General features: G+C 39.9%; 3 protein-coding genes across 3 annotated transcripts; all 3 read left to right on the top strand.

Moving 5' to 3' along the window:
* Positions 1-24,855: 24,855 nt before the first annotated feature.
* Positions 24,856-27,916, top strand: LOC117534614. The gene is made up of 5 exons (XM_034198864.1): positions 24,856-24,888; positions 25,522-25,587; positions 26,146-26,301; positions 26,935-27,030; positions 27,525-27,916. The coding sequence occupies exons 2-5, from the start codon at positions 25,546-25,548 to the stop codon at positions 27,843-27,845; spliced, it is 615 nt and encodes a 204-aa protein (XP_034054755.1). The 5' UTR covers positions 24,856-24,888; positions 25,522-25,545; the 3' UTR covers positions 27,846-27,916.
* Positions 27,917-35,977: 8,061 nt separating this feature from the next.
* Positions 35,978-62,952, top strand: LOC117534626. The gene is made up of 9 exons (XM_034198870.1): positions 35,978-36,075; positions 36,292-36,414; positions 36,506-36,571; positions 36,777-36,865; positions 36,951-37,056; positions 37,290-37,395; positions 56,621-56,679; positions 57,007-57,073; positions 62,873-62,952. Exons 2-9 carry the CDS (start codon positions 36,376-36,378, stop codon positions 62,950-62,952), a joined length of 612 nt encoding a protein of 203 aa, XP_034054761.1. The 5' UTR covers positions 35,978-36,075; positions 36,292-36,375.
* LOC117534609 lies at positions 43,839-48,988 on the top strand. The gene is made up of 6 exons (XM_034198848.1): positions 43,839-44,670; positions 46,312-46,440; positions 46,533-46,729; positions 47,064-47,211; positions 47,660-47,864; positions 48,285-48,988. Exons 2-6 carry the CDS (start codon positions 46,336-46,338, stop codon positions 48,587-48,589), a joined length of 960 nt encoding a protein of 319 aa, XP_034054739.1. The 5' UTR covers positions 43,839-44,670; positions 46,312-46,335; the 3' UTR covers positions 48,590-48,988.
* Positions 62,953-72,089: the final 9,137 nt, after the last annotated feature.

Genomic DNA, 72,089 nt, shown 5'->3' with positions numbered 1-72,089 from the left:
GAGGAGGCGGAGTAACTAAAAAAGTAACTAAATCCGCCAGAAACCCGAAAATCTTTGCGCGCGCGGGGGACACATGGATGTGTCCCGTTTCTCCATTTCTGGAAGTTGGCAACCCTACCGCGCACACACTGGAGAACTGCGCAAAATCAGCTGATCACAACGTTCACGCTCTGTGGTCAAGCTGCTGCAGTTTTATTTACAACACACAGTTGCAAACTTCATCAGGGTGTTAATGGAAGAGTTTGAAATCAGACAGAGGTGGAAGAAGTACTCAGATCTTGTGCAGGAATACTCTGTTACAGTAAAAGTAAGGTATTAAATACATGTAGTGGAGTACAAGTACACCATTTACCTCTGAACTGTAGTGGAGTAGAAGTAGAAAGTAGCAACAAAGTCAAGTAAAGTACAAATATCTCAAAATTGTACTTAAGTACAGTAAGTGTACTTAGTAACTTCCCACATCTGAAATCAGATATGACTTCAAGTCATGTGATCATTTCTTAGTATTTGATCCTTCAACTTGGCCTCAGGAAATGCAAGGACTTCACAGTTTTGGCAACAAGTTTTGGAGAAAGCAAATTGGAGGCTTAAAAAGAGACAGGGAGGTGCATCTTCATCATCTAGCATGCAAAAAGTGTAAATAGAGGACACTGAGGAGGACCACGCTTCGTATGGGGTGAGTACCAAATGCTGTCTCTTGGTACTCATCTGAGTAACTCAGGGCCGGCCCTGACCAATTTGCTGCACTAGGCAAGATTTTAACTGGCGCCCCCCTCCCCAAAATGCAGACACTCACTATAGAGCAGGGGTCGGCAACAGGCGGACCGCGGTCCGGATCCGGACGCCGACCTATAATTAATCAATGCATTAATAGGGGATTTCAATGTTGACGGGGTGATTCTATTTTAAACGCCGCCGACAGGGGGCAAAAGAGACGAGTGAGCGATACACAGAAGAAGAGACGAGTGAGCGATACAGGGAGAGAAACACAGAAGAAAGTGAGTAAAGAGAATAATTAGCGATACAGGGAGAAAAGCGGAGAGGAGTGTGAACAGGCGTGTTAGCGGCTGTGATGCCCCTGTGGGTTCATCAGTAGAGAGGAGGTGGCTGTCCTGTCTGTGCTGTGGTGATTGGTGTTTGCATTGATTGCAGTAACTCAGGTCACCTGGGTCTGGTGTCCTGCAGCTATTTAGAGCCTCTCTGCTCCTCTCTCTGCTTTTCCCTACAGGCCCCCGGTTTTGTTGAGTATATGTTGTTGTTACTTTAGTTGCTTTACTTTGTGCACCTCAACACTCTCACACATACACATTCATGCAACCCTCACCCTGCATTTACACTACTGATACCACTGACGTCCACACCTCATGCCTTACTTATTGTTGCACTTCATTTGGCTAATTTGGATTGTTTCCTTTAAATAAACATATTTTGATAACCGTTGACATGGTGTGTCTCCTTTTTGTTGTGGCCTTTTGAGCCAGGTCATAACAGCGGCAGACAGGAAGAGACACATAATTACACATGGCGCTCTCCAAGAAGAGGAAAGTGGACAGTGAGAACAGAGCTTTTAACCCTGAGTGGACGGACTCATTCATGTTCATTCTGCCACTGGGAGCACAGAACCAGTGTGTCTCATTTATTCAGAGACCGTGGCGCTCATTAAAAGTGCCAAAGCGCCACTATGAGACAAAACACTAAGTGTTTGACCAAACATTCCCTCTCAAGTCAGAACTGAGGTCACAAAAAATAAGCAGTCTCAGAGCCCAATATGATCAGTGTTGTAGCAGACGTTATTCTTTGGCGGGGGCTCTAAGGCCCCCCTCTGCCTCCGCACGTCCTTTTGTGAATGGGTCAGATTAACAGAGGAAGAATTCACAGCAACCATTGGTAAGGTTATAACAAATATGCTGATTTAATGGCAAAAGACATAATAACACAACATCACGAAGTAATCCGGATTACCCCGGCCCTGGTTCCTCCCGCTGGGAAATCTTACTTACTTCGTCTTGGCAGCAGGAGGAAAGAGGCCGGACACCAGGACTCAACAGGAGATATTGTAAAAACAAGGGAGGAGCTGTGTGGATGCTACCCCCATACAGGTAATCTATTGGCCCATATATAAACGATGGGCTTTCGTAGCGTATTAGCGCGCGCCAGCCGAGATGATCCGGAAACAGTATAGTTTGAAGCAAAACAAACACATCTGGCTCGTATTCCTGCAGCTTCCACACACACACATTCTTCAGACTTCCCTCTCTGCTCCCCTCCCCCATCTAGTCTCCTGTCCTGCACAACTGCACCCCACAATGCTTGGAGCAATTTTAGTCCTCACATTTATGAAAGAATAAAACAGAGAAATCAATATAAAACACAAACACCAGTATAATTGAGCAGTTATTATACAGCCTTATGGCTCGTGCAATGCATACACACATGAATATATAAAAACACACTTCTTATATATCAGGGGACATTAAGATGAATATACCAAAAATACGCTGTATCAAACTTTCACTTCAAACTTTCAAGTTACTTCAATTTTCCCTCATCAGTCCACCAGGATCAACATTTAAACTAAATATCGTTCCAGGGAAGGCTAACCGAGGCTAACCAATGAGCACATGCATGTGTGAGAATGGCCCTGACACCATTTCAGCCCAGATTTACAAACTCCTGGCAGGACAAGCTCGAGCTCAATTCTCGCACTGAATTTATAAAAAAAAAAAGCGAGTGATGGACTGCAATATAAGAGGGAAAGAAAGATACAATTTAAAACTGTTCAATTGTTATGATGTATAAAGACTGATATTGTTCTATAATCGTCTGTTAAGTCATGATGTGAAACGGTTAACAAAGAAAAAGGGAAACTCAAGCTGCTGCTACACTTTATTTATCTAAAATTAAGCACTTTTAAGATGCACACATTTTCAAAAGCTATTTTATTTATTTTCTCTATTTTATTTTGAAATGCAGCCCGAGAGGAACATTACCCATATCCACAGTATTTACTGTATATCTGTAGAGTTCAATGTTAATTGACAATAAATAGTTGTTTCTGAATTGTACTTTCTTTATTTGATTGGCAGTCAGTTGTTGATTACATGCAGACATTGATAAAGCTACAGGCTACTTCAATATATATCACACTAATTCATAAAGCAACTTAGACATTTTGAAGTTCCGGACCTTTGCATGGGGACATTTTCTTTAACTGGACCTCGTTGAATTTTAGTTGAATACCCCTGCTATAGCAACCCAGTCTCACGGCATTTCGTGTTCACCAACACGATTTTTAATCTATTGATTCGTGTTCACCAACGCGATTTGCCCCTTTTTTTCGTGTTGCACAGCACGATTTTAAAAGCAATGTATTTCTACTGCCTGCAGCACGTCTTTTTCTCCGGTCGGGTCGTGGGAGACCGGAAGCTGTGTGGTTCATAAAAACATGTTCTTACTCAATATCAAGCCACAGTTATTGCTTTTATTTGAAATCGTATAATTTCGGACTTTTGTTGCCGTCTGTGAGGAAAATAAATGGGTTTCCGGTTATTTTTATTTTGAAATTCAGTTCCTGACGGACGCCAAAAAAGCCAGAGATTATGGAATTAAACCAATAAATAAAAGCAAGGATAATTGTGTGTTATTAATTATAATGAATAAGTTCAAACAAACTAAAACTTACAGCTGATTAATAACGGTATCTAACTTGAGTTTTTATTATATCAAAAACCTGTTGAAATGCTACTGTTATTTTTACTGTCCCCCAAAAGCGCGTCGGCAGCCTCCAGGAAAGCTTCTTACACAACTTCGCCGTCTTTGAAAGACTTCATGTGTTTCGCAAGAACGTGACTGACACGATAAGATGCTATGGTAGCAGCCTTGCTCTTGTTGTTGGGCCTGGTGAAAATGGACTGCTGTGCATTTAGCTGTCCTTTCAGGCCCCTCCCCTTTTGGAGCGTAGGGCAGAATTAGGAGGGAATTCCGTCTCGCAGCGTTTGTGCACTGTTTTGAAATGCCGCTCCTAAATGACCCTTCTTCGATAAAGCAACGCTCGCATTGCAGATGAGACAGATGGACTTTGAATTGGAATAGATACAAAAATAATCATCCTCCCACTCGGAGTGAAAATTATATATTCTGGGCTTTTTTGCTTCTGCCATAATTGTGTGTGTGCGACTGTCACTCCTGTTGACATGGACAACGTCAGCGAAATAGTGCCCACTGCCCACCAGCCACGCCCCCACACATGGGGTCACGCCGGCCAATCACAAAGCTTTGGTGCGTTCAAGTGCATTATTCTGGCACGGGAAGATTATGTTATAGGACATTAACGATAAAACAGAATATTGTTGTTCTATTTTTAGACACATCTCGCGATCGACTGGGAATCTCCCCGCGATCGACCGGTCGATCGCGATCGACTGGTTGGGCACCCCTGCTATAGAGGCTTCTCAATTCTTACATTTCCCCTCCTCGACTCCCCTACTCGACTCCCCTCCTCGACTCCTATCCTCGAGACTTAGTCCCGCCCACAGGAGATGCGAGCGGAGGACTGAGGAGGGGAACCGAGGAGAGAGGAGAGGAAGCAGCAGGCAGTTAGAGAAATGAGAACTCCTCTCCTCTGAGCGGTCATTTTAAAGAGACGTCCATTAATGATGACAGGAGGCACAGCAGCCCTCTGTCTGATGGACAGTCGTCATGTGTTCATGACGACTTATATATTTACTTTGATTCATTCACAATGCGGTATAATGAGACAATAACAGGATACAGATGCGGACATATACACACACATATTTATATAAATATATACAATTTAAAGTATGAGAGCACTCTCATAATAACGTAACGCAATCAGAGACTGGATATATCCCCCCCCCTTTCTCTGGTCGCTGAAATGGGTAATTGAAATTACGGGCCAAAAGTTGTATTTACAAGTATTAAAAGTAAGCAGAGGACACCAAACCAACTGAGACCCGTCTGTCCGCCGCATCTACGCACTGTACAACACACACACACCTACACACTGTACCACGCACACACATACACAGTACCACACACACACCTACACACTGTACCACATACACCTACAGCTCCTAAAGCATAATCAGGATACAGCCGTGTATTTTATTATGTGAAGCACTAAATGGTCTTAGCAAAATATCGACTTTGTTTCTTTGTTTGTAGTTAGCCTATCTACTAAACTAAAGCAAATAAAGAGAGTAGGTCTGTTATACTGATTGATATATATATTATACACACTGCTCTGCTTTCTGCCCGGACCTCACAGCTGTTCTCACTGTAAACATGGCGTTGCGATGAGAGCAGTTTCTAAAATAATATCCAGGGGATGCATGCAGAGCTGTCATTGGCTGAGATAAGTCCGGCCGTGCGTCACGCCTCCACCGTTCCTGGAAATGCATCCGCGGAGGAGCCGTGGAGGAACCATCAGTGTATCCTCGGTTATAGCTCCTCCAGAGAGCCTCCTCGACGCTCGATCCTCGGTGTGCATTTAGAGAAATAAGATGTCCTTCAAAATGGCGCGCTGAAATTCATTTCCGGGTCACTACCGGAGGACCGAGGAGTCGAGGAGGGGAAATTTGAGTATTGAGAAGCCTCTTATGACTCGTGCATGCATGCACGGTTGTGGCATGACCACCAAAACAGAAAGATATGGACACAAGATAGGTGCAAATGTATTTAGTATCCTATCCATGTGAACATGATTTAAGTGGGGGACCATGGATGTATAATAAGAACTGGATACAGCGTGGGAGGCGGGGCCTCATTCATTCCTGAGAGTTGCTCATTGATGCATGATGATAAAATGGGCCAACTTTTGAGAGAGCGAAACGTCACAGATTACCCGTCATGCCTGAGAAGTACCCGTATGTGCGCTCATAGAGTATGCGCAACTTTAACCACGCCCCCCAAAAGGCTCGTTCACATTAAGCACGTCAATTTGCGTACACGTAACAGCACCTGCACGTTCATGACAGCATGGTATTGGATTTGTTATGATGGATTTGATATTAACGAGGCGGCCCGGCAGTTAGCAGCTAACGGCTAGCTAGTAATTATGCTACAGATGTAGCGCTTCATTTCAGACGCCTACCCGTGCAGGTCCGTGATCGGAACGGGGTGGGCCCCTGCTGAAAAGGAAAACCCCCCGCAGGACTTGAAACGCCCCCTTGATAAATACATTTAATTATAATGAAACCAGCTGCAATGGATCATGGATCCACCAGGGGGAGCCGTGATTAAAACGCTGCCACACTGGAACTCATGTGAAATAAACAGCTGATCTACAGGTATCTGATATAGCGGATATTTGTTAAGATCCATATGTCACGGATAGGATCATATTCTGTGCTAAATACAGATGTAGCGCTTCATTTCAGACGCCTACCCGTGCAGGTCCGTGATCGGAACGGGGTGGGCCCCTGCTGAAAAGGAAAACCCCCCGGAGGACTTGAAACGCCCCCTTGATAAATACATGTAAAGGGATAGTGGAAATCCGCGAATTTTGGGTTTAACTTATGTATTTTTATTAAAAATAAGCATAATAAACCATTTTTTTTTATTTCATGCGCCTATTTTCAATTTTACTGCGCCCACTCAATGAAACGAAATACTTCGGGAATCGTCGGGAATCTTCGGGTGATGACAAGAGCATAGGAAGACGGGCACAAACAATGGCGGACATTCAATAGCATTTGCATGTGAATAGCCGACCTTTATTATGGTACCGAGTATATTGCCATAAATATGATGATTGATTATCAGTAAAAAATTCTACGTGACACAACGACATTGGATTAACCTTGAGATGCGTTTTTATTCCGTTGAACACAACTTTTGATCACAAATCAAAAAAGGTAAGACGTAATTATTGTAATATTTTTGGAACCGGATGTTCTTTACTTTCTCTTTTCTGGCTGATAGCTCCAGGAATTCGCGGTCTTACAGTGATGACATTACATGTGTGGAATCTGTGGAGTCTCAGCTTTAAATCGTATATCTTGTTTGTGCAGTTAAGATAGTAATAAGGGCATTTCTACCGTGTGTTGTGTGTAAAAAAGCGTTAGCATTGTTTCGCTCAATGCTAATTCAAAGGCTTGGTATTACTCTTGTGTTTTTTGTAGCTAACAATTGTTCTTATTGTCAGTTAGCGGAGTTTCTTACCTTTAAAAGGGTATGAAACATTAATAGTTTCATAAATGTTAAGAAGCCCTGAGACATGTGAGAGAAAAAAAACTGTGGGAGGGGTCCACTGGGGGGACCTTCGGGCTTAACTGGTTAACAATGATTAATATTTGTAAAGGCTACAGGTGATCTTAAGATGCGTGAGCTATGCTTAGGGACCTACCAGTCAAGATTATTTGTGCGTAGGGGTGCAACATCTGGCGCCTGGTCCTGGTCATCCTCGCCATTGCCCATGCCGTGAACCATCACCTCGGGCTCGGGCTCGAACAAATAAGGACGTAATGGTCCATCGTCTGGCTCAATATTGTCACCATCGTCGCTTACTGAACCGGATTCAGATTCAGTTCCTAAAACGACATTTTCGTAGGAAAGCCGAGAGGATGTTTCTGACTCGCTATCATCACTGGATACCTCCTACAATCCTTCTTCTTTGTCTGGTATATTTGCCCTTCCACGTTCATTCTGCATAGACGCCATGGTTTGTTATCGTATCGTCTTCCTAAGTTTTCGTCACTTCCGGTTTGGCTGAGTCGAACATTTCGTTTCTAAAAAACTTCGGGGAAGCTGCAATAAAGTGCTTCTAACATGCGTAAGGCAATTATTATATTTTTTTAATCAGGTGTGATTGTTTTGGTACGTAATTATGCTTGTATATAAGTTAAAACGAAACTATTTGAGGTTCCATTTCCACTATCCCTTTAATTATAATGAAACCAGCTGCAATGGATCATGGATCCACCAGGGGGAGCCGTGATTAAAAAGCTGCCACACTGGAACTCATGTGAAATAAACAGCTGATCTACAGGTATCTGATATAGCGGATATTTGTTAAGATCCATATGTCACGGATAGGATCATATTCTGTGCTATTTAAGAGACATGTAATCATTTACTAAACATCCCCATGTTTTTATTTAACAAAATAATGTTTAATTCACGTTGGCGTAAGTACAAAACCATCGCTATGTTTTTAGATCAGGAAATGCATGAAGGCTCAAACAAACGATTTTCAATCATCATCCTCACGATCATTTAATGTATCATATGTTCGCGAGTTGAAATGAATGCACTAAATTTAATCCACGTGAGTTTACAACAACAAAAATAATTGCTTTGTTTTTATATCACATCCGACCGGAGGAAAATGCAGCACGGGTCTCACTACCGATCATCCTAATCCCACGGGCAAACAATAATATGTACAGTGTTAATAGTTTACTGTATTATTAGTGTCTAATATTACTGGGGATTTCGGAATGGTACTGGATTTTGATTTATTGTATCGGCTTCATATCGCAATATATTCCCGAAGTCTGAAATGCAAACATTTCCCACATTAGGGCAATTCACTCTACATTTAATCATTCAAACAAAATCATATTTAGTTTCTTTTTAACGAAATAAATGTGGTTTAATCCACATAATTTACTGTGTTAATTGTTTACTGTAGTATTGTGCACATTACTTTTCGCTGCTTGTTACACTCCTGGTTAGAAGCTAAACTGCATTTCGTTGTCTCAGTACCTGCAATATGTGCAATAACAATAAAGTTGAATCTAATCTTGAGCAGGAACAAATGTATTTAGGCTACTTAGTACATATCTGACATAAACGATTAAACACATTTGTGCATTCTTTAAACCGAGTCAAGCCGAGTCCGGAGGTGGCGGCACATTAAAGTGTGCACCTGATTGTTTAACTTGAAGGTGCCTGATGACATTTAATCATTCAAACAAAATCATATTTCGTTTATTTTTAACGAAATAAATGTGGTTTAATCCACATAATTTAGGCCTACTGTGTTAATTGTTTAACTTGAAGGTGCCTGATGTGAACATTTCCAGAAGAACTCTAGCTTGAATGGCCTTTGTATGTATACAGTAAGCCTAGTATAGCCCAACCATGTACACCTTCCTTTTTTCCCGTCCAAAGTTTGAATTGGATAAAGGTAATGGTTATCGATGGTGCTTTTATAGCCTATTGTTTAATGACTGATTTATATTGCTTTTCAAATCCATATGGCCACCCATTTACACTGCTCTTCCCGTCAAGAATATGAATAGAACTTAGTTAGATCACTATACATTTTTAATCACACACGTCTCCCCGTCCCGAAAATGATAAATAAAATAAAAAGAGGAAACAATTTTCAAGTTCAGTTTTCACCGTTTTATTTAAAATAACTGACAACAGACACCATACTGTAGGCCTATCTGCTGCGGAAACCAGGACGAGCTATTTCGGGATCTGTTTTTCGGGGGCTCCTCAGTCTCTCATTTACCCGGCTCCTGATCTTATGCCACTGGTCAATGTTCAGATTTGGGAACCAATTGGAAACATAGGACTCAATCTTTTTCAACCTCTTGACGGGAAAAAAGGAAGGTATACAGATGGAGCGCTCCATTTCAGACGCCTACCCGTGCGGGTCCGTGATCAGCACCGGGTGGGCCCCTGCTGAAAAGGAAAACCCCCCGCAGGACTTGAAACGCCCCCTTGATAAATACATTTAATTATAATGAAACCAGCTGCAATGGATCATGGGGGAGCCGTGATTAAAAAGCTGCCACACTGGAACTCATGTGAAATAAACAGCTGATCTACAGGTATCTGATATAGCGGATATTTGTTAAGATCCATATGTCACGGATAGGATCATATGCTGTGCTAAATAAGAGACATGTAATCATTTACTAAACAAAATAATGTTTAATTCACGTTGGCGTAAGTACAAAACCATCGCTATTTTTTAGATCAGGAAATGCATCCAGGCTCAAACAAACGATTTTCAATCATCATCCTCACGATCATTTAATGTATCATATGTTCGCGAGTTGAAATGAATGCACTAAATTTAATCCACGTGAGTTTACAACAACAAAAATAATCGCTTTGTTTTTATATCACATCCGACCGGAGGAAAATGCAGCCCGGGTCTCACTACCGATCATCCTAATCCCACGGGCAAACAATAATATGTACAGTGTTAATAGTTTACTGTATTATTAGTGTCTAATATTACTGGGGATTTCGGAATGGTACTGGATTTTGATTTATTGTATCGGCTTCATATCGCAATATATTCCCGAAGTCTGAAATGCAAAAATGTCCCACATTAGGGCAATTCACCCTACATTTAATCATTCATACAAAATAAACGATTAAACACATTTGTGCATTCTTTAAACCGAGTCAAGCCGAGTCCGGAGGTGGGCACATTAAAGTGTGCACCTGATTGTTTAACTTGAAGGTGCCTGATGACATTTCATCTTTCAAACAAAATCATATTTTGTTTATTTTTAACGAAATAAATGTGGTTTAATCCACATAATTTAGGCCTACTGTGTTAATTGTTTAGTATTGTTTAACTTGAAGGTGCCTGATGTGAACATTTCCAGAAGAACTCTAGCTTGAATGGCCATTGTATGTATACAGTATAGGCGGCACGTGAGGCTCAGGTTTGGGAAGGCTAAATAACTTTTTTTTTCATCTTACGCTGCCCGCCTCCGGCGTCTATAGAAAAGAGATCAACTCAGTGAAAGCACCGCCTGCTGACCGATCAGAGCTCAGTGTGCGGAGTTTAAATCTATCAAGTCATATTACAGGAAAAAGGAAATGCAGTTTAAACTGCCGTATGCAGAGAAGACGCCGACGTGTCGCACTTATCATTCATATCACACTGACATCACCAATCAGATCATCGATCTCACATCAATATCACAATATTTCCTTATCTGAGTCAGCTTCTCGAGCCGTATCTGGCCGTGCAACACTACGGCCCGTCTACACTACAGGCGTCGAAAAAGCTTGAAGCTGGGCGTGTCTGAGGCTTGGCGATTTTTTGCGAGCAACGCGACCAACAACCAATCACATGAATCTCCCGCCCCCGACATACAAAGCAATAGCAATGTTAAAACGAAGTAAACTGGATATAAAATCCCCAAACAGGCGAAAACCTACCAGTTTCACCCACTGTCTCTGCCTCCTCCCTCCATGCCTCGCTCCTCCGGTTTGTATCCCGGTAGATGAACAGAGACTGATCATACAGCACTGGGTGATTCACTACCGCTATAATGAATTTTCCCTCCATTTTTTTGAATATGAGGAAATGACCTGCGTAGTCTCTCCCAGCATACACGCGGTTTGATTGGCTAGCGCTGGCAGATTTGCATAAACGGGATTTCATTGGCTGACGCCAGCTTCGAGCAAGCATCGAGCCTCAAAAGTTGAACAATGTTCAACTTTTGACGCCGATAGACGCTCGCGATGCTTGCAACGCCTTGCCATGCTACCCACAATGCAGTTCGGTGAAGTTTGAAAATATCCTACGTCACCCCATTCAAATGAATGGGCGAAGCGTTGAAAGCATTTTTTTACGCCTGTAGTGTAGATGGGCCGTTACAGTCTTCCCTAGCCTCCAGCACCCGCTGCCCCTGAGCCTACAGTATAGCAGCCCAACCATGTACACCTTCCTTTTTTCCCGTCCAAAGTTTGAATTGGATAAAGGCCTATTGTATAATAACTGTGTGATTTATATTGCTTTTCAAATGCATATGGTCACCCATTTACACTGCTCTTCCCGTCAAGAATATGAATAGAACTTAGTTAGATCACTTTACATTTCTGCAAATTAATTTGTAATCACACACGTCTTCCCGTCCCGAAAATGATACATAAAATAAAAAGAGGAAACCATTTTCAACGTTTTATTTAAAATAACTGACATAACAGACACCATACTGTAGGCCTATCTGCTGCGGAAACCAGGACGAGCTATTTCGGGATCTGTTTTTCGGCGGCTCCTCAGTCTCTCATTTACCCGGCTCCTGATTAGGACACATCCTGGGGATTGTGTTTACAAACATCGACCAGACCGTTCACCAGCCCCCACCCCCCATGTTGCCTATGCTGTCTTGTGTTGCGAACTCTTTGTGTAAAACGAATTGGCCATCGGAATGTGTGGAGGAATTCTCCCAAGGGTCACATTCCACAGCTCTCCCATCCCCCAGTCTGTAGGTTTGTGTTTGCATATTTCTATCCCGTAATTCATACTGGTCCTCACGCACATACATTCTCCTTACAGTATACATACATAGGCTATATGAGTCCATGGACCATTTGTTTTTCTTTATTAAAAAAGTAAACGGAAGAGCGTCTGAGAGGCGTTTTTGCCCTTTTGCTTGTGACCTTACTAAATGGTCTAATGGTCAGTGGAGCGAGGGGGGAGGCCCGTGAAACTCGCGGAAGTGATTTCAAAACAAAAAGCACTCGTTTGCTTGGAACAAAGAAAACGGCCAAGACACACATTGAGTCCAGAAAATGAATGTTATTAAGGGCTGTAAATATAATAAGCCTGTGTCTAAAATTGACAACAGGCTTATTATATTTACAGCCCTTAAGATACACTTTTGTGTTTAACAGCTGACCACTACCATGACGTACTTTGTTTTAGTAGATTTCGCATGAGAGCAAAATGTATAAATATGAGCATTACATTATATGAATATGAGAACAAAATGCATGAATGTAAATATATACGTGTGTGAGAGTGAAAATGTATGTATGTAAAAGGAGAATATATATGTGTAAGAGTGAAAATGTATGTATGTAAAAGGAGAATATATGTGTGTGAGAGTGAAAATGTATGTATGTAAAAGGAGAATATATGTGTAAGAGTGAAAATATGCTGCATTTTGAATGTCCGATAGTCCACCATTTCCACCGGAAATATCAAACATTTAATAAAAGTGAAAAACAATGAACAAGACTTAACGTATTCATCATCATTAATTATATTTATTTCGTTTGGATGTAGGATTTTTGACTTTGTTTAGAGCAGTGATCTTCTACTATATGAACATTTTGGACCCAAAATCACAAAAAAAAAACGTAAAAACAGATTTGGAAAATGATATTATTTTTCATATGTAACACAAACATACACAACGAAACCATTTAAAAGCTGGAAATATATACATGGGATGTCACTATGATAATGTGAAAGTTTGATTGAGGTAGCATGGGATTTCATTCTGGTAAGGCAAAAGTGTTATTATAAATATAATACAAATATATATATACACATTATGTACAAAAATCATTTTTTTCTGTCTTTATCTGTGCCACGCTTCAAAGCGGTTTCTGTCAACTACTACACAGAGGGCAACATCACAGGTTCCTCCTCCTCCTCCATGTCAAATAACAAGCTTAAAGCTTGACTCACGTTCAGAGTTCTCTTCATCATAGTTGAATCTTCAAAACTCTAAATCTATCTAACTATATCTAAATTCTCAATGTTTGTCTGTCACTTTACTTCAATCGCAGTCTCCCGCCGTCTCCCGCCGCCTTTCTTCGTAAATCTTCGTCTCTCTCCATTTCCCGCCGTCTCTCTTCGGTTCCCGCCGTCCCTCTTCGTCTCGTTTCGTATCACTCCGTTTACCTGATTACCTCACCCCCTCCCAGGTAAATACATCCTGTTGAGCAGATTCTACAGTTTCCAGTATTTTCCGTTTCGTAAAATTATCAAATACGGCGAAGATATTAAAATATGTGCTTCCATTATTCATACTTCTGAAATATATCTGTATTAACATTATATCATCGTATGTCCGTGTTTATTTTTGTCTGTTTATTGGGTCTTTTTGCATGAAACAAAGACTGGCATATAGTTTCAAGCCAGTACTTTCGACAGAAATACACATATACATCCTGTTGAGCAGGATCTACAGTTTCCAGTATTTTCCGTTTCGTAAAATGATCAAATACGGCGAAGATATTCAAATATGTGCTTCCATTTTTCATACTTTTGAAATGTATTAACTTTATATCATCGTATCTCCGTGTTTACTGGGTCTTTTTGCATGAAACAAAGACTGGGATATAGTTTCAAGCCAGTACTTTCGACAGAAACACACAGCAATGTTGTCAGGACTGTTGTTTTTATGCGGCACCGTTTTGAACAGGTCATGTGATCTGATCACGCCGGCGTGACGGTCGACTCCAAAGGGTTAATATTAAATACATAAGTATTTTTACAACTTGTATTTAGAAATACTCTGTTGAAATTATTGATGCATAAATGTGTTCATCCATTCAATGTGGCATCTGCTATAATGGGGTTAATGTATGATATTACTTAATAATACAATACATTATAATATATGATAATTACATTTTAGTTTTATTCATTTCTTATTTCATAGTTTCTCATTATTATTATTTATATCGCTCATCTTATTTTTGATTTTATTAAGATGCGCGTTCATAATGCCGAGGAAAATAACTCTCAGAATAACGTTATTAGCACATTTTACAACTTGAGGACCGAATGTTTTTAATAAGGGCTATACAAACGTTCATACTGGGTAGTTTATTTAGTTTAAAAAAAATTATCCAATGATTTACAGACCACTCTTTCCCAATGTTAGTCAATGGGAAAAAGTGTTTCCGGGCCCAGCAACCTAACGGACATGTAGTACCGCCGTTTGGCCACAACGAATATTCTCATCAGAGTCCGGTGCACTTCCTGGGGGCTTGGGGTGGACCTAACCTCCTCTTGGGGGGTCCGGGGGCATGCTCCCCCGGGAAGATTTTTTTTTTTAATATTGAAGTTAAAAGCATCAATCTGGTGCACTTTGAGAGCAACATTAAGAGATATATGGATACATCTCTCAATACCCATATGAAACAGAACTGGAAGCAGATTTTCTTTTTATTTATGGATATTTTACAAATCACTCCCCTTTTAAACTGTATTATTGTGTATTATTAACAACTTTTTTTACTGTCATAGTATTTTATACTATAAGAGAATAGATGAAGATCTACTACACAGTAAATTCCAATGTTAATAAAAGCTGTATACGTTTTTTGGAAGTTTGATTTATTTTAAATTAACACAAATACAAAATTAAAACCTATAATTGCACACTAAAACCATTTAAAAAAAAAACTATTTCACATAAACCTCTGGTTTTTACTGGGGCTGGGGCGGTTCAACTTGATTTTGGGGGGGCGGGTGCGCCATAGTTTTTCTTTTTTTTCTTTTCGGCACCCCTCATTGATTGATGCGCCCTTAGCATTCGCCTATACTGCCTATGCCCTATGCCATTTACCTGCAGTAACTCACTAAAAAAGTTCTGTGCACCCCTGATTATTGCGTCATTGCGTCATCGTTTGCGGCATGACGTAACCGTTTACGTGCCTTCTTATGACCCACACAGCGTTTTACGTCGCTGATTTTCTCCACAACATCGCTCACAACAACATCAATAGAGGACTATGTCTGGTAGTTTTTAATTATACGAAGCCAGATTAAATTAAAGTACTACTACTTCTCCAACCTTATACCTTTCTCCAGAGTGCCGTGGTGCATTGTTTATTAATGTGGTTCAGCTGTAGTGCTGCTCGTCTACCGGAGTTTATTCTCCCGTTAACTCGCGGCAGCGGCCGCTGTAAAGTTTTCATGTCTGACTGTCACACAAGCAGCTGATAAATATCCCCCATCCCCATAAGTGAATGTATTTTAGTCTGAAAGCTGTTTGGCATCACAACGCTGTTATGAACGTTTCTCTGGCATTCTACAGGTGATGTTAGTTAATCAGACTATCTTGACTACTTGTTGCTATCATATTATGGCATAAGCCATTTTCTACACGCATATTTTACCGGCGTAGTTTTCGTTATGATTTCACTTGTGATGGCCACATGTAGCCGATGTATTGATTCCATCCGATAGCTGCAATAATACAAAACAAAAGGAAAATGTCTGCATCTTCACAATGGTCAATAACAGTGAACGGATGGTTATTAAAGTAAGGTAAAATTAACAGAATCACACTAAGCCTGGTTAGTGTTGCCTGACTTTATATAAGTGTTTTTTAAGAGTGTGGTCGCGTTCTAGTCACTTTGCTCAGCGCTACTGCTTGTTACAACTTGTATTCGCCATGAACTGTTATTGCTCAGGTTAATCTCGACCCCTCCAATGTAAGCGTGACGTATTTGGTTCTTGGATCTTGCCGGTGTTGTGTCACATTATGCCCCCCCGTCATGAAATACCTCCCTTGTCACGGGAACGCGCATTTCTAAATGACACGTTTACACCTTAAAACGATGTTTAAAACGAAAAGTAAACGTTCAGGGTTTTTATTAATGGTAATTTTCAGACTGTGAGTTGTTTAGTGGTAGCTCATAATCTCGATTCTTCTGGTTTAACTTTTTGCTCCGTATTTGAGGTGTCAAAATTCATTCGTCACTTCCTTTTCAGTTTTTCTTTTTTTTATCATTATTGTTACGTCCTGTCTGTATAAACGTACTTTAAAATGTATTGTTTAATTTTACATAGTTGTCATCTAATAATCTAAATATATGTTTACAAATGTTACATAGTCTTTGTCAGCATATTATTATATATACACTATGCGTACAAAATAAAAGTGTCACATTCATGAAACTTGCTCCATTTATTGGTACCAGTCCTAGAACCATACCCTGAAAAATGCTTGAGGGTGGGATTAATAGAAACCTCTTTTTTTGGGGGGGGGGGCATTCCATGACAGGCCTGGCCATCACAATATGCCCCCCCTTGCTATCTTACAAAATAAAAGTGTCACATTCATGAAACTTGCTCCATTTATTGGTACCAGTCCTTGAACCATTCCCTGCAAAATGCTTGAGGGTGGGATTCATAGAAACATCTTTTTTTGGGGGGGGTGCATTTTATGACAGGCCTGGTTTATCATCCGAGTCAGAAATAAAACCAATATGGAGTGAGTGCTAGTCCTGCAATTGTCCAACACATTTACATACACACAGTAATTAATAATACATGTTGAATGAAATAAAGAAATAAAGTGACATATTATCCATACTAAAATTGTGTACATTATCCAATTGGGGTTGTTTGCGTGGTGCAGACACGTGAATGTAACAAAGTTAGTGACCGCAATGCGGTGTTAAGGAGTCGTGGTGGAGTCACGCATTCTGGTGAGATCAGGTTGACATTATCACACATAAAATAAACATTTATTTATTTTTTATATTTATTAGATTTTTATAGGCAAAGTTTAATATAAGAAACCTTGCAGTCTCCCTGTAGCGGCCAAAATCCTATCGAAATAAAACAGATAATTAACTTAAAATAATACAGCCGCTGAGGCACTAGTTAGCGGATCTTACGCAGGGCAATGATCATCCAAATCCCGACAAGAACCTCCATTTGTGCATTTTATTCCATTAACAAAGTACACTGAACAGGTTTCCTATATATCTCTTCCTTAAGCCTTTCCTATGGCTTTCCTTCGTGTGGCTAAAAAAAACGTTTGCCTACTGGTGCTCTGGCTCCCACCACCCACCTGTCTCCAATATATACAATTACACCAGGTGCTCTAATCACCCAGTGCCCAAAAACATGCCTTCAAAATAAAAGCATAGAAACTACGTTAACTTATGAGACTAACTAAGAATACATTTACAATAAACACTATAAACAGGAAGAAAATAAATGTTAAACTATTACATAATATTAAGAGATATATAGCTCCAACACTCCCTTATTATAGCCCAGATCAAGAAAGAATGTAATGCAGGTAATTGCTCCTGTGGGGATTGTCCTGAATGTACAACCCAGTCTCACGGCATTTCGTGTTCACCAACACGATTTTTTATCTATTGATTCGTGTTCACCAACACGATTTGCCCCTTTTTTTCGTGTTGCACAGCACGATTTTAAAAGCAATGTATTTCTACTGCCTGCAGCACGTCTTTTTCTCCAGTCGGGTCGAGGAAGACCGGAAGCTGTGTGGTTCATAAAAACATGTTCTTACTCAATATCAAGCCACAGTTATTGCTTTTATTTGAAATCGTATAATTTCGGACTTTTGTTGCCGTCTGTGAGGAAAATAAATGGGGCTCAGAGCCTCAGGATACTGAAATCTGTATTTTTTTAAATCTTTTTTTCCTTCTAATTTGTTATTCTTTTCAAAATAACACACTGTTATTTACTCACCAATAACACACAATTATCCTTGCTTTTATTTATTGGTTTAATTCCATAATCTCTGGCTTTTTTGGCGTCCGTCAGGAACTGAATTTTAAAATAAAAATAACCGGAAACAGACATAGGCATTTCGAGCGATTACCCAAGATCCTCAGCTATGGTTTTAAGCTCGCTTATTGGATGTTTTAGCCGCAATGCATGCTGGGATTTGGTGTTTATATGATATGAAATCCGGAAAACATTTTAAAAGAATACAAATAATACTTAATTCCGAGCGCTCTTGCTTTTCTCTTTGAAAGTCATCACATAACGACATTGTAATACACGGTTCGGCTGCATTACATATTACAGATCTGCCGTAGTTCTTTATTTATAGAGCCCTGATGAGAAGACCTTTGGAAAAACTGAGAAAATGCCGCCGAAACTGAATACTTGACGTGGATCATAAATATATTCAACAATTAAACAACATCTTCAATTTCTCTTCACACAATACGTCTCCTTGCAGTATCAACACTAATTCGGCTGACTTTTACATTTGATCTAATTCACAGAGGTTATATTTACACCATAACGGTGCACAACTGATATAAAAGGACTGTAGTTTTTAAAGATATTACTGATTTTCTTTGAATGTAAGAATGTAAATACTGAGACTGAAATAGTATAGCAATATGCTGTAAAATTATATGAAAGCATGCATACAACTACACATTTTCAGATGTTGTACGAAAACAAAAGTGTCCTACACTAATAATACAAAGTTATTATGGCTGTGTGTACCTTGTGTGCACCGCCTAGTGGTTAAAGCACGTTATTGAATTATTGTGTTTTATTTGTTTAAAAAAATATTAAAAGTACATACTTTCATAGGGGGAAAGTATAAATATAGAATATAAAAAATCAAGAAGATACTATAAGTGATCTCTACAATAAAACAGTTTAGTGCAGAATGTACAAAGATATTAATAGGAGGAGGTGCAAAACAGAAAAACGAATTAACCTTTATTTAAACATTAAATAACAGATTAAGGTCTTCTTTTAAATAAGAAAAAAACGTTGGGGGTATCTATCTACAGATAAATATTAAGCCTGACAAAGTACTTAACGTCTAATATATTGCTTTCCTGCAATGTTAACTATGTTGAAGCACTTATTTTAACTGATATTATACATATTAATTATACTCTTATGTATGTAGATAGAATAAGAAATGTGCAGAATATGACAGTTTAATGGTGGAGGTACACACATATTGATAGATGTCTTGTAATGCACTGTTGAGGAACCTGTGACCCAAGTGTTTCATTCATTGCATAACTACACTGTAGTTGTGTATATGATATGTCAATACACCTTTGAAAATCTTGAAAGGGATGTGCAAAATAGCCATAATATACAGTCTTTAATGAACTATTAGAGAATAACGAGTAATGAATATACTTTATTACTCGTTTCCATTCATGTCAATTGCAGATACATGTTTAGTCTTCTCAAGCACCAACTATCAAATATCTCTCCTGATTGTTGGCACTTGACAATCACCTTACCTGAATTTTACTCAGGTGTAACTAAAGTCTGATTTAAGGGTTGTTTATATTTCACATAATTAATCAGAATCTGCAAAGTAACTCAAATAAATGCAGTGGAATAAAAATACCAGGTTAACCTCTGAATTGTAGTGGAGTAGAATTACAAAGTAACAATGAGCTGTCATGTGGGTATTAATGCTGCGCATTATGGACACAAGCGATTTTCACCCATTTATTAATTATATGTTTTACATTTGATAACACCAATGTGTTTAATACTGGCAACTTCTAATTGTGGGAAAAACGAAAACGTTCAGTAGAGACGTCCCATAGAACATTTTGTGAAACACAATAGCCAGCATGTGTAGTTCTGGGGGGGCGTTCGATTCCAGTTTTGGATAGTCTGGCGTGGTTTCGTTCCATTTCACACAGCTGTTTGACGCTCTGCGTAACCTTACGGGGACTGTAGTCCTAAACGATAGCTGGGGATTATGGGTAGTGTAGTGTCTTCGGCCATCCTAAACTCAGAAATGTTGACAATCGCAATGATGCTCGAAATGTCCCTTATAGGCCTACGTCTGTTTCCGGTTATTTTTATTTTGAAATTCAGTTCCTGACGGACGCCAAAAAAGCCCGAGATTATGGAATTAAACCAATAAATAAAAGCAAGGATAATTGTGTGTTATTGGTGAGTAAATAACAGTGTGTTATTTTGAAAAGAATATCGAATTAGAAGGAAACAAATATTTAAAAATACAGATTTCCGTATTCTGAGGCTCTGAGCCCCATTTATTTTCCTCACAGACGGCAACAAAAGTCCGAAATTATACGATTTCAAATAAAAGCAATAACTGTGGCTTGATATTGAGTAAGAAAATGTTTTTATGAACCACACAGCTTCCGGTCTTCCTCGACCCGACCGGAGAAAAAGACGTGCTGCAGGCAGTAGAAATACATTGCTTTTAAAATCGTGCTGTGCAACACGAAAAAAAAGGGCAAATCGTGTTGGTGAACACGAATCAATAGATTAAAAATCGTGTTGGTGAACACGAAATACCGTGAGACTGGGTTGGAATGTATGTAAGTCGCTTTGGATAAAAGCGTCTAACAAATGACATGTAATGTAATAATTATCTTATATATGCGCACATGTCTGTCTACTGGATTAATTTTGCGCATTACCAACACAAGCAACTTGCACACGCGCACCCCACTCGTTCCCGCGTCCCACAGTCATTAGTGACGGCGCGAAAACCAATTTGCGGTACAGCCGACAGTTACACCGTGAAGCTTGCTCTGGTAAAATGGATAACAATGTGTACCAAACCATTGTCGATTACAAGCGCGTAAAGGCCAGTATCCGCTAGACAGCACAAAGACATGTAAAAAGGAAATAAGAAGAAAGGCTTCTACTTATGTCCTGGATGGTGAGTTTTTGATTGATTGTTTAAGTAGCCTATTCATAGACACCCCACAAACTTTTGTAAGTCAATATGCGGATTGTATAACTGTCATTTATTTGATGTCAACGAATATTACAATTTATGTTAAAGATGGAGCCCTGTATTACATGAAGGGTCCTGGTAAGGCCACCAAGACCAAAGTGGTCAGAGGCGCGGAGGAGACAAACGCGATCTTTCTAGATTTCCACGATAGCGCCACAGGTGCTCATACAGGCCAACACAGGACCAGAGACGCCACCTCGAAAAGATTATTTTGGCCTGGGATGTCTTCGGACATACATAAATGGGTAAGCACTGCAACTGCTGATAAGCAAGCTGTTCACTTTTTATAGCTTCAGCTTATCGCAGATAAAGTTAAATACCCTGCCTACTTGCATTTAAGTTTATGTATTATTTCCTTAAATTACAGAAATGTAAGAACCTGTTTTATTTGGTCTGGTCCTGTGTGAACTGACAGAAAAAGTTATTCAGATAGTTAACCTGTGTATGTGTTTTGAACAGGTGTCATAATGTGCAGTGTGCCAGGCAGCTGCTCATCCTATAAAACAGGAGGTGGAATATACCCCAATAAAGGCAATAGTTTTTACCACATTCTCAAAATCAATGTCTGTTGTTGTATCACAAAACATATTTACCTCACATATATCACATCCATCTCAGCAGATAATGTAAAAAGGAAGAAAGCTCTGATTGATTTAAGCATACTTATTTTCCCTACACAACATGCTCACAAACATTATATCCAGAATAAAATGTATAATTATTATTTGTCCTTTTTTTCAAGGTTGAACATCCATTTGAGCTCATTGGCATGGACTTAATTGGCAGGTTAAAAACTACCAATAGTGGGAATGTATACATTTGCGTTATGGTAGACTACCTCACCAAATGGCCGCAAGCATATCCTCTGAAAACCAAAACAGCAACTGAGGTGACAGAATGCATTGTGAAGTTTTTCCATCAGTTTGAGGTGCCAAAAAGAATCCTGACTGACCAAGGAAGAGAGTTTGTCAATGCGGTAATTTTGAAAATGGTTTAAACATTTTTTGCAAAAATATTGTAGTTGTGTTTTCATCTATATAAAACGTTATACAATGTTCTTTATATTTACAGATCAACAAGAATGTATGTGCCAATATGGGGATTCAGAGAAGTCTCTGTTCACCCTATCACCCTCAAACCAATGGGCTGGTAGAGAGGATGAACGGCACCATACAAAGGTAAGGCAAATGCCAGTCGGACCATATATATATATATATATATATATATATACACAGTATATATAATGCCTATTATCAGTACTATTATCAGTACAAATTCTGTTTGTTTTTTTGAGCTCTCAGGAAGCTGGTGGCAGACAAACCAGAAGACTGGGATGAGTACCTATATGCAGTCATGTTTGGCTTGAGAACAAAAAAGAAGATGACAACTAAGTTCTCACCATACTTTTTGATGTTTGGCCGAGAGGCTCGGTATCCAACCGAGGTGCCAGAACACTTCATGGTTGGTAAACACGTCTCAATATAACTTAAGGTATATCAAGTTAATGTTGAAAACATTTACTGAAGGAATATCAAAACATGTTGAGGATTATGTGGCTGAGGAAAAGGTTTCCCAGGGCGTTAAAAACCTTGAGGAAATCAAGGACATTCTCCATGGCAGGGTTTCCCAACCTTTTTTCCCAAGAGCCCCCCCAAATGATTCCTGTTGGAATTTGCGCCACACACACACACACACACACACACACACACACACACACACACACACACACACACACACACACACACACACACACACACACACACACACACACACACACACACACACACACACACACACACACACACAAAAAAAAACTGATATTGACCCCTTTTAGATGTTACATGTTTTAATCTAGCCTTTTTTAATAGATTTGAATGTGTTATTGCATCCTTCTTATCTTTTTTAATTAATCTTAACATATATTGTCACTGTTTAAAACAAGCTCATTTCATTTATTTAAAAGTAATTAGAAAAAAATATGTACAATTTAATTACCACATATACTGTCCTGTCTGCGCATGTACATACACAAGCAGCCCGCCACTTTTCCCTCCATTTTCCATTCGGAAGGACCATCACCTGACTGCCTGCATACCTCTGTCGTGAGGTGAACGTTCTCCACGGCTCTCCGTTTTAAGTAAGTAGCTCTTTCATAGCCTTGGGTGTATTATATTATACTTAAACAGGTAGATTAATAGCTAACATTAACGCTATTGACTGTGTGTTTTGATAGATTAACATTAGCAAACGTAGGCCTACAGCAGCTAGCTAACTGTTAGCCTACTGTTAACCTAGCTTAGTTGTGAAGTAATGTTTAAGTAACCTAATTGAAGTGTAACATGTATCATTAACATTATAAGATAACTTGATACTGCTCTCAAATTAAATACGTGATAAATTCAATCTTTGTCTTGTTAGACTTTATTATTAGTTTGTGGCTAATACAAGTTGAATACTGCCTGTTACTATGCTTTTTTTTTTGTAGCTTCACCTGGCTTGTATACTGGCCAATCCTAGCCTACTGTGTTCCTGACCGGCTGTAAGTATGTTTTTTTGTTTAACTTGTTCTTATCACTGTGGTAATATTAGGACACAACTAAGCATGTGAAATCACATTGGTTTTGGTAACGTTACTCTCTGGCGGCAAGGGGTTAATGTTACCGCGGCTAACGTTCATATAACGTTTCACACGAGTACTTTTCCCCCCGAACTTTATTTTCACCCCCAGATAGTCCCTGCTAGCGAGTTATTACTTTCCTGAGGAGGAAATGGTTTGTGGTTGTGTCGGCCCCACTACACCGCAAACAACTTCACGGCGTATACTGCCACCGGAAGTCCCCGGAGTTGGGGACTGGCTTCTACTGAAGCCTTCCGAGTAAATCGCCAGAAGCGCCGACACCTCCTCATCACTCCACCACTCCCATGTATTATTTTGTGTTGCCATAAGTTAGTCAAAAATAGTTAGTGTTGCCGACACACCCACTAACCTTTTCTCCCCAGGAAAGTACCACCTCTCTAGCAGGACGGTCTGTTTATCGGTACTTGAGACATTTAACATTATATTGCAGTCTTAGTTTCGCCAACACCGTTTATAATATGCAATAAGACAAAATGCGTAGATGTATTTTCAATCTTTCCAATCCAGAGGAGAGATCTCTCTCTCCCCGTCTGTGTGCGAGGGGGCGGGGCAGTTTATACACACGCGGCTGCTACATGCATGCAACACACACACATGGTGGAGAGAGAACTAAGCGCTCCTAGGTGTGGTTAAACGTCACGGTTCGGCACACACAGTCACACGACGAATACGCCTTTTTTTTACGAGTGGGAAAAAAGTCTGTCATTCAGGGCTGTATCCACTACACTATATATAATCCAGGGGGCGGTATTGCACCTAAAAGCTGTTTGCCAGCCGCCCTTAAACAACAAATGAAGAACAAGAAGAAACACAACAACAAAACGAACAAAATACAAGAAGAAGAAAAGTTAGTATGGCGATTTCAGATAACACACAGGAGCTAGAACCCACCTGTTTTTTTTAAATCAGCTGTGTGGGAACATTTCGGGTTCCCTGTGGACTACAATAACGATTAAGTGTGCGAGTGGTGGATCGGACGAGGACGGTGTGTCGGCGTTGTTCTACAGTGGTGCGGTATGCTAATGATAACACACGCCAAACATGCTAAATCATATCAGAAGGCATCACCCAGATTTGCCAATCACCGGAGCCCGGCAAAAGACAACAGCAGTTCAACAGCTTTTCCCTGCTGTTTTTAAGAAGCCAATAAACATGAGGGCCGAGAGACCAAAATAAATAACGGAAGCTTTTGGCATATGTTTTTCAACGACTTGGCGCTCTTGAAACACTTTCTTATTATTTATGATGTCATATTTTCAAGACATTCTTTTTAGTTTTACAGCTTGATGAAACCTTTTTGTTTGATATCAGCCATTATAGATAATATGGCCATATGAGTGTACTGTGTATGGTTTGTTTTTAACTGTTTAATACAGTTAATTATTCAAAATGTCAGAGTTCTTTATTTTTAAACTGAAACTTGCACCACTGTTCAAACATAAATAATAACAAACCTGGAATTATGCATTTGGGACTTTTTTTTGCTTTTTCTTGTTGTACCGAACCGTACCGAACCGTGACCTCCAAACCGAGGTACGAACCGAACCGTGACTTCTGTGAACCGTTACACCCCTATTGGCAATCAATTACCTTTTTTCATTTACCATTATTATTTTTAATTTCTGCTCATCTTTATTTTTATTGCAGGTTTTGCTATCTGATGTTGGTGTGATGGGGAACAGAACCTTACTCACAATACTCCATATTGATGAGGTAAGTTATATATTTCACATGGTGAATGGTGAAATGCCTATTTGCTGTACACATCGAGCTGATACAGAGCAACATGATCATACATTTGAAATGGTGTTTCTGTCCATCTGATAAGTCCAATATTCACATCTTTTAGCTCTGTTTATGCTCTCCACCAACTCCTTAGTAAAGTATTTGGCTCTTTAGCTGCTCAATGTTCCGCTTTCTTCACCAGCTATTCTCTAACTGTCAGTTTGATTGTCTGAAGAAAACAGCTGCTGCTGGAATTGGGGTTTTCACTTTATACCTCAACATTTGACCCATTGTCAATTAAAGTATTAGCAAGGTTTAAACAACCATACAGCTTACAAGTCTAGTTTTGAATCCTTGCAATTACCTTAGATTAATATAAATACTTTCGTTAGAACACACTGTGCACCAATACACGTCTTATCAAGGACTTGGTTAATGAGGTCAACATTAGAATCTATCCTTTAAATATATAGTAGATACAAAATATCATTACACCAATGGCTGAATGTGCTCTTTGTCTTTTGTCGTTTTGTTTTTGCATAACAGATACACGCTGAATTCCAGCGCATAACAACTATCCCACTTGAAACAGCCTTCATGGCGCAGTTGGACAGCCATCTACCTCAGCTGACATCTGTCTTCCAGAAGAAGGGAGGAGTTGTTGGCCAGAAACTAGCCAAACATCTGGCGATCTTGCAAAAGGTAAATGTGTGTATACTGTTTTATACAAATTGTCATATACTCTATGGAGCAATTTTATGAAATGTACCTGTCTAGTACCGTATAGAGCCCCATTTGCCTCACAACAGCCTGGATTACTTGCCAGGTTCAAGAATGCAAGACACATTTCTAAGGAAATCTGATCTTAATAAGGCAATAGTGGCATACTGGGTAGAGAAGCAGGCTTGTGACTGGAAAGGTGCAAATGCAATCCCCAGGTGGGGAAAGTGAAAAAGCAGAACCTGCCTTGAGCAAGTCACTTAATCCTCAATTGCCAACAGATCAGACTGTGGTTGTACTAGGCAGATTCCAGGTGTGAACTGTGAAGAACGGAGCATTGGTCTTGGTGAAAAGCCCCTGGATGAGTAGAATTTGTAAACAGTGCTATCGCCCTAACACATTCAGACCTCTGACATTGTAATACATTTACAGTAAGTCACAATTCTTTAACATACTTAAGTTAGGGCATCCATTTACATGTATAATGAAGTCATTGTATATATTATATTGTATATTTAGGTTACTACAGGTTGTAAATCTTCTACAATTTATAGACAATTTTGTTATTATTGATGTATTTAGAAATATTTTAATAATTGCAATTTTTTTACACAGGCAACAAGTGATGTTAACCTTAAAAGGGAAGCAATCCTCAAGGCACTTTGCATCCACCTTGGTGAGGATGATGGACATCTCATTCGGGAGTATATGTTGAGTCATTGTAATTGCATTTGCCAGTCACATGTAGTGTTTTATGATCCTAGTGTCAGGCATCCATTTTAGATCATTATGTTTTACCTTATAAGGAGCATGAAGGTTGAGAATATTTATATGTATGTATGTTGATATTCAACAACAGACTAAAGCATTTCAAACCATCAGCTTGGTTCTTTATACGATGAGGTTGGCTTTATTCATAGTTTTTCTTATTGTCCAATGGAAAGACCATAATCAACAATGTCTTAGTCCATCTGTCAATCCTCTCTGACTCCTGACACTCAGCACCAAGCTTATTGGTTCCTACGTACATCTTTAAAAACACCTCACACATATTTAGTTTGATTCAGAAATATATACAATATGACAAGCTTTGTTTTAAGGGATTAATAGGTATGTGAGCAATATTACAAAAAATGTATACGATAAAGTACGTCATTGAAATTACATATATTGAATAAATACATGTTTTTTCTTTAAATATACAGGACATCGAAGGAGATGACGTCACCAGAGACCTGCAGAAATCTACCATGGGCATATATGTCATCAACAAGGAGGGTGGAGAACCTGGACATTATGACGACGTTGGGATTTTTGTTGAAGGACTAATTATTCTGGACAACATTGGATCTGTATCCCGAGCTTGTGCCATCATGCTGGGAGTCATCTATACACTGAACATGGCTTACCCCAAAGAGCTAAGGTACTACTATGAATTCATTCAGAAAGTGCTCTTGCAAATGGATGGTGAAAGGCTTTCCCCAAAAGTCCTTGGACTGAAGAACAAGATACATGCTGGACTGTAGGGGTGTTGAAAATAATCGTTTCTACGATGCATTGCGATGCGGACGTGGACGATTCGGTCTCGATGCAGTGACGGAAGATAATCGGTTATAGCGTAGTAATGTTGCTTCCTGATTTTCCGGCCGCGGCTTTACTATAACGTTTTTTTTTTCTGTCACTTTAATATCAAATCGGTCGGTGACGCAGAGATCAGGGAACAGACGTGACAGCGGCACAGCGGCACAGCATCACCAAACACGGAGCAGTCTGCTTTATCCACCAACACAAGAACACCAGTCCAGAACCAACAGCCTGAAGGACCCGCTCTGAATCACTCCGTGTCGCTGCGGCTCAGAGACACAGGGATTTATGTTTTTCGAAAATAATCGCGTTACAATCATGTCAGGTTTTTGGTGGATTTAATTAAGTCTTGGATTGCAAAGTATGAATGTCCTCTAGCAATTTTCAGACCGAGGAAAAAAAAGCTTCCGCGATCACCGTCTCCTCTCCGTTCCTCCAAACCCCGCCCCCTCCTGAAAATAATGAGTGACAGGCTGATAGTGACCCGATAGAAACTTTATTATTCACTTAATCACTGAGATATAATGAAGCTAACTTAATCTCAACAAGTCCTCCAACTCATACGACCAAATGGGTCGATTGTTTAAGCCCTTATTACGACCAAATATGTCGTTTGTTCAAGCGCTTAATACGACCTATAATTACGTTTTAAAGTTGTCGGCCTCTAGTGCTCCCGTTGAATGCAAACGTTACAGATGGTCGTTTATTCACAAATAACCCTCTCTGTAAAATCCTAAATTGTAGGATAGTTTGGCCATTAAAACGCTTTATGATTAGATTTCTAGCGAGAAGTATATATTGTACTTTTAGAATCCACGTCCAGTCGTTATGTAGGATCTATAGTTTGATAGATATTACGAAGATGATTTGAGGTTTCGTCAGGAGAACGTGTATATGCGGCAAGCTTCCATGTAAAGTTACGGGTTGAAAACAGTATTTCCGGTCTCGACGTTTTCATAATAAAACCAATGATCAAATGATTTAACAGTGATATCTGCAGTACTCATCCACTAAAAAACATCAGTTTATCCTAGTTAATTATACGACATTAATTGGTTTAAATTGTGTACAATGCTTTTGTGTTTTTCCCATAGGGTTTTCTCTTTCGATTCTGAGAGACACATTTCTTTTTTCAGAGGTTTTGATAGGCTATAATCACGCCGCAATGCACGTCGGGATATGGTGTTTATGTGATATGAAATCGGAAAACATTTAAAAAAATAATAATAATACTTTATTCCGAGTGTTCTTGCTTTTCTCTTTGAAAGTCATCACATAACGGCATTGTAATACACGGTTCGGCTGCATTAAATATTACATATCTGCCGTAGATATGTATTTATAGAGCCCTGATCAGAAGACCTTTTGACAAACTGGAAGAGATGCCGCCAAAACTGAATACGTGACGTGGACCATAAAATATCAACAATTAAACAACATCTTCCATTTATTTTCACACAATACGTCTCCTTGCAGTATCAACACTAATTCGGCTGACTTTTATATTTGATCCAATATGTAGATAGTCTGTATTTACACCATAACGGTGCACAGCTGATAGAAAGGGATTTTTTTGTAGTTTTTAAAGATATTACTGATTTTATGAACTACCTTTCCAACTCCTCATGCAGTTGACTGTTACAGGTCTATACAAGTTTATGGTACAATGCATAAGCTTCACATTGAGAGACTGAAACTGTATTTTTAGCCTACATACAAAATAGGGGTCAATGATAGAAATATAGAATAGAAAATATCAAGAAGATACTGTAGTGATCTCTACAATAAAACAGTTTAGTGCAGGACGTCCAAAGATATTAACAGGAGGATGTGCAAAACAGACAAACTGATAAGGCTGAATTTTACTCAGGTGTAACGAAAGTCTGATTTAAGGGTTGTTTATATTTCACATCATTAATCAGAATCTGCAAAGTAACAAAAATAAATGTAGTAGAGTAAAAATACCAGGTTGACCTCTGAATTGTAGTGGAGTAGAACAAAGTAGTACATGCTGCTGTAACAAAAACATTTCCCAAATTGGGATCAATAAAGTATCTTATCTTAAGATGATCGATGGCTACTGCCATATTTGCTAAATGTGCATCTGAACCTTGACAAGTGCATGTTTCAGGCTTATCAATTAACAACAGGAGGGGTCACAGATATAAGACCAGCTGTTAAATAAAGCTCTTCTGACCTTAGCTGTCATGTGGGTATATTAATGCTGCCCATTATGGGCACAAGCAATTTTCACCCATGTATTAATTATATGTTTTAAATTTGATAACACCAATGTGTTTCGTATCCCCTAAACCTCCAGGGATGTATACAGTTTAATACTGGCAACTTCTAATTGTGGGAAATACGAAAACGTCTTATAAAACTACAATTCCCAGCAGAGACGTGCCATAGAACATATTGCGAAACACACAATAGCCAGCATGTGTAATTCTGTGGGGGAGGGCTGGGCTGGACCCGTCCAAGTCCAGTTTTGGATAGTCTGGCGTGGTTCCATTCCATTTCAAAGAGCTGTTTGACATTCGGCGTAACCTTGTCGCACTGCCACTCCAACATCCAATCACCGAGCTTGAGGGCTAATCACGGGGTTTGTAAAGCAAGGCGGATGTTGTAGTCCCAAACGATAGCTGGGGATTCTGGGTAGTGTAGTGTCTTCGGAATTTCTGTAGTGTCTAAACTCGGAAAAAACAATTTGTTTCTCCGAATCGAAGGTTAAAAACACAAAAGCATTGTACACAATTTAAACCCATCAATATTGTGTAATTAACAAGGATAAACTGATGTTTTTAAGTGGATGAGTAATGGAGATCATTTGATAGTGTGGGGAATACTTCCGGTTTTATTATGAAAACTTTGAGACCGGAAATACTGTTTTCACCCATGCTAACTTTACATGGAAGCTGCCCCATATACAGTACACGTTCTCCTGGCGAGACCTCAAATTATCTTCGTATATCTATCAAACTGTAGATCCTACACATCCACTGGACGTAGATTATAAAAGTACAATATACACTTCTCGCTAGAAATCTAATAAAAAAGCATTTTAATGGCCAAACTATTCCACAATTTAGGATTTTCCAGAGGGTAATTTGTGAATAAACGACCCTCCAGAGCGTTTGCAATCGACAGGAGCATGTTGTTGCTTACACGACCACTAGAGGTGCTACACTTTAAAACGTGACTCTGGGTCGTATTTAGCTGCTGAACAATCGACCTATATGGTCGTTTTTTGTAGGAGGACGCCCCGGTGAGATGATAGTGAACTGTTCATGAACTTGTCATGAAAAGTTCATGGAATATTAGTGAACCATATTCATGAACAGCTCATAAACAGCTCATAAACAGCTCATAACAAAGTTGATGAACTGTTCATGAAAGTTCCATGAACATTAAATGGCACTAGGGCAGTTCATGAACTACTCATGAAACTCCTGTTCTGGAATGGTTCATGAACAATTCATGGAATATGGTTTTAGGCAGGTTCATGAACAATTCATGAAATGGAGTTTTCAGTGAGTGTGTAGGGATATTCAGTATTCAACCAAGAACATTTCAAGAATTGTTCATGAATTAACCATGGTTCATGAACATATCAAGAACTGTTCATAACAACTTCATGAACAGTTCATACCCAGTCACTGAATATAATTCAATGGCTGGCAATGAACTGTTCATGAACCATTGACTGTGGGTCAATTGGCAACCATAGAAAACAACAATTATGTCAATCACAATGGAACTTTATTCAAATTAACAAACATACAAACATACATGTATACAGGTGGAGCACTACAATTAATCCTATCACTATTTGAAGCACAGTTCTTGACACTCAGCTGCACACATTTTTTTGTTACGGGTCCCAAAAGCTTGGGTACCACAGCAACAATAAATGATTTCTGTAGAAAACAGAAAAGTGCAGCAGCAATAATTATACACAGGATCCGGTTGATCGTCTGGATTGCTTCTTATTCAAAATTCAAAGTACACAGTTACATTCAAATAGCTGTACTTTACAAACATCACATTTCTCCATTTAAGTTATCCGTCTGTCACAGTCAATTACTGTATCTCAAGGAGAAATTCAACATAGTCAATATAAACACATAACGCTATCAAATAATACTTTCTATCAATATATCTATCTTTACCAAATATAACATATTATGGAGATCACAAAAATACACTGTCAATGTTAATAAACAAAAAACAAGGCACTGTGCCTGCAAGACTACACTCAGGTAAACAAAACATATTACCCGTGCGCAGCAGCTAACCTGCCTGCGAGCCTTCGCTCAGGTCACATTTACCCAGGCGCGGCTGAAGCCCGCGAAAATGGCATCTATTGTTGCCGACAGTTTAGTATTTTTAAAATACCGTTACTATGTCAAACATGCTCAAGACTTTCTGACACACTCTCCTAAACATCTCCAACATCATATCTAATTCACACAAGTTAACATCGATCATTTTCATCATGTACTGACCTGTAGAAAACAGAAAAGTGCAGCAGCAATAATTATACACAGGATCCGGTTGATCGTCTGGATTGCTTCTGACTGAGGATGGGGGCGGAAGTGTCCCCCCTAAAATAACCCAGATGTCACCGCTCACCTGCCAAAGGTTCCACCTTGGCACTACTTACTCGTACTGCTTCTCAAACAGTACAGATAAACCATAAAATGATATGAATGTCACCAAAATAAATACAGATAATGTTCAGTTTCAAATGCACTATTGTTTTGTTTTAAGATTAAAAGTTTTAAAAAATAAAGAAATGTTCAAATAGTAGATGAATATTCAAGAGGTCTTTAAAATCATCACACTGATCATCAAAAGTTCATAAAATGCTCATGAATATTTAAAAATATTCTGAACTTCTCACAATCATCCACAGTTCATGAAATGCTCATGCAAACTTTTTGGGGTTTTAATTATAATTTTGTGATTGGCTGGATCATGAAAAGTTCATAAATTGCTCATAAAAGTCTGTCATGAGCAAAACAGGAACTTTATATGAATGAACAATGTTCATAAAAATTTCATGAACTGCTCTTTAAAATGGTTCATGAGCATTTTAAGAATTTTGGTTCATGAACATGACAAGTGAACATATAATGAGTTGTTCATGAATGTTTCATGAGTGCTCATGAACAGCTCATAAAGTCATGAACTCCATCTCGCAGGCTGCTTAATCTCATACATTCATGGGATTTATGCAACAGTAAGACAGAGAATGTAAGTGTGCACCCACATGCAGTATTTTAGTTGTTATATGCTGTTGTAAATACTCCTGTTGTCTGCTGTGTTCAGACTCAAGTCCTGTGTGTGATGCCACATTCAGGACATTCAGTGTCCTTTCTTTAAAGGCCCTGTCACACTGTCCCGAAATTGACACCCGATGGACACACGATAAAGGAAATGTTCAAATTCGGCTGTGATCGTAGCAACATCGGGCCATTCGTGAGGGCATCTTAAGCCATCGTATGACCGCCGGTGGAGTTTCTCAGGCTCCGGCAGCAACTTCGTGAGCGGCAACTTCGTAAGGCACTCGTGAGGGCATCTTGTCAAATTGTGTCATCTTCGTGTTATCATCGGTGCATTCACCCTCACTCTGATCGGGGCGAATGCCCGATGGCACCGATGATAACATGATGCCCTCACGATGGCCTTACGAAGGGCACAATTGACACACGAATTCAACACGAAAATGAACCTTCTCAAGGTCCTTCGGCAATTTTTTGGCATGCCAAAGATTTTGCCACCGCTCACGAAGTTGCTGCCGGAGCCTGAGAAACTCCACCGGCGGTCATACGATGGCTTAAGATGCCCTCACGAATGGCCCGATGTTGCTACGATCACAGCCGAATTTGAACATTTCCTTTATCGTGTGTCCATCGGGTTGTTTTATTGCACAACAAAATCATGTAAATATATTATGTAAATAACCCAATTTGTGTTCTGTGAAACTAAAAAGGATATAATATATTATTTTGAAGGACAGTTGACAGGAAGTTGTTGTTGTTATGGAAACAACATTACGGAGAAAACGTAATATTTTCTACATATAACGACGGATAAAGTAAAGAACAAAGTCTGAAGATATCAGTACAGTATCATAGTACTGTAACATAATTGTTTTTGGTACTTTCATTGCAGTTTTATGTCTTAAATGTAATGTAAATGTTGCCTTCGTGTGTGGTTCGGGGCCATCTTCGTGCGAAATTCACAATTCCATATTCGTGTGTCCATCGGGTGTCATTTCGGGACAGTGTGACAGGGCCTTAACAGAAGGCCGTTGCTAGAAGCTACAGCTAGACTGCAGAAGCATTCTTTTTTTGTTTTTGAGGATGGAACAACTTCACACACAGATATAGGGAGGCTAGACCTATACAATTCATTTATTTTGGTTTATAAATTAATGTCAAGACATTTATGTTATTGATTTCTGAAGCACTTTCTAAATAATAAAAAGAGAGTTCATATGTATTTACTGCATGTATGCATTGATGAAAAATAAGCCATGTGCAATATAGAAAATTGAGGATGCAACGCATTGGTATGAATCGTGATGCATCGGGATATCGAATTGAATCGAATCGTTGACAGGATAATCGAATCGAATCGTGAGACCAGTGAAGATGCACAGCCCTACTGGACTGTAGGATTTCTTCAGCTGCTCTTGTGAACCGATGCCATTAAAGCATTACAAAAACACCAGTCAAACCTCAAAGGTTGGGAGAAGAATGTGGAAATCTCGATGGACTTGGAAGACATTTGTTTCATGTATTAGTGTGAGGAAGGTTACATCCTCCTCAGCTGTTTAAGTCACATGCTTCATGTTACGTCAGGATTTATTCACTGTCTGTTTCCACTGCACTTTGTTGCTGGCCTCCACCTCTGCCTAGTCAGTGGCCGTTTCTCAATGTCGAGTAAACCTGCTGCAGAGCTACTATTTCAAGTATACTACGTCATCGAGTGGCGCCGAAGGACTGTTTAAATGCATGTTAAATGCCCAGCATTCGGCGCCACTCGATGACGTAGTATACTTGAAATAGTGGCTCTGCAGCATGTGTACTCGCGATTGGGAAACGGCCTGTGTGTGTGTGTCCACAATCCAATCACCTCTGGCATAAGACTCCGGCCCTGACTCCTCCACTTCGCCAGATCGTAGACTCTGTACCCACAGTCAGTCTCTAGCTTTGGAAAGTCTTCGATTGCGATTCCCTGTTTGACCTGTTTTCTCCTGTGCCTGCAGCTTCAAGCCAGCCTGACTCCTAGCTCCTGTCTCCAGATCACCTCCAACGTTGGACGCTGTCCCGCTCCTCCTGGCTCTTCTCCCTGCACTCTCCAACCTGGTCAGACCTCCGTTCCCCTCTCCCTTGGACTCCGTCTAGCTTCCCTGGCCCAGACCCCCAGTAATATTCAATACATGTTGTTATTGTGCTTGAAACTCCTGTCTTGCTCTGCTCCTCCCTGCAAGCCTTAACAGTGGCCAGATTGTACTGTTAAGTCGTCCGACTCCTGCCCCCCACTCGCCTCCAGAAACAGGCTGTTGCCTCTGTTCTGGATGAGCCAGATGTCCTCCTCACCCGCAGCAGCTAGAGCGTCCGCCCTTCGCTTCCTGTCGGATGATGGGAGACGCACACAGTGAGGACATGCGACCTGCTGGCTGAGAGCCGCGTCCGTGTGCTCTGGCCCCAGACAGGCTGCGCATATCGGGTGCAAATCGTAGCTCATAATGTACCCCGTATTGCACGAAGGACACATACGGACACACTCCTTATTGCTCATGACTTTGCTTTTCTCGTGCTTCAGTACTGCTGGTTGCTGAAGAAAAGAGTGAGCAGATTGCCGGGCACCCTTCCTATTTATACCGGAAGGAGGCCCGAGGGTGGGGCCCACCTGGCAGGTGGGCGTGGACTACAAGTGTTTCAGTGCTGCGCGGGGGCGCAGAGGGATAACCCAATAGCGATAGCCTTAGAGGGCGAAGCCATATACGAAATAGAACATGGTTGGTGCATTAATGTATTTTTTTCAGATGTGCAGGAGGCATGGGCTGGGAAGGATGTACACGTCCTCCTTTCAAAAATAGTGCCATACAAACATGGCATCACAAACACTGGTCCAAACAAGGAGCTGGAGAGTGAGGTATTGCTTTGTCACATTATAATTTATATTTTTATATTTTATATAATTCCGTTCCCTAATGGGCAATATTTGTTTTAATGAAAGTCACAAAACATTGTATTACAGTTTTATTGACTTAAATCATAAAAGGAAATTCAGTGACGTTACAACAATGTAGTTGATAGTATTACAGTAAAGATGCCTCTTTTTAATACATTGTGATCATTTTTCTCAAAGGTGATCAATGCCTACCTTACACTCATTGTAAGAAAATTCAACCAGCGCAATGACGGTCAAGCAGCTGTTATTGACAGTTACGCTATGACCGCCATCTGGAAACACAAATTTGGAAGAATCCGGGTATGTACATGATTGGAATGACTTTGCATTTGTAAATGTTGCAAATGTGCATTTTTCAACAGGAATGTAATACTTTTGCAACTACTCTCAGGTTGATCCAATGGCACACACAGTCATCGTGGGAATTGTGAACGAGAACCATCACTGGATGTTGGTGGTGAGAATAGGAGCATATTTTAAGCTCCAATCTGTATCTATAGTGCTGTATACACCATATATAATTAGTGATTTGCAAGATAACCGGGCCACACATACATGCTGTCACTTATTATTGATAACATCTAAACAATACCCTACATCGTACCTGCGTAATGTATGGTTCCTGCCTAATGCATGTTGTGTTTCCATGTGAATAATAAAAGGTAATGTACCCCCATGAGAAGAAAACCCTCTTCTTGGATCCACTTGGAGAAGGGAAAGGCAAAATGAGGGTGTGCCTACAATCTACAAGGTACAGTGTACTAGTTCCGGTGTTGTATGAGTTTTTTGACAATGATGTGCTGCATCTTGACACATGTACTATCTACATACTGTAGAGCCTTTATGAGGATGAAAGGCTGCAAGGTGTCAAGGTGGACATGCAGCACCCTCCCCCATAATCACCAACAAGACAGCACATCCTGTGGTGTCCTGGCCTTAAAAGTGAGTGTGAAATGCATTTACCCAAACATTACTCTCAAACTCAAATTCAGTAGCAATTAGACTGAATATCTTGACTTGCTTTTATACATCTTGATCAAAGATGTATTGAATTGTGTCAAACTACACATATACAACATGTCATTCTTTAAATCTGTTGGGTCATTTGTCTGTATTCCATTTGAGGGTAAAATCATAGACAATGCAGTCCATATACTAATCAAGGTTCTCTTCAGTTTGCAGAGAAGATTTTACTGGGGGAGGCAATTGAGTTTGAAACCTCCCAGAAGGCAGTGGAGGAGCTGAGGCTGGACATTGCTACTTCTCTCCTCAGAGAATCTGGTTTGTTACCTTTTCTCAACATTGTCAATGACTTCATGTAGTTACTTTTATTAATTGTATCTCATAAGTATGCATCAATAACCTAGTATATTAATAATGTGCCATGCAAATTGTTGTATTGTATCACTGCTTGGATCATTGGTACTGTTGGGTTAATATTGACCAGGGACATTATCAGGGTTTTAAAAGCAACACAGTGGCTTAAGTATAGATTAAGGTAAATAGTCACTACATACAATATATTGTGTATCTAAATTCCAAATAGATAACATATGAAGCATCGCGACGAAGGTACGTTTTAACCGTTTGTTTTTTCGTTCTAATTGAAACAAAAAAAAAAGCAGAAACGGGTCGTTTTTTTGTTTTTCAATTTTGCCCCAAAATGAAAAACCGGAGATTCAGCTCGTTTTTTCATTTTTCTGTTCTTACTGTTAAAACAAGTATACCACTCAATGTTTCGTTTCCATAAGTGGGTGTGTCTCCAGCGCCTCCTTGCTTCTGATTGGCTAGTGTGCCTTATGCTTGCGCTGTACTCTTCAAAATAAAGGTTCTACGTCTTTGCCTTTAGACTGCGTTACAAATATACGTATATTATTATATTCATACATACAAGTACAGAAGACAGTCTGTCCGTATGTCTGTCTTTCTATGTATATGTCTGTCTCGATGTCTTTCTATCTCGATGTCTGTCTTTCTGTAACTATATTTTAGAGTTTAAAGCGGAGCCACTTTTACTCCACTACATGTATTTAAAACCTTTAGTAACTTTACAGATTTGGATTAATTATGTGAAATGTAATCAACACTTAAATCAGACTTTAGTTCCACCTGGAGTAAATTCACAAGCTACCCTGCAGTATACAAAGTCATTCAAACTAGCTGCACCTTTACCAGCTTTGAGAACACTTTCATGATCAATCATTATAAAACATATCATATGTATTGTTCTGAAATGGACTAATCTGCACAATGACTACTTTTACTGTCGCTACTTTCACTATATTTTGATGAGAATACTTTTCTACATTTTGAATGTAGGACTTTTACTGTAACAGAGTATTCCTACACTCTGGTACTTCTACTTTGACTAAAGTACAAGATCTGAGTACTTCCACTTTTACAAGACCTGAGTACTTCTACTTTTACTCAAGTACAAGATCTGAGTACTTCTACTTTTACTCAAGTACAAGATCTGAGTACTTCTACTTTTACTCAAGTACAAGATCTGAGTACTTCTACTTTTACTCAAGAACAAGATCTGAGTACTTCTACTTTTACTCAAGTACAAGACCTGAGTACTTCTACTTTTATTCAAGTACAAGATCTGAGTACTTCTACTTTTACTCAAGTACAAGATCTGAGTACTTCTACTTTTACTCAAGATCTGAGTACTTCTACTTTTACTCAAGTACAAGACCTGAGTACTTCGACAACCTCTGATTAATGGTTGATTTCCAAATGTTCTGTTGGTGCGTGGATGATAAAATAATAGTGTTTGATTGTATTGCCTTACGTATGCAGCTATTTGCCTGTGTTTAGAAACATAATTAAACATACCATGGACACACATTCAAACAATTTTCCATTTATTAAACATTGCAGATGAACCTGGAATTTGAACACACACTACTTAACAATAAACTTAACAATAAACTCAGTGCTTGAATTGGAATGAAAAAGGTGCCAGTACTCTAAAATCAGCAACTTTTTCAAGTCAATTTTATATATACAGCCCACAAACAAGAATTTGGCTACTATAATGCTGGTGGGTTTGTCTCTTTACTACTGTATATTTTAGAAAGGTTCACTGTACTTAACATTTTTTATGATAGGCAGTGGATATGGCTAAAGCTCAGTAAGGTCAATATTAACTGAAAATATAGCAATCAAAGTCTAGATCTTCTGCTGAAGACACATGAAGCAGAGACCTTTCAGGTGAGAGCCCCTCTGGTGGTGTTCAACATTAATGACAAGGAAACAAAGCTCTGGTCAGAAGCATTTTTTATAAAAAGCTTTAACAAAATTAAGTATTTCTGTACATTTTGAATGCAATCTAACTTTCCAACTCAGAAAACGAAAAACGAAAAAGTGCCAAAAGTCTTCTCACATGGCTGAGCTGCTTTGCAATATACTTCACCACTGAAGAATACAAATATGTATAAAGTAAACTATGATGCAATCTAACTTTCCAACTCAGAAAAATGATAAAGAGCATGAACAAAGAACATGTAAAAACAAATGCAAAATGTGCACAATCTAAAATGAGAAACTGTAACTGCAAGTAACAAAGTCTGAGCCATGGTAAAGAGTTACATTGAACACCAAGCTGATCAGATAACTCCCTGGTTGGTCTGAAGTCCTTCTATCTCCAGGATCTGTACAAATCGGCACATTATGCCAAAAGTCTTCTCACTGGGTGAGCTGCTTTGCAATATACTTCACATTGTTAGAAAAGGCTCCAGAAGGCCTTGGGGACATCAGTATCAGGGGCTGGAGCTGGACAGGCTCTTTCATCAGCACTTCTCCTTCCCTTTGCCAGCCAGGACCTCACATACTGTTCCGGATTGAACTGTCCTAGTGATGGTCCATTACATTTAATGAAAACCAGGCTGGACAGTCGGCTGACAGAGAGAGCATTCCTTTTTGCAGTAAGGATATCGTTCATGCAGCTGAATGCCCGCTCACACTCACTAGTGGAGACAGCGATGGTTCGGACTGCTTTCAGTAGAGGCTCCATGGCAGCAGGTGTACGGGATGCCCTGGTTTCCTTGTATTCGCGAAAGCCCTGAACAGTCTCTCTTCTGTCCACTTTCAGCACTTCGCACAAACGTAGCACCTCTACGTCCCCATACTGTACGTCTAACTCCTCTTCAGGCCAACTTCCAGGATGGATAACTTTCATGTCCTGGATTAGCTGATTGTCCCGGGCCTCCCGGCCATGTAATGGGATTTCTCTTGTGCTGACATGAGAGGAGGTTGTGATAGTCATTCTGTGTCTCAGATTCTCTACCATACTGCGGAAAAACTGACCTGCATGAATCTGTACAAGCCTGCCATTCTCACGCAGGGCAACACCCTTGAAGGACTTCTCAGCTAGAGCTGTATGAACTGTAGTCATGTGTGGGCCAGGCATGGTGACCATGGATTCAAAAACTCGTATTTCTCGAGTTAAGAGCCTATCTGCTGTAGGCAGTGTCATCTCTCTTTTTTGGAGTTGCAGAGAGAGGTCGCTGAGCTCTGTGAGCGCATCGTACATCAGTCCCAGATTGCTGACAAACGTTGCAGATGTGAGCACATCATCCAGGCCCTTGTACTTTGCTCTGTCTCTGGAATCCCTGCTCGTGTCGTTTGCAGCATTTGTGAAGTGATCATGAAGCACTCGGTAGTTTTCCCAGACTGCTCTGACGCTCCTTTCACTTGAAGCCACCCGGCGGATGGACAAAACACGCCCTATCACCAGGAGACACTGTCCGACTGCTTGCGCACACTGCGCTAACTGCCTCTGATTTTTGGGGGAGGCATGGAACAAGGAATAGAGTTTGTCAAAAAAGATCTGGAAATGATTGAGCCCTGAGACCTCCTTGACCACATCCCCAACTGCCAGCTCTAGACGATGATTGGAGCAGTGCCACACAAACAGGCTTGGGAATTTACTACACAACTGGGTAGCAACGCCTGTTCTCTTCCCTAGCATGACTGAAGCCCCATCACATGCAAAAGAAACGAAACACTGACCTAAAAAGTCCTCGTTAAAATCTCTTCCAAGACACTCCATTAACGCCTTTGTGATGTCATCAGCCGTTGTTCCATCCAACTCGATCAGCTCCCAAAAAAACGTTTCGGGCTCAGTATCAGCTAATGCTGAGCGTAGACACACAACAAGCACCGTTTTACCACTAATAGTGGTAGATTCATCGACCAAAACACAGAGTTTTCTTTGGTTTTCTGTAATGTCTTTTGCCATTTTTTTCTTCAGCTCATGAGCTATGTGGTCGATGATTTCGCCACAGGTTTTATTGGAGTGCAAAACCCTGCCCACGTTCAGCCCATTCAGTTTCTGTACATTCAAATCAATTGGCATGTCTGTGAATGGCCGGCTATGTTTGCCAATTTTATATGCCGTTCGAAAAACTCTGATAGTGGTGTCTAATTCAGATTTATGCATAGACTGCACTTGATGTTGAATAGTTTCACGTGAAGCAGATGTAAGGATGTCAGCAGCTTTTACATGGGCTTGTGATTCTTTATGTTCTTTGATTTTTTTTCTCAGGCTACCTTGTTGTTTGCCCTTGTCAACACCGAAATGAGACACTGCACACTCACCCCATTCAGTTGACAGTTTCAGTCCTTGTCCAGTGTGTATTCCCAAAGATTTGACATCTCTGCATATCCGACATCCTAGCTTCTTATCTTTAAGAAGGAGCCATGCATTGGTCTTGCAAAAATATTGCACCTGGTCCGTTGTCCAGCAGTCAGGTGCATCGCTTTGCCCGGTGTTGGTGGTGGCAGTTGCGCCAGCAGCAGCTAACGTTAGAGGCTCTGGAGGAGGCGGCGGAGCTAGTGCTAATGCTAATGCACTAGAACTTGGAGCAGGAGGATCAACCAAAGAAAGCTCCCCATCAGACACAATTTCCAACACAGGCACAGCATTCTCTGTATTTGAAGTTTCTTCCGGCGACAACCGCTGTCTTTTTGTACTTTTATTAATCCACGCTAACATTTTAGAAATGCTAATTTGTGACGTGACTTGCTTTCCTTCTCTCGGGGGCGTGCCTGCTCTGTTCTATCACTCTACATAGCCACCCACTGGGTGGGAGTTGCACTGCATAAACACAACACACGTGCATCTAGGTATGTAAATTGTAAAGCATTAAAACATGGTTTTACTAACAGTTTTCAGTATGTTGTTACTTCGGCATTATTATTATTATTATTTTTAAACGTGTATTACTATTAAATCACGGTCAAATAGGTTAATTTTGACATAGTCGTTTCCACCACAGTATTTACATGGAGAATATAAGCCCCGCCCCCTCTCCAGCACGTTCTGTTTGAATGACAGGAGTAAACAGCTGACAGCCGCTGTGAAACTCCAGCGGTTAGAGCGATGAGAATGTCCGTTCGGCACCTCATGACGCATCTACTGAGTACAGGGCGGCTGTATATATATATATATATGGATGTATAATAAGAACGGCGGGAGAGTGTTGAGTACTGGCACGGTGCATGAGTACCGGAGTACCGCCAGCATGCCGGTACTGAGCAAGAAGTGCCGGTACTCCATGGGTCAGAACCAGAAGTGCCGGTACTGCGTACCGGTGAGTACCGGCCCAATTCCAGCACTGAATAAACTTAACAATAAACGACTGAACTGCTGTCCACTTTAGGGTAGGGCCCTTAAAGCATCCAGTGCTGCAGACAGTCCAGCAACCTGGGTATACACTGGCTCCTGATCCCTGCACTTAAGGCATTGGGGAGATGTTATCCTCCACTCCTCCACACAGAGCCTGCATCCCACGATGCTTCGGCAGCAGGAGGAAAACATGGGTCCAGTCATTGTGTCTTTAAAAAGAAAAAAGACAGGTTGTTAAAGATATGCTGATAGTTACTGATTGATGTCATGGACTGTATTTCTGAAGCATGCACTCAAACTGAGAAAGATACTGTTCAGAAATAGATTTGAAAAGATTAACTTAGAATAATATGAAAATCCGGCACCTATACGTTTTATTCTTTAAATACTGTTTGTTACACTGAGCATTATTCAAAGAGAGGATGAAAACAATACCTCTGCAGATCAAACAGCTAAATGCCTGTTTGACTTCTGGCCTTGGTACTACCAAGTCCTGACTGGCTGCCACTATGTCAGAAATCTTCCTGGTGACTTCTTCCAGGCCTTGGGATGCATCCAGCAGTTCCTCCACCTTGTTGCTCAGTGTGTGGACTTCAGATAGCTCATTTCTGTTTTTGTCACATTTTGAAAATAGTTTAAGTATTAGCAGTCATTTAAGATTGTTTCTTCATTTTATTAGAGATAAAAGAAAGTTATGTATTCCATGGCAAATTAGATGATGCTAAATAAACAAGAGCATGTGGAAACATTTCATTTCTTGAATTACATTTAAAGGATATTGTTTATAAATGCTGATTGTAGAACGGATGTTGACTGTGACTCTTTATACCATGTGTTGACCCACAGAGTACTGAGGTGTGCTACAGTGAAGCCCATGCTTATGCATGTCTGCCCCAGATGGCAAACTTATATAGCCCTTGAGCTGCAAAAATGCTAAATGGCCAGAAAGCAGCCCTTTTCAAATAATGAGAGGGTTTTGCCAGTCTGTTAGCGAGTAAAATAAAGTGAAATGCTGCATATCGTGACCCTTCAGTTTGAGTGCTAGCCCTTCTTTACACATTAAATTATTTCCCCTATTGATAGACCAGTTCAAACCTTCTCCAGACAAAATCAGTTTTGTTATCCAACCACACCTGCTTCTTGAGCCTCTTCGACGCCATTGCCTGAAAGCAGAGCTCTCAACAGCATGGATCTTTCTTGCATTCGGCTTCCAGTACAAAGACCCTATATGAGAGAAATAAAGAGTAAAGACACGTGAAAATAACATGTTAAAAGGGGCACATTGTTGTACTGATAGCACTTTCAGACCCTTATCTTTTGCACAAATGAAAATGAAATATAGAATAATTATATTTACCAATTGTCCCTTCAGACTCAACGATTTCATTCCCAACGGTGTCTGTAAGGATGTACTCCTCACTGTCTCCCATGGCCACATTCACTTTTCCTGTGATCAGTGGAACGCTTGCCTCTGATTCAACAAATCTGATCATGACCACCCTTGTGGAAACAATCTTTCCATCCATTATTTCTGACACATGTATTGACCTGTAATGCACAAAGAACAGTGACACACATTTAGTTAGCAACATGGACTAAAACGTAACATTCTAAAGCATGCCAACGTATGAAATGGGCATCTCATTACCTTTGAAATGACCGAGGGGTGCTAATTGATCTAGTCAACTGACTCATGTTTGCAGTAGACATTGGCTGACTATGACGAAAAGCAAACGGCCGTGACTCAGCTGGCTCTGTCTGGATCCTTTGAGTCTCCCCAGGTTTTTCCCCATGAACCTCATAATGACCGTGATCAGAGAGGTCCAGGGAGCAGAAAGACCCACTATCCAATGGAAAAACTGCAACGTTGGCGGCATCAGTGATGAAAAGGCTACCTGCGTTGACCTAAAAGAAAATAACAGGTTATATATATTTCACAATTTCCTTTTAAACAATCACTTCTTTGTCTTTCCATGTGTGTCCTTGCATAATTTCTTCCTTTGTGTTTCTTCAATGGTGGTAGTGGTTTATTAATTGTATTGAAAAAAACATGCAGTTAGTAGTTAATCATTATTTGTATGCCTATATCAGACCTCAGTATCAATCTAAATGTCACTGATATAGTTTATAAATAAATGTCTTGCTGGACTGTACGACTAAATTGTCTCAGGGCTGTCACCAAGTAAATGCTGTTTTTAAGTTGTTGAAGTTTCTTCTTGCTTCACTTCTGAAAAGTTCAATTATAGTTATGCAGTTATTTGTGCAAAACAGTTCATATAAAATAATTATCATTGCATCTTTTCACATCTTTTCATGCCATGTCTATTTTGTGCACCAAATTAAGGATAAAATCCGATAACATCCTAATAATATCCTTCCCCATTTACAATGTGATATCTAAATATTGTTTTGTTTTTAAATTGAATGATTAACTGACTCTCTCGTCCAGATCACTCGTAGCTTTATTGCTATTGAAACAAGGTTAGCTTGTTACACGTTAACACACCATGTGCCTGTTCAATCAATAATTAATCACGGATCTCTTAAAAATACCTGAAAAATGCGGCTGATTCTGTCGACGCGCATGTCGTCTATTTTAAGAGTAACTCGCTGGCTGCCTCTGAAAAGAAAGTATGACTCCATCTCCGTTTTTATTGTTAACAATATTTGCTATCGCCGTGTCCGACAAGTCGTTCTTGGCGGTAATGTGTGCATTACACAGGGTGCATTTACGGCATGGTGGCGTAAATGTACCATCAATTTACACCAGGACTGCTGTGCGCATGACAGGAAAGTTTGATCGCGGGAAATATAGTCACCTCCTGATTAATAATAATGGAGTCCAGTTTGTTGGCCTACAGAGAAGTTATACAAAGTATGATAACAAATGGTTATACTGATCAAAATCTATCCGATCATCTCCAGTATGAATGTGGCTTAACAAAAGGGTTCTCCCAAACAAACATCCGTCGCTTTTGTACCCAAAATGGTATAGGCAGAGAGTGAGTGCACGATTCCCAACTGGAAGTAGAGGTTGCTAAAGCAGCTGTTGAGGTGAGGTAGGCCTATGGCTTAATTCAGTGATGTAAAGTAATTACGTAGATGTACTCAAGTACTGTACTTATTACTTCATAGTAATAGAGTGGCGTAGTGAAGCGTCCTAAAAACCCGGAAGTAAGTTCCTTCTGGTTCCCTCGACAAAAAAGCTATGCAATTTCGCCATAGGATTTTGGAAAATAGCTCGAAATAATGTCTGTGCTTGACACACATTTAAGAGACGGATCACGTTTTGTTCAGTCGGATAATCTCCACATGTCTACCCTACTTTTATAATCATAAATCGAATCGAAAGATTTATGATTTTAGGACGTGTCACTGCACGACTCTCCGAGCACTGAGCCCTGTGGCACTCCATGGCTAACTTTGGTTTGCGTGGAAGATTCATCATTGACACGTACAAACTGAGAGCGTTCAGATAGATAGGACCTAAACCAAACTAAAAAACAAACGGTTAAAACGTACCTTGGTCCTATTTAGTTTTTGTTTTGTGTTTACAAATTCAGACTGGACCAACATATGGAAGAAAAATGATGACTGGTTACCTGGCCTCAAAAGGAATCCGAGCATCAGAGGGGCGTGTTGGTCGTGTCCTCAGAGAAACTAACCAGCCATATCATGCAGATCGGTATCGTGTAGGTATTATTAAAAAACATCTAGATTTTCCTGTATTGTACATTGCTGTAAACATATTGTGAGAACAATAACATTGTGTTTGATTCCTCAGAGATTAAGGAATTTAAATCCAGTGCCATACAGCGCAGAGTACATCATGGGTCACAAATTGCACATTGACCAAAACGAGAAACTGGTGATGTATGGGGTGACCCACGTCCTTGCCGTGGACGGATTCTCCAGCAACATTGTAAGCCACTCCACCATGCCAGTGAAAAACAACCTGACCATATATCAAGAGGTTTACCAGTAAGTTTCAGTGCCCTGTTTCTGTTATAATAATATAATAATAACCTAATAAAAAGGTTGCAAACAGCAGACAGTAAATAATTTAGTAAACATTTAGCTAAATAAAAACACAATGGCTAAATGTAGCTTTATTTGAACAGTTTTATTTGGGAAACATATTGTAAATCGAAAACTACTGACAGGTAACCACTGTATATTGTACGTTACTTGGTAATTGATTGATGAGATCAACATTTTAACTGTGTACAAAATTCGCTTTAGCAATGCTTAGGTTGTAACAACAAACATGAAATTCTGTTACATGTCATAAGACTTTTGTATTGCTGTTTTGCAGGAGTGCTGTCCTACGATATGGAATGTGGGACCAAATCCGAGTAGACCATGGAAAAGAATTCTACTTGACTCTTTTCATGCAGGAGAAATTGGCAGACTTCCGGAATAACACAGGCAGACAGCCATACATGCAAACAAAGTCAACACAGGCGAGTTGTTTTTTTATCTGAATTGCAATCAACGTGTTCATACATTACATTACATGTCACTTGTTAGACGCTTTTAACCAATGCGACTTACATACTCAATACTGTGGACAATCCCCACATAGCCATTTTTGTCTTTTATTCCTCACTTTATCTGCTGTAATCATGTAAATTACCCTGTGGCGAGACAAATAAAAGATTTCTGATCTCATTCCATTATTCACCCAACTGCTAGCTGATAAAGCTGTCAATAGACCCATGGCGTTCACTAAACTTCTCTAGGGGACTGCTAGCTTTTTCCTATGACATAGGAGAGATACACAGTACTTTTGAACTGGATACAACAGGAATGGATAAAATACAAAGCCGGAAATTGGGAAATTAACAATGGGAAATTACAATGTGCTCTCTACATTTGACTCTTCTCATTTTTGTTTACTTTAAATTACAGAATCATATTATAGAAAGGATGTGGCCAGAGGTAAACAACAGGGTAAACTACCCTCTGAAAGGCGCACTCAACCACCTTGTTGACCAGGAGGAACTAAACCTCGAAGACAACATCACACGATATTGTGTGTCCACTCTTACCTGTCAGGTAGCCAAAATTGGAGTTGACCGGATGGTGCAGTCCTGGAATGCACACAGAATCCAAGGTTTGTATAGCAGTTTTCAGAATGTTACTTAAGCCCCATAACAAATGACCTTCTTTATGCATTTTTATAAGTTGTACTTATATCCTACATTTGTTTCTCTCTGTATCCCCTTTTTTACACTAGGTTGATGGAAATGTTTAAATGTGGCATGTATATATTACAATATTTCAATAATTGTCTGAGTAAAGACATATCTACTATCTAGTTTATAAATTGCTCTTATTGCATGAAACATATATATATATCTGGTAAGTACATAAACAGTCAAATTAAAAACATACTTTTTAAAGTTTGTAAGAAGTGTACTAATAGCAGAAGTACCATTTTTTGTAAGGGCAGGCTATGGTTACACGCTGTGTGAGGTTCATTGATATGTAACATTACACTAACAATGGCCACTTATTTGTGTTTTTTTTTAAGGTAAGGGTAACCCAAATCAACTTGCTCATGGTGGGTGCCCAAAGAGACTGCCTGCAGATCTTTTGCCTGAAGCTACAGATGCTGCAGACTGCTATCATCAGGAAGTGGGGTCCTCTCTGACACGAGTGTCGCTGTTTGGGAGAAACCCATTTGCCACTGTGGAGCACCAGACAGCAGCTGAACAAGAATTTGCAAGGAACTATGCGGACATTGCTGAACTCTTTGAGCGTGCCATTCATAACGAGCCAGCACCATTCCAAAACGGGATAAAGGATCTCATAGGCATTGTCAGAAGATATGTGTAAAGGCAAGTGCAGGGATCAGGAGCCAGTGTATACCCAGGTTGCTGGACTGTCTGCAGCACTGGATGCTTTAAGGGCCCTACCCTAAAGTGGACAGCAGTTCAGTCGTTTATTGTTAAGTTTATTGTTAAGTTTATTGTTAAGTAGTGTGTGTTCAAATTCCAGGTTCATCTGCAATGTTTAATACATGGAAAATTGTTTGAATGTGTGTCCATGGTATGTTTAATTATGTTTCTAAACACAGGCAAATAGCTGCATACATAAGGCAATACAATCAAACACTATTATTTTATCATCCACGCACCAACAGAACATTTGGAAATCAACCATTAATCAGAGGTTGTCGAAGTACTCAGATCTTGTACTTGAATAAAAGTAGAAGTACTCAGATCTTGTACTTGAGTAAAGGTAGAAGTACTCAGATCTTGTACTTGAATAAAGTAGAAGTACTCAGATCTTGTACTTGAGTAAAAGTAGAAGTACTCAGATCTTGTACTTGAGTAAAGGTAGAAGTACTCAGATCTTGTACTTGAGTAAAAGTAGAAGTACTCAGATCTTGTTCTTGAGTAAAAGTAGAAGTACTCAGATCTTGTACTTGAGTAAAAGTAGAAGTACTCAGGTCTTGTAAAAGTGGAAGTACTCAGATCTTGTACTTTAGTCAAAGTAGAAGTACCAGAGTGTAGGAATACTCTGTTACAGTAAAAGTCCTGCATTCAAAATGTTCCTCAAGTGAAAGTAGAAAAGTATTCTCATCAAAATATAGTGAAAGTAGCGACAGTAAAAGTAGTCGTTGTGCAGATTGGTCCATTTCAGAACAATATATATGATGTGTTTTATAATGATTGATCATTGTAGAGGAAACTTCTGTGTAGCTATGCAGTGGGAGTCACCGACTCAGGAAGGAGACACGGTAGGAGCAGTAGCTTTGATGTCAAACACATGATGGTTTATTTGGAGTTACGGCCGGAGGATTCACATCACAAGTCCAAGAGTCAGAGGTTCTGACTTCACGGTAGAGTTGCCACGTCAATTCTGGAGAGCCTCTCTCTTGCCAGCCCATCTAACTGGTTTCGCAGAGAGTAAACAACATATTTGAGAATATAGCCTAAACAGTGTGGGAACACTGAGCTACTTGCGTCGGACACTTATGACCTCGAAGATTTCACCTTGGAGTCCACAAATACAGAGAAGGAAGTGTCCCAGTGTACCCACAACACAGACCATCTGTGACCCAGTATTGACCGGTCACAGAATGGGAACAATAACATTATTGGCTAAGCAGCCTGTGTCCTTAAAGAAGGTAAACAGACATCAAGGTTTGTCCTGTATGTCACATCTTGGCGTCTATGATAATTATTTCCATAACAATCATGAAAGTGTTCTCAAAGCTGGTAAAGGTGCAGCTAGTTTGAATGACTTTGTATTCAGCAGGGTAGCTTGTGAATTTACTCCAGGTGGAACTAAAGTCTGATTTAAGTGTTGATTACATTTCACATAATTAATCGAAATCTGTAAAGTTACTAAAGGTTTTAAATACATGTAGTGGAGTAAAAGTGGCTCCGCTTTAAACTCTAAAATATAGTTACAGAAAGACAGACATCGAGATAGAAAGACATCGAGACAGACATATACATGGAAAGACAGACATACGGACAGACTGTCTTCTGTACTTGTATGTATGAATATAATAATATACATATATTTGTAACGCAGTCTAAAGGCAAAGACGTAGAACCTTTATTTTGAAGAGTACAGCGCAAGCATAAGGCACACTAGCCAATCAGAAGCAAGGAGGCGCTGGAGACACACCCACTTATGGAAACGAAACATTGAGTGGTATACTTGTTTTAACAGTAAGAACAGAAAAATGAAAAAACGAGCTGAATTTCCGTTTTTTCATTTTGGGGCAAAATTGAAAAACAAAAAAACGACCCGTTTCTGCTTTTTTTTTTGTTTAAATTAGAACGAAAAAACAAACGGTTAAAACGTACCTTCGTCCATCGCAGGCAGGCATCTTCAACTGCAATTTCATATAGGCTACACACGTCACACTCGGTCAGTGTATGTTTTGGTCATTGGATTTTCTTTTCACAAATGGAAATTCAAAAACAAAAAACTACTGGATATTTGATTTTCGTTTTCAAATTGAAAAACCAAAATTGAAATATAAGGCGTTTTTCTTTATCATGGTCAAAAAGGGATTTACTAAACTTAAAAAACGGGATGATTTTCCTTTTCTACTTCTCAAAACAAAAAATAAAATCACTAGAAAACAGAAACAAAAAAACCCCCCGTTTTTTCATATTCTGCTACCGGAAGTTGTCTTTCAAAATAAGAGCGCAGATGAGGACGGTCAATCCATGTATCTACGGTCCATTTGTTTTCACAACGAAAACAGCCAAGACACATATTGAGCCCAGATAATGAATGTTATTGAGGGCTAGAAATATAATAGGCCTGTGTCTAAAATGGACAACATTGTTAGGAGATTTCAACTATACAGCGATTCTGCACTGCGGTCACTCAGCCGTCTCTCGAGTTTGTTAGTTATTCGTGAGTGAGATCGATCCTGTTAGACTCAGTAGCCTACTAGTGAAACTACTCCCACAACAAGTACTATGAAGTACTTACTGTGTACTTTTTGAGTAATCCTCTGTCAATGTCCCCTCCTGAGAACAAGAATGCATGTTTCTCTGCTATTTTGAATCAGCGTTAAAACACCTTTCTTCATTGTTGGACAGAGTATTTTAAGAGGATGGTAAGCATCCAGCAATACCTCCGGTCAGTAGTCCGGCAGTAGCATTTTTACTCCTTGGAAAGTCTTGCCCGCTATTTAAATTGACTTTGATTGAAGTTAATAACAATATTGATATTATATAGATATATAGATATAGCATATTTGATGCAGTCTTTCTGAACACTTTTAAAATAAAATACTGCAAATTAAGAATATTTTTAATAGTGCCTTATCCCTTATGGCATGAATTTTTATTTTGGGAGGAAAAACAATGTTTCACCATGTGTTTTAGGAGCTTAGGGGTCAATGATATTATATCAATTATAAAATGTGACCCCCCACACCTCTCAACCAGGGGTTGGTTTGTTGCCTCAGGGCAACAATGATATAATACGAGGGTATTGAAACACCAAGGATTTCTACAATTCAGAAGAAATAGAAAAAACAACTCTATATGAATTCAAAAGGTTTTCTTTGTGTATGTGTGTGTGTGTGTGTGTTAGGGGTTTCACAACTACCAATATTTACTAGTCGACACGTTTTTCAAAATAGTAGTCGACTAGTCGTTACGTCATAATAAAGACACACAAAGAGTCGACTAGGGCCTACAGCGCCGACTAATGGTAAAGGTAGTCGACTAGTCGATTAGTTGGTGAAACCCCTAGTGTGTGTGTGTGTGTGTGTGTGTGTGTGTGTGTGTGTGTGTGTGTGTGTGTGTGTGTGTGTGTGTGTGTGTGTGTGTGTGTGTGTGTGTGTGTGTGTGTGTGTGTGTGTGTGTGTGTGTGTGTGTGTGTGTGTGTGTGTGTTTCTGTACTGCCTAAGAAGAAAGGACAGTAACAGAAGATCTCTGTGGCTTCTGGCTTGATCGCCGTTCAAATGACAGCGTTGGTTTCCCCAAAAGTGGGCGGGCTGTAAAGTGACGTAGATTTTACTCTCATCAATTATTCAAAACCATTCTATTTATTCTAACGTAAATTACATGCCAGTGTTTTATCTTTTTATTTATTTGTTTTTATTTTAAATCGTATAATGTCGGACTTTTTTTCCCGTCTGTGAGGAAAAGAAATGGGGCTCAGAGCCTCAAAATACTGAAATCTGTATTTTTGAAAATCTTTTTTTCCTTCTAATTTGTTATTATTTTCTAAATAACACACTGTTATTTACTCAACAATAACACACAATTATCCTTGTTTTTATTTATTCGTTTAATTCTATAATCTTGGGCTTTTTAGCATGCTTTTTAGCCGTAAATAAAGTCACTGGAAACAGACGTAGGCCTACAGTATAAGGGATATTTTTGAGTGATACACACCACAAACCCACTGAACAGATTACCCAAGATCCTCAGCTTGAAGCTCGTTGATTGGATGTTTTAGCCACAATGCATGTTGGGATATGATGTTAATGCGATATGATATCCGAAAACATTTTTTCAAAAAAAATACTTTATTCCGAGTGTTCACAGCTGATAGAAAAGGACTTGTAATTTTTAAAGATATTACTGATTTTCTTTGAATATAAGAATGTAAATACTGAGTTGAGCGAATAGTCAGGGGATTTGGGCGATGGGAGACACATCTATGGATTCACAATTTCAATAGCTTACCATTAAATGACGGATATACCTTTCTGTCTGTGATGTTTTACAAATCAGATATTAATGTGTAGAAGTAAAACATGAGAAATAGTATAGCAATATCCTGTAAAATTATGTAAAAACATGAATAAAACTACACATCTTCAGATGTTATACATACATAAGTGTCCTACACTAATAATACAAAGTTATTATTAGTATGCTGTGTGTTCCTTGTGTGCACCGCCTAGTGGTTAAAGCACGTTATTGAATTATTTTTGTTGAATAATGTTATTTTTGTTGAATAATGTTATTTGATGAAAACAATATTAAAGGTGGGGTAGGTAAGTTTGAGAAACCGGCTCGAGATACACTTTTTGTTATATTCCATGGAATGCTCTTAACATCCCGATAGCAATGAATATCTTAAGTGCTTTGACAAAAAATCCATTAAAAAATGTCATCTGTCATCGCCGGCTAAACGGATTGGTTGTACTTTTTGGATTGGATTGCCGCCCTGTCTGTCAGCCTTCCATCTCGTGCACGCACAAATGTATCTCGTGCCCTCATTGGGCGTGCATTGCAGCAGTACTTCAATGACTCGCCAGGCGGCCACTTTCACCAATCTGCAGACGTCATGTGCGCGTTCATGTGTGTTGGAGGAGGTGCTCTGTAAGGAAGTCTGAAGGAAGGGGCGGATTCTTTTCGGCTGTGTATTTTCAAATTTTAGTGCACTCGAGCCGGTTTCTGAAACTTACCTACCCCACCTTTAAGAGTACATACTTTCATAGGTGGAAAGTAGAAGGTCAATGATAGAAATATAGAATATTAAAAAAAAGAAGATACTGTAAGTGATCTCTACAATAAACAGTTTAGTGCTGGATGTACAAATATATTAATATGAGGATCTGCAAAACAGACAAACTAATTAACCTTTATTAACACATTAAAGAATACTTTAGGTTAAGGTCTTCTTTCAAATAAGAAAAAAGCTACAGATAAATATTAAGCCTGACAAAGTGCTTAACGTCTAATATATTGCTTTCCTGCAATGTTAACTATGTTGAAGCACTTATTTTAACTGATATTATACACATTAATTATACTCTTATGTATGTAGATAGTATAAGAAATGTGCAGAATATGACAGTTTAATGGTGGATGTACACACATATTGATAGATGTCTTGTAATGCACTGTTGAGGAACCTGCGACCCAAGTTTTTCATTCATTGCATAACTACACCGTAGTTGTGTGTATGATATGTCAATAAACCTTAGGAAATCTTGAAATGGATGTGCAAAATAGCCATTATACAGTTTTTAAGTAAATATTAGTAGAGAATAACGAGTAATTAATATACTTTATAGAGATCTGCAGATAAATGTTTAGTCTTCTCAAGCACCAACTATCAAATATCTCTCCTGATTGTTGGCACTTGACAATCACCTTCCCTGAATTTTACTCAGGTGTAACTAAAGTCTGCTTTAAGGGTTGTTTATATTTCACATCATTAATCAGAATCTGCAAAGTAACTAAAATAAATGTAGTGGAGTAAAAATACCAGGTTAACCTCTGAATTGTAGTGGAGTAGAATTACAAAGTAATGAGCTGTCATGTGGGTATATATTAATGCTGCCCATTATGGATACAAGCGATTTTCACCCATTTAGTAATTACATGTTTTAAATGTGTACACACCAATGTGTTTCCTATCGCCTAAACCTCCAGGGATGTACACAGTTTAATACTGTCAGTGTCAACTTCTAATTTTGGGGAAAAAGAAAACGTCTTTTAAAACTACAATTCCCAGTAGAGACGTGCCATAGAGAACATGTTGCGAAACACAATAGCCACCATGTGTAGTTCTCGGGGGGGCGTTCGGTCCAGTTTTGGATAGTCTGCCGTGGTTTCGTTCCATTTCAAACAGCTTGACGCTCGGCGTAACCTTGGCGCACTGCCACTCCAACATCCAATCCCAGAGCTTGAAGATTAATCACGGGGTTTGTCAACGGGACTGTAGTCCCAAAGGATAGCTGGGGATTATGGGTAGTGTAGTGTCTTCGGCCATCCTAAACTGAATTTTTTTTCCGGATATAATATCGCATTAACAACACCACATCTGGCTTCACAGAGATCTTCTGTTACTGTCCTTTCTTCTTAGAGGAAGTACAGAAAAACGTAACTCTGGATTTTTTTTCATGTTTGAGGTGCAATAAACGACACAGCAGCTTTTTGGCATGTTAAAACTATTATTTTCTGCCTCACTCATGAGAGTAACAGCTGGCGAAATTACAGCCTCGCCTACTGATTTCAAATGTGTGCTCTACAATGATATTTATAAATGACTATTATCATTATTATAAGCAAGACAATAAATGGCAAAGATATGTAGAAAATAAACGTATTTAAGATACGTTCACAAGAAACGTAACGTGGGAGAAAATATGTTTCTAGAAGATATGTAGAAAATAAACGTATTTGAGATACGTTCATAACGAACGTAACGTGGGAGAAAATAAGTTTCTCGCTAAACGTAATTGAGAATGCAGTTTAGTTCTGTGGGAACGTAATTTTTAGGAGACAGGGTTGCGGGAGGGGACATTGACAGAGGATTACTCAAAAAGTACACAGTAAGTACTTCATAGTACTTGTTGGAGTAGTTTCACTAGTAGGCTACTGAGTCCAACAGGATCGATCTCACGAATAACTATTGGCAGAAAAAATAATAACAAACTCGAGAGACGGCTGAGTGACCGCAGTACAGAATCGCTGTATAGTTGAAATCTCCTAACAATGTTGTCCATTTTAGACAGAGGCCTATTATATTTCCAGCCCTCAATAACATTCATTATCTGGGCTCAATATGTGTCTTGGCTGTTTTCGTTGTGAAAACAAATGGACCGTACACGGATTGGCCGTCCTCATCTGCGCTCTTATTTTGAAAGACAACTTCCGGTAGCAGAATATGAAAAAACGGGGGTTTTTTTTGTTTCTGTTTTCTAGTGATTTTATTTTTGTTTTGAGAAGTAGAAAATGAAAATCATCCCGTTTTTTAAGTTTAGTAAATCAATTTTTTACCATGATAAAGAAAAACGCCTTGTATTTCAATTTTGGTTTTTCAATTTGAAAACGAAAATCAAATATCCAGTCATTTTTTGTTTTTGAATATCCATTTGTGAAAAGAAAATCCAATGACCAAAACATACACTGACCACACTCTAACACACCCTTTCAATAATGCGGTTTATTTAAGATGTGAGATTTCCCCATCTTCCTCCTTTCAATGTGCTCTTTGGTGTGTATTACTTCTAACTGATAACCTCAGTTAATTTTTACTTTGAACTTATTATCATCAAAGCTGTAAAGCTAATACATGTGATGAACAACAAAAGAACCATTAGAACCAAACTTAAATTGATGCATACAGTGCAAAATAAGTTTTTGGATGTTTTGTAATGACATTGTGCAGGTTCCCATTCTACAGAGGGTAAGGAGAGTGTGAAAGAAGGAGCAGATGGCTCCTCTGTGCTCAGATTTAATAATTTAGAAAATCTATGTGTTTGTGTGTTTTGCCTTTTCTTCACACAAAATAATAAAAGACCACAACAAATGTGTCCTTATACAATTGACCTTTTAGTCAAAAATTGGAATGGGTCACCTTGACCCCAAATCTGCAATGTGGTTTATCTGAAGATGTATCTACGTTTTGTCTCAACAGATGATCTAAGCAGGCTTTGCTTTTACTGCGGGATGGAGGAGCAGGATGAAGAACATTGGGTAATTTCCTATTGCACATTACAAATAAAGAAAATTAGCAGAAATATGTTTCCAGACTTTATCAACATAACATTTGCGTTGGTAATTGCTACTATATTTGGCATCTTCAGAATTAACTGATAAAGGATTAATGTTTTGCTTGTTTTTCCATACATTTTTGTTGAAAATGTATTTTTTTCTCATAACACAACACTTATGTTTTTGAAAGATTTTGATAATTGAAGGAATGGTTAGAATGTTATTGGGAAATACATTAGAGATATTCTATTATCATAAAAAAATCCCATAATGCATACCTTACATAACAAGTATTTATTATTTTCTCAGATTTGCTGTGACATTTGTCAGCGGTGGTACCACCACCAATGTGTACAAGGCCTGCTGTGGATCAACCGTACTTGTGCGCTGGATGCACATAATGCCCCGAAGGAACCATCATTAACTGTCCACTGTCATTTCAACCAATGCAACTATTGTTTGGCCTGTCATAAAATGCCTCCACCCCAAAATATGTTTCTATGAATCCCACCGTCAAGCATTTTTCAGGGTATGGTTCTAGGACTGGTACCAATATATGGAGCAAGTTTCATGAATGTGACACTTTTATTTTGTAAGATAGCAAGGGGGGGCATATTGTGATGGCCAGGCCTGTCATAAAATGCCCCCCCCCCCCCCCAAAAGAGGTTTCTATTAATCCAACCCTCAAGCATTTCTCAGGGTATGGTTCTAGGACTGGTACCAATAAATGGAGCAAGTTTCATGAATGTGACACTTTTATTTTGTACGCATAGCGTGTATATATAATAATATGCTGACAAAGACTATGTAACATTTGAAAACATATATTTTGATTATTAGATGACAACTATGTAAAATTAAACAATACATTTTAAAGCACGTTTATACAGACAGGACGTAACAATAATGATAAAAAAAAGATTAAAGAAAACAAAAACTGAAAAGGAAGTGACGAATGAATTTCGACACCTCAAATACGGAGCGAAAAGTTAAACCAGAAGAATCAAGACTATGAGCTCCCACTAAACAACTCACAGTCTGAAAATTACCATTAATAAAAACCCTGAACGTTTACTTTTCGTTTTAAACATCGTTTTAAGGTGTAAACGTGTCATTTAGAAATGCACGTTCCCGTGACAAGGGGGGCATTTCATGACGGGGGGGCATATGTGACACAACACCGGGTTGCCGAGTGGGGCCAGCTGAATAGACCAGACTCCAGCAAAGGTAAGTTGTGTCTAGAGTGCGCCATCTAGTGGGATCAACTGAAATGCCGGGTATTGCAGGAAAAAGACAAAATGAATGCGGTCTTTACTATAATTTGGTCAATTTTGTACCAATATTCGGCGGGCCGGATTCAAAAGCCCAGAAACCACTGTTCTGACGCTTTTAAAGCAACTTTGAGATGTTATCAGTATCAGGGGCACAGGCCATGGTGGCTGTAGGACATTGTTGGAGTGGTTTTAAAACCCACCTCGGCTCCGTATGTTCGTTTGGTGAGCATCTTGTAAAATCATAAAGGAAGGAATTCAAAGCACCAGATACAGGGTTAAACAATAATCTGTTTTAATGATAAACGGTAATAATACAAATACACTTCTCAAAGGGGTGGGCCCAACCCCCTGCTCTGGTCCAAATGCCGGGAGAACCTTATCATCTTGACGGCAGGAGAAAAAGAGAGCGAACACCAGGACTCAACAGGAGATATTGTAAAAACAAGGGAGGAGCTGTGTGGATGCTACCCCCATACAGGTCATCTATTGGCCCATATATAAACGATGGGCTTTCGTAGCGTATCAGCGCGTGCCAGCCGAGATGATCCGGAAACAGTCTTAGTTTGAAGCAAAACAAACACATCTGGCTCGTATTCCTGCAGCTTCCACACACACACATTCTTCAGACTTCCCTCTCGGCTCCCCTCCCCCATCTAGTCTCCTGTCCTGCATAACTGCACCTTATTTCACATAGAGTAATTTAAGCACATTTAAGCCCACTTCTTCACAATGTTGTGGCAATTTTAGTACTCACAACATGAAAGAATAAAACAGAAAGAAATCAATAAACCACAAACACAGGTATTGTCTGAGCAGAATTCACATATAGCTGCTCAAATAGACACACACTCCTTAGCATTAACAGAAGTTAATTGTTCTTGTCGCTTTAAGGGCTTCTGTGAACTTCCTTTCACCTCGAAGTCAGCGTTTACTGGAATGAATGCATTCATTGACAATTCAGACAGACTATTGTCTTGTTAACTGTGTGACTCAATTCTCAAGGCCTGCAGGCTGTGCATTATTAACTTAAGAAGAATTTAACCATTATATCTGAGGAAAATCCCCCTTTGGCTTCCCCCGCTATTTTGCACAGACTATTTATAATTAACAGGGAAACTCAAGGGGCCTCCCTCAATATCTGGAAATTGCAACAAGACTTTCTGCCATTCAAACGTAACACTTCTTATATATCAGGTGATAAAATCTTCAATTACCACATTTCCCCCTTTTTATCTCATTCTCAAGAGATAAACTTACACAAGGCATTTTTAAACATATCTACTGTCATTCTTTTCTACTGTGTCCGTCTCCCAACATTGTATAAATCTATCAGAAACTGAGACCCTTTGGGAACAGAACACAACTTTCCATGGCAGTGAAGGAACCACTAGAGGGCAACCTGAGTGCTAGAAAGCAGTCTCCTTGTGTGGTGAATCATCAGCCCCCCCCCTCAGAGGAATACAACAAGGGCAGCTGATAGGGAGGGGGAGATGTGGCTTTCCCGTCACGGGTGGAACTGATCAGAGAGAAGTAGACTCCTCTGCTGCCTCGACAAGTCCCCCAGCCCGCTGACAGCCGCTTCCGAGTAGTCTGCTGTAGGGCTGTCTTCAGAATCCTGCTCCTCCAGTCCACTGATGGCTGCTTCCGAGTAGTCCTCCTCTGCGAGGGCCACGTCCGTCCTGATGTCGTCCCCGGTCCTAGCAGGTGGTTTCCCCGCCGCACACTGGCTCCCGTGGTACGAGCTGTCCCCCTTTCCTCCTATGCGGACGGCATGAGAGATCCGCTGGGTCACTCGGGCAGGGCCGGAGAGCCTGGGGTTGAGCCACTTTGGCCTGATGACCTTCAGCCAGACGAACTCCGCTGTGTCGGCCTCCTGGGTCCCCCTTTTGGCATCACCAACCTGTGTGGAGAAATCTGATACAAATCCCTCAAGCCTACGCTCAGGGCTCCTGGGCCCTCAGCTATTTGACCCACCACTGCGTAGGCTGCTTGGAGCCTGTTGGTGGGGTGTCTTAAAACAACAGACGTCTGTGAACAGGTTTTCTAAATTAATTGTAGACCTCCTATCTGCCAGTGCAGCTTCAGAATCTTAATACTTGGACTGTGCCAACTAAATAAGAACCCCAACATCTTTAGGTAAACTAAATAACATATTTCAATAGCTCTGAATTTCTGACAAGCATCTGTGTTTATTTTTAAATGAAATCCTTGAGATCCCATTTAAAATCTAAATATAATATGAACGGCTAATGTTTCTGGTAAAGAAACACACTAATGTTATGGATTCAAAAACAACCAAAATCACGATACTGACAAAGTGAATGATTTCCTGGTGATACTGCTTCTACCTGTCAGTGCTTAGATATTATCACGCTGAAAAAATGAATACAGAATTCCCACAAACTGTCATCAAATGTCTTTCTATTATGAATTTAGATGAAATGTATATCCCCATAATGACCTAAACAATAAAGTCTATGGATTTTACTTCTTTACCAGGCTAGTTACATGATGTTGTCTAAATTAAATTCTGTCTCATTACATTACTATGTTTTAGCTTTAACTATAATATGTTCTTTCTACATTTCAAACCTCAGTTACTTTTATACCTGTTGAAACATTACTCACAGGTCAACTTCTTCAGTATTCCATTCTGGAGTTACATCTCTCACAGTAGCCCCTTGGCCACTGATTCTGCATCTGTGTTACCTGTTATAACTCAATCAATATTAGAGACATGTCAACATTCATCAAACAGTATCTTATCCCCAGATATGGAGCAGGTCAATTCTAAAACTGTCAATCAATGGTCAGATTGAACAATCGAGTTGGGGCAGCAGGTTCCTTTCAGTCCCTAAATTAAAAATGTACATTGTGAAGTTTACACTCCCCCTTTTTACACATGAACTCATGTGTAATCCTGTATGGGAAGAAAACCTTCAGGTAATAATGGATTATAAGAAAATACCAAACATTTTTCCCAAATGTACATCCATAATTTTCCACAATAAACACTTCAGTGAAATGAAGTGTTTCTCTCCATCTTTCAGTCCTAAAAGAAACAGAATCTTCATGTTTTAGTTTGAGTTTCACATTCTGCAAACTCCTGTGGGAGTGCACAAGTGCGGTTTTCCAATTCTGTGGAATTGTGTTGAGCCCCACAATAATGTGTTAGTCCAAAAACATGCTTGATTAGTCATTGTTTTAAATCATGCAGTTGCACTGATCACATGCAGACATACACTCACACTCACACTGTCAGGTTGTAAAGTCAAGTTTGGTCAGGTTCACCCCAGAGTCAGTCATTGACAGTGCCTTCTCAAGTTACACTGTCGGTCAAAGGTCAGTTGGTCTCAGTCTTTTTGGCCATGTGTCGTGCTCTGCAGAGACTTTGATATTTCAGCATAGGCCAGTATCCTTTGTCTACAAAAATCTGTCATATATAATAATAATAATTGTGAAGTAAAAACTTCTTTGCAGCAATGTTGAGCTAATCATGAAATGAGGGAAACTGGATTCGCCTTAGTCAATACACTGATATTTATTGAGAATTCGTACGGCCGGAGAGATCACAGTATATCACAGTTCTCATGTAAGATACCAGCAAACTCTGAAGACAAAGGAGCCAGGAACACATCTATACATGAGAAGAGGAGGGCCCTAAAACACGCGGGTTTTCCTTTAATGCATGCCAGATGTCGAGACAAAGACTCGTTGCATTGCAAACCCACATGAGCCAAGCTTCTCCCCCACAGGATATCAGATGACCTCTTGACCTGTGTCTTCCTGAGAAGCTACACAGGATCACATTACAGGCAGGAATATATGCGGTTTACCAAAAAGCATAACTTTGTGATTAACATTTTACAGAAAGACTGAGGACCTCTAGATACACAGATCGTATTAAAATATTCTCTCACAATAATAATAATATATTTTATTTCTATAGCGCTTTTCTTGAACCCAAAGACGCTTTACATTTGGGAGGGAGGGTAGACAAACAAAACAAAGACAATGCCAAAAAGAAACAAAACAAAACAGAATAGCAGTCAGGAGGAAGTTGATTGAGAGGGGGGGGGGCTTATGGATACAGAGTTGAAGAGGTGGGTTTTGAGGCGGGACTGGAACAGGGTGAGGGACTCAGACTCACGGAGGTATTGGGGGAGGGAGTTCCAGAGCTTCGGGGCTGCCACAGAGAAGGCTCTGTCCCCGAAGCTCCGGAGTGGTTGGTAGAGGATGAGGAGGTCAGTGATGTAGTGGGGGGCCAGATGGTGGAGGGCTTTGAAAGTGAGGACCAGGAGTTTGTAGTGGATGCGGTGTGAAACGGGGAGCCAGGGGAGTTCTTTGAGGACCGGGGTGATGTGATGCAATGATTTGGTGTGGGTAAGGAGTCTGGCAGCTGCGTTCTGGACACGCTGGAGTCACGCTGGATATATGGAGCGCCATAATTTATTAATTCATTTGGCTTGGCACCAGCTCTCCCTTTAGCCTTATCCATACAAATAAAGATTTGTCCTATAGAGTGGTTCCTAAAAGTATCCTTTTAATGGTGATCAATATTGTAACAAATGAGATCAGTACTTTATTCACAGGTGAATACAAATCTCTTGAAGAATAATTTGTTAACATGATGAAAAGATTGAAGCATATGGTTCTACTCTGTCATGTCTCCCCCTTTATCCCTCAGTGTTTTCGGATGATTCTCATTTTACTTTAATAGTTTCCTCTTTACTGCTATTTTTAATTTACCAATTGATTAATTCATGGGTATGGCTTTTTATCTTCACTTATTTATCAAGTCAATTCAAGTTCTTTAAATGTGCGCTTATAATAAGTGTGTTTATGTGTAAACTCACTCATTCCCGTTGATTCCCTTCCTCTCTCCTCTGGTTTATCTCAAGCCGCGACCCCGGCCACCGTGACATTCTGCTCCACCATCTCCTCTGATTCTGACTCCTCCCCCTTTATCCATCAGCTGTAACTCTTTGAGGCAGCCATCTGCCCAGCTACATCTGCAGCCCCCATCATGCCGCGGTTTTTGTACTGCTTTGCATTTCATCTCCTCCTTTACAGTCTCTTTGCTGTTCTTATGGAGGGCGGATTCTGCTCTCATGTCCCACACTTTGCTCTTGTGCCAAATCTCGTGGCTCAGCTTGGAACTTCATGCCCTGCCTGAGGGACTGATGAGAGTAGATCTCTGCCTGTCAGCAAGCTGTTTGGTTCTGGATGCCACAGGTGGAGATAGTTCTGGATGCAGTTCTTATTGTTGTTGGTGGTTCAGCTCTGGTTCTCTGTCTGGTCTCTTGAGAAGGAGCAGTCTCCTGGTTGGGATAGGCCTTTGCTTGCTCAAGCGGATCGGGGTCTTAGCCGTCTGACAGGCAGAGAGAGAGAGAGTCCAGGTCTCGGGACGCATTACCTATAGAAATTCTAGCACACTGAGGTTAAATAAATCCAACCCTTTCCACTCTGTCTCTTTCTAATCATACTATTTGTCTTAGTAGTTAACTGCCATCTAAACAACACAATTAATGTCTACTAATGATATTACAAAAACTCCCTCTAATAATCGTTTCATCCATTGTGACATATTTACCCAAACTAAGTTTTTCAACACCTACATGTTTCCAGCATCGCATATTTCACACACTATGAAAGAACCCCCCTGTACTTAAAAATCCCACTGCTTGGTTAGAACAATAGTAAACCTGCAGAGCACACTAATCAGATCACAGTAATGTAATTTGACCCAAGTGTAGGCCTATGTCGTTCCTAAAAATGTTAGCAAACACCAAACTCCAACTACAACATTTATAGATAAATTGATTTAGCAAAATGAAATCTTATGTAATTCAAAATGTGACAAAAGAACAATGATTTGTCTTACACAAGATTGTGGTCTAACAGAATGACTCTTGACCTCATGGGGTCAAATAACTTGGATGTGGATCATCCTGAACATGTGGCCTGAAGAACAAAAGGACCTCTTAACATTAACACAATGGACTCTCAGAGATGAGATCTAGCCATGAGGTGGCTGACTTTAAAATGAACTGTGCCAAATAAACCACATGCGTGTGGGTACATTATAGTTCGGAAATATAACACAAAACAACACTACATTAAAACAATAACCACTCAAATAAGCCTTGGTGAAAAGCATGAAAAACAAAACAACTTAATCTACTCTCATTGTTCGTGTACATCTTTACTCCAACTATTTCACCATCTAGTATGCCAACTGGCTGGCCAACTAGCTTAGCAGTATAGCACTGGCCCCATGTGACTGGGGGAATGGGGAGGGGAACACTCAACACATGCGGATAAAAACCACACTGCTTGGAGACTGAGTTCAATACAAATTAAACCATATGACTTGTAGTCTGGCTTCAATAAAAATGTAACCAGACAAGGCCAGTTCATAACACTTAGAGCTGAGCCTAAAGTTCCCAACATCTCATCTCCTATCATTTGATCATAGTTCCTTGTCTCTCCCTGTCTCTCTCTCTCTCTCTGCAGCTGCCTGCTCCCATCCACAAGCTTCTCTCATCAATCACCTCCATGTGTTATCAAACCGTGTGAGATGGCTTTTAGCCTCGTGCAGCACCTCTGTAATGTTTAAACATTAACAGCTTCCCTCTGACTGACAAACTTACACAACCTTAAAAACACAATTGTGGTGAATTGTTTGCGCTTTCAGTTTCCTATCTCACTGTTGTATGATCAATACAACTCCTAAATAACATTACAATATATATTTCTTACAGTGAGTTTGTTATCTAATGTTTTAACAAATTCTCCTCTTTCTATGTCTAATCTAGGTGGAATAATCCACTATTATATTTAATTTGAATCGAACCTTAACCTACATGTACTTCATATACTCAGTAAACCTCTTTTTACCTTCCCTCAACGTTACTGTATGTAATTAAATTCCTCTGAAATATAATTACCGTAATTTTCGGACTATAAGGCGCACCTGAATATAAGCCGCAGCAGCTAAATTGAATGATGTGTACATATATAAGCCGCACTGGACTATAAGCCGCAGGTGTTTTAATGTTTAATTACCATATGTAAGGGTTCGTGCACAGAGGGGATTGTCGGGAAAGAGATGGCTGTTTGAGGAAGCTCCCATTTATTAACATTTCAACAAACAAGTTGCATATTTGCATAACGTATTCAAGTGTTACCATTTAGTGCAATAGTAGCTACAGAACATGTACTGTGCTGTGTAAACTGTACTGTATCACATAGCGTTTCAGACACACAAACTTTTCAACTTTCAAACTTAAACGGTGCGCTCCCAGCGCACGTACCGGCAGTGATCTACAGCAGTGGTTTTCAACCAGTGGTACGGGGACCACCAGTGGTCCTTGAGGGAGTGCTAGGGGTTCCCCAGCAAAATTAGTTAATAGCGTCACAATCATTTAACCACTTAGCTTTGGCTATTTTTGAAAAACCTTGAAAAAGTGTGCACATCTTTGAATATTTATATTTTTTAAAGCGAAAATTAACTGATATCTTTGCTTCTGGGGGTCCCTGGCACAAAATATTTTCAATTGGGGGTCCGCGGCCAAATGTGTATCAATTTAGGGGTCCTTGGCATGAAAAAGGTTGAAAACCACTGATCTACATTATAGCCTACAAAGCTTACAGCGCTTGACGAGGCAATATCAATGGCTAAATTAAATGTGTTTTTTTAAAAGTGCAAAATAAAGTGCCTGTAACACGACAGTAAGCGCGTAAGCCTAAAGTTGCAGTAACACGGCTGCTTAAAATATACGGTAATCAGCCTACCAGAAAAGTCATTAATCCTCGTCTTCATCTTTTAGGCTAAGGTGCAGTACACGCCTGTAACCAGAAAAGTCAAGTCATTAATCCTCATCTTCTTCCTGCTGTTAGAGTTTTGAGGTTTTTACAACCCAACTCGGCTCCGCGTGTCGTTTTGGCGAGTCCTGCTTAAAATCATAACAGGAAGGAAATCAGAGAACACCAGGATACCAGTTTAAACAATAATCTGTTTTAATTATAAAAGGTAATAATGCAATGCAATATAATACATTACAATACAATATAATACAATACAATTATACTGTAATGTAAGGAGTAGGCCCACTCCTGCCCTGGTTCGTGTGCTGCGTAGATCCTTCGGTCCTGGCAGCCCGAGAAGAGAGAGCGAACGCCAGGACCCAACAGGAGCTATACAAGAATAAACAGGAGGGGTTAGGTCAGCTGGTAATCTTTTCAGGTCATCTCATTGGGAGATGCAAAAGATGCTGTGTCACCGTGAATCAGCGCGTGCCAGCAGAGAACAAAACAGGCTCACTTTGCAACAAAACACATCTTATTATGTAGCTTATCACACAAGTCATAGGTTTTTCTTTATGAAAGCCATACTTGTTGGGAATTTAACAGTCATCATCTCATGTCCTCCTCAGGACCAGCTCACCAACAACGCCTAACTGTCTTCATACCCCCAGGCCCTCTCTGAACTTCCATCCACCCGAAGTCAGCTCACCCAGAATCAGAAGGACCATTGTCTCTCTTAACTGTGTGACTCAATTCTCAAGGCCTGCAGGATGCGCATCATTAACTTAAGAAGAATTTAACCATTATATCTAATGGTTAACCAAGAAAAACACGCAAAGGGGTAATCTTTTCACTCAAAACAGAACTCACAAGTAATTCTGCATTTTACCTCCTCAAAAATAGCCTAAAAATACCCTTTTGATAAAAGGGTAAAAGTGAAAGAAAAAGACTATTGCGCTAATCTACTTTTAAGAAAAAGGGAACATTGTTTCAGGAATCTATAAAAAACCTCTCTATATTTAAGAGGAAAAATGTACTTTGTTCCTTCAACTATTAACACACAGGAATGTATAAACCCACACATATATTAGGGATAACATGATGCAATAATAATAATAATACCCATTATATATGAGTGACATTAAAATGAATATACCAAAAATATGCTACATCACATTTTATGCATAATACTCTACATCAATTTCCACACTGCGTACTAAAACCACCAAAGTCCTCATCTTCAGTGTCGGAAACAAACTCAGGGTGGCTTCGTCAGCCACTCTCCTCTCTCCTTCGTTGTCACTCTCAAAACCAACGAACTCCTCTTCGTCACTGTCGGAATCGAACAGCCTCTGAAGGGCCTCAGCTGTGGCGGCGTCCTCCTCTTCATCACGCAGCAGTCCAGCCTTTCGGAACCCGTTGGTGATCGTGGATGTTTTGACACTCCTCCACGCTGTCAGGATCCACTCGCAAACTTGAGCGAAAGTTGCTTTTCGCATGCGACCAGTTTTGGTGAATGATTTATCGCCGCTAGTCATCCACGCCTCCCACTGAACGCGTAGTGCCACTTTGAACGCACGATTGACACTGATGTCGAGTGGCTGCAGATGCTTCGTTGTGCCCCCAGGAATCACAGCTGGAATTGAGTTTGTGCTCTTGATGGCTGCTTTCACAGAATCTGTTATATGGGCCCTCATGCTGTCCAAAACGAGCAAAGCTTTTTTTTGGCGAAACAATCCTCCAGGGCGCTTGACGTAGCACTCATTCAGCCACTCCTTACACTTTCCATCATCCACCCTTTCTTGTTGACTTTAAAGGAGATGCCGTTCGGGATCTTTTCTTTTGACATTGTAATCCGCTTAAAAATCACCATTGGCGGAAGCTTTAATCCAGATGCTGTGCAGCCAAGAACACAAGTGAAATTCGTTCTCTCGTGGCCAGTGGTTCTCAACGTGATGGACGATTCACCTTTCTTGTTAACAGTCCTAGTGAGAGGCAGGTCAAACGTCAAAGGCACTTCATCCGTATTTATGATCTGGTCCGATCCGATGGAATATTCCTCTATCTTTCTTTGTGTGAATTCGCCGAAGTTTGTTATTTTTTCCTGGTAGTCGGGAGGGAGTTGCTGACACACAGTCGTCCGCGCCCTGATGGACAGTCCCTTTCGTCTCATAAATCTGAAACACCAGGATGGTCCACCTCTAAAATTTTCAATTTTCATTTCGGTGGCGACTGTTTTGGCCTTCAGTCGGATCTGCACGGTGGAAACACCTCGGCCGTCTGCTCTCTGTGTGTTCACCCAATCTTCAAGAAAGTCTTCAAGTTCGGGCCATCTGCTTTTATTACCTCTGAAAGCTTTTTTTGACTTTTTGCATTGAGACAGTTCTTCCCTCTGGCGTCTCCAACGTCTCACCATTGACTCATTGATGCCAAGGGTACGTGCAGCAGCTCTATTTCCGTCTTTTACTGCCAGATTGACTGCCTTTAACTTAAAAGCTGCATCATATGCATTTCTACGTTTGTTTTCCATAATGAGGGTTTGTGCATGAAAACTTCCTTTGCACAAACTGTCTCGCTCTCGTAATGTCTATCTGTATTGCTCTCGTTCTGTCTCTCGTACCACTCTCGGTTCCACTTTTACTTTTGCGCGCTACCTGTCTCACTCTTTTCCGGCCTCCAGCTTTTCCTGCTGGAGCCCGCCGCTTAAAGGTGGGGGGCGCGGACCGGCCATAGAGCCCATAGAGTTAAAGGTAGTGGACTGTAACCTGTAAAATCCATAGATTTAGGAGGTCCCCTAGTGGCCGTTAGCTGTAAACATCCATAGATTAGCCGCACCGTTATATAAACCGCAGGGTCGAAAAATGGGAAAAAAGGCGTGGCTTATAGTCCGAAAATTACGGTAAGTACAATTCTCAGTTAATGACGAATACCACAAAATTCACAATGCAATGCAATAGTAACAATCAGTTCCCAAAACTTCTCATAAAAACCACAATGTGACGTAACTGTATCCCACAAAAACTATGCTAAAAACAACAAATTATAGTTTCTTATTTATTTAAATATCTACCACCTCAAATCACACATTGATCTATTAATTTTCAATGTTATTCACTCCAACTTCAGATCACTCGTTGATCTTTCACTCCTTGCTTTAAATTCAACGCTCAGCAGCCATTTTCCAGGCATTAGAGAAAAAGAACAAGCAGTCTGGCTCCGGGCTGCTGCACAGCAATTAGAGCAGAAATGTGGAGAAAGGGGGGCTTTCTTGAAACAAGAATGACTTCGTATTTCTTTATCTGACTAAGGCTATTGTATGTTCAATAATATATTGTATTCATCCACAAGCACATAAATATATCCTCCACGCTGTCTGTTCAGCTTTTAAGATGCGATATTTCTTTCAACAGAATGGGCGTTAAACCCAACAGAACAAGACAGTGAGAAATCCGTTAATTTCAATGGTTTTTGAAGTTCGCGTTTCTCCTCTTGGATTGTTTACATATAATACAACTGCAGCTCATATGATACTGGAATTATTATTCTGGTTTGTTCTGGATGGAGTCTTTAGAAAACCACTGAACTGCCCCGATGAGTAATATTGATTTCTGAAAAAATCCACTGGGTTTTTCACCTAGTGTTACACACCCCATCGCTTCACTTGTAGCTAACGAGTTTAGCCGTATGATTCTGAAAAACTTACGGGGCCTTTCACCGTACTCTTAACACCTCGTTGCTTTATTTATTGTATAACTTACCTACCTATAGTAAACTATGCATTGCATTCTTTACCATAAAACCAAAACACTGTGAATGTCCTTGACAACTTCTAAAATGTAGTTTAGTTCAGCCAATCACAGATTTTTGATATAAAACAGGCATCTGTTTTACCTCTTTCGTTGTCAGGGCCCTGTTGTCAGTTGTCAAATATATTCTTGGTGCGGACACCTGGACCCAATGTTGCTCCTTCCTTCGAAACCCCACTCCCAAACGTCGGAGGTCGCCACTTGTTGGAGTAGAGTGGTTTTAAAACCCACCTCGGCTCCGCGTGTTCGTTTGGTGAGCATCTTGTAAAATCATAAAGGAAGGAATTCAAAGCACCAGATACAGGGTTAAATAATAATCTGTTTTAATGATAAACGGTAATAATACAAATACACTTCTCAAAGGGGTGGGAAATACACAACCCCCTGCTCTGGTCCAAATGCCGGGAGAACCTTATCATCTTGACGGCAGGAGAAAAAGAGAGCGAACACCAGGACTCAACAGGAGATATTGTAAAAACAAGGGAGGAGCTGTGTGGATGCTAACCCCATACAGGTCATCTATTGGCCCATATATAAACGATGGGCTTTCGTAGCGTATCAGCGCGTGCCAGCCGAGATGATCCGGAAACAGTCTTAGTTTGAAGCAAAACAAACACATCTGGCTCGTATTCCTGCAGCTTCCACACACACACATTCTTCAGACTTCCCTCTCGGCTCCCCTCCCCCATCTAGTCTCCTGTCCTGCATAACTGCACCTTATTTCACATAGAGTAATTTAAGCACATTTAAGCCCACTTCTTCACAATGTTGTGGCAATTTTAGTACTCACAACATGAAAGAATAAAACAGAAATAAATCAATAAACCACAAACACAGGTATTGTCTGAGCAGAATTCACATATAGCTGCTCAAATAGACACACACTCCTTAGCATTAACAGAAGTTAATTGTTCTTGTTGCTTTAAGGGCTTCTGTGAACTTCCTTTCACCTCGAAGTCAGCGTTTACTGGAATGAATGCATTCATTGACAATTCAGACAGACTATTGTCTTGTTAACTGTGTGACTCAATTCTCAAGGCCTGCAGGCTGTGCATTATTAACTTAAGAAGAATTTAACCATTATATCTGAGGAAAATCTCCCTTTGGCTTCCCCCGCTATTTTGCACAGACTATTTATAATTAACAGGGAAACTCAAGGGGCCTCCCTCAATATCTGGAAATTGCAACAAGACTTTCTGCCATTCAAACGTAACACTTCTTATATATCAGGTGATAACATCTTCAATTACCACAACGTACAATTATTTTCGGGGCTTCACCAAGGGGCAATGACGGTATGGCCGTCGGTGAAAATCCTACCCTGACGCACACTATAATTATTTTACTATGTTCAATCTGAATTTACTTTAAAATAAACAAGTTAAAGGTCCCATCGCATGCTTTTCTGGTTATTACCCGTCCCCGTGTGTGTTATGTAGCTTTTTCTGCATGTAAACGGTCTGAAAATCCTCAAAGTACACCCTGTAGCGAATACAACTCTAACACAGAAATTAAGTGTCCATGCTGCCCCAGAACGCCTCGTTGTAGATTTTTATTTTTCAAATGGACCGCACACACTCACTCAGCCTTATATTTACTCAGGTGTTCCGCTCTGTGTGTGTGTGCTCAGGCTGAGCTCCGCGGTGTCTCGCAGACCCCACGCAGCAACTAGGCAACGACACCAGTAATCCAGCTCACACTGTCTGCTCCTCGAGCCTCAAAGGGCGGAGCAGCGACACCTGCAACGTCCCGCCAACACGGCACCCAGACTCCACGCAGCATTCTCATCTGTTTGTCTTTACTGGTGTCATTTTCTGGTTGCTAACAAACGCCATTGTAAGACATAAACACTGATGTTCAGCTGTAACGGTGGTTGACTAATCAGAACAGAGTGGGTGAGCTGACCAATCAGAGCACAGTGGGCTCATAGGGAGGGGGGGGGCAGGAGCTCCAACGAGGTGTGTCGGACAGAGTGAATACACATACTATACAGAGATGCTGTATGAGAAGACCAATGTGATTTTGGAACATTGAACAATGTAAATCTATTCTAGTAGACTTCAACAATGGAATTGTTGGAGCTCCTGCCCCCCCCCCCCCCTCCCTATGAGCCCACTGTGCTATGATTGGTCAGCTCGCGACAGGGGAAGCAAATACAGAGTTTTTGTTTCCCCTGTCGCGAGTTCTGATCGCTCAGTGATAATACTTATATTTCTATAATCTGTGGAATCTCAGCATGTTAGCTAAGCTTGTTTGTGCAGATCCAATAAGTATATCGATCGATTTATACCTAGAGTTTTGTGCTAAGTGCGTTAGCATGTTTTCGCTCAGGGCTCATTTAGACCAGTGGTTCTCAAATGGGGGTACGTTGGCGTACTGCAGGAGGTACATGACATTTATTTTATGTTAATGAAAAAAAACAACATAAGTAATGCATTTAAACAAACTACTAATAGTAGATTAACTACTTTATTCAAAGATTTACAGTAATTCTGGATAATAA

Source organism: Gymnodraco acuticeps, unplaced genomic scaffold (genome assembly GCF_902827175.1).
Source record: "Gymnodraco acuticeps unplaced genomic scaffold, fGymAcu1.1, whole genome shotgun sequence".
Classification (NCBI taxonomy): domain Eukaryota; kingdom Metazoa; phylum Chordata; class Actinopteri; order Perciformes; family Bathydraconidae; genus Gymnodraco; species Gymnodraco acuticeps.
Note: the sequence above shows the minus strand (reverse complement) of the source record. Positions and strands in the feature narration are given on the sequence as shown.

Bases quoted from the DNA above. Each gene is read 5' to 3' on its own strand.
- LOC117534614 (XM_034198864.1), top strand. From the start codon at position 25,546: ATGGGGAACAGAACCTTACTCACAATACTCCATATTGATGAG. The intron at 25,588-26,145 runs GTAAGTTATATA...TTTGCATAACAG, and splicing joins CAATACTCCATATTGATGAG to ATACACGCTGAATTCCAGCG. The intron at 27,031-27,524 runs TTGAGTCATTGT...TTAAATATACAG, and splicing joins ATCTCATTCGGGAGTATATG to GACATCGAAGGAGATGACGT.
- LOC117534626 (XM_034198870.1), top strand. From the start codon at position 36,376: ATGACCGCCATCTGGAAACACAAATTTGGAAGAATCCGG. The intron at 36,572-36,776 runs GTGAGAATAGGA...GAATAATAAAAG, and splicing joins ACCATCACTGGATGTTGGTG to GTAATGTACCCCCATGAGAA. The intron at 37,057-37,289 runs GTGAGTGTGAAA...GGTTCTCTTCAG, and splicing joins GTGGTGTCCTGGCCTTAAAA to TTTGCAGAGAAGATTTTACT.
- LOC117534609 (XM_034198848.1), top strand. From the start codon at position 46,336: ATGATGACTGGTTACCTGGCCTCAAAAGGAATCCGAGCATCAGAGGGG. The intron at 46,730-47,063 runs GTAAGTTTCAGT...GCTGTTTTGCAG, and splicing joins ATATATCAAGAGGTTTACCA to GAGTGCTGTCCTACGATATG. The intron at 47,865-48,284 runs GTTTGTATAGCA...TTTTTTTTTAAG, and splicing joins GAATGCACACAGAATCCAAG to GTAAGGGTAACCCAAATCAA.